This window comes from Salminus brasiliensis, chromosome 4 (assembly GCF_030463535.1).
Source record: "Salminus brasiliensis chromosome 4, fSalBra1.hap2, whole genome shotgun sequence".
Classification (NCBI taxonomy): Eukaryota; Metazoa; Chordata; class Actinopteri; order Characiformes; family Bryconidae; genus Salminus; species Salminus brasiliensis.
In genome coordinates, this window is record NC_132881.1 from 27,377,142 (window position 1) to 27,449,230 (window position 72,089).

Sequence of the window (72,089 nt, forward strand, 5' to 3'; positions counted from 1 at the left end):
GTACTTTTGTGGAGCATTAGAGCCTCTGAAATGATGATCATGATTCATCACTTGCAGGCAAGACATGTTCGGTATCTGACCTGTGCTTCACCAGCTTACAAAATGTGATTCTTGGCTAATGTTGCGAACAAACAACAAACACACACTGTCACAAATCTCTTCTCATCTTAATTGATATAATATATACATTTACCAAAAAACTATAATAATCTTTTTACAAAACAATAATTTAGTAAAACATTTAGCCTATTGGAAAATGGCTGGCCCACCATTCAGCTACATGGAGAAGTTTTTTGTTTTTTTTGTATTTATAAAGTAAGCCACACTGTGATTTAAACCACATTAGTTATTTGCACAAATGGAGATCTGGTAGTGTTGGTTTAGAGATGTTCTTATGCCTTATTACAAACTTCTATTACCAAAGAATAGCCCCACCAGTTTGTACAGACCTTCCTGTAGTTACAACATAATGTTACTTAATGTTACTTGTGTAATAAGTCTTTCTGCATTAAAGGGTTAACAGAGACAAGATTGGTGACAGCGTAAATCCAGTTTTTGTTGGCAACATTAGCCTGGCATTTCCAGTTGTGAACTAAAGATGCTCATGTGAGATACCAAACATGTCTTGGCTGATTGACAGCACTTGGGGTAAGTAATAAATCATGTCAATTTACATGTATCACCAAACTTTACTTCAATCAGTCTTCTGTGTCATAATTATAGTAGTTAATTTTGCAATCTGATTCATTCATTCTACATACAAATATCTTTGTACGTATGTCAAGCAGGTGTATAGGGTGGGAGGTCTCTCTGCGGGCAGGGTCTTAGGACTTCTGCCAGCTGGTACCTGCCTCACTGCATGTTCCATACTTCTCCCTTAAGCACTTTACAACTCTTACTCATTCCCTGTTTTTCTCTTTCTTTCTCTCTCTCTCCTCCTATCTTTATCTCTCTGAGCCACAATGTGTTTATCATTTTCCCCCAGTGCTCAGTGTACTCATTTACCCAGGATGTGTCTGGTACCTGGTTTGCTCTGTTTGTTATGCGTAATGAGACTAATGCACCTATGATTTAGGTATACAGAGTTAAGTACAGGCCCCAAACAGACCTTTCCCTGTGACACTTCTGACACTGTTTGACATGTGGTTATCTATACAGATGAAGGGATAGGTTTCATGATAAACAGTCAATTACAACAGATAACTACTGCTTTTAGCTATGTAAGGTAGCTTCTGTCCGTTTATATCAGCAATGATGGGAGTTTATTGACCTGATTAAGTCTTCGATGTGATTTAAACATCTGATAAGAATTGTGTCAATTAGATTCTTCCCTTTCGTAAACTATTGCTGTAAAAACAAATGAGTCAGTGGCAGCCTTTACCTTTTCTCTTCGACTTTATTGCTACATGGTGTTCAAGATCTCCTTTAAACACTAGAAGCCGACAGCTACAGTAGATTGTGTGTAATAGTTGTAGGTGGACACCCCCTCCTCGCTGATTTGAACATCTGGCCATGTCAGGTTCTGTGAGCCATGGAGAGGAGCTCATTAAGGGGCCCGAGGCTCTGCTGTCCAAGCCCCGCCACGGACCTACAGAGTTACTAATCCAGCCTGCTGCCAACCAGCGCCTCTCTCAGCCAGGTTCATCCTGGGGCCAAGGGCAGCCAGCATGGAGAGAGAGGCAGGGAGGGGGCCAGAGGCCACTACAGGCACCACTGCATTCGGTTTTCTCCAGTGGAAACGGTCAGCAGCTGTGTGCAACATGTGTGCATGTTCAAATCAATGTTTTCAATAATCTAAAAAAAATGGATTTGGTTTCAGGTTTGTGTATAAAAGGATTCTAATATGCAGGCCCCTGTCAATTCATAGGTTCAAATAATAGTAGAGATATATTATATCTAAAAATGACTGAGAAAACTGTATGAAAGTACATGCCTGGTGTCAAGTGAAGATCCAATCAGAAATGTCCAAAAGGCTGAATACTCATGTTCAAATGATTTTTTGTTGCTTTTCCAAAAAATAGATAATGTAGATAGTACATAATTGCTGTACATAATGTGTAGAAGCTACACATTACAGCAAAACTATAAATATGCCATTTTCTTGCAAATTTCTACTGGCTATTTATTTATTAACTTTTTTTTCAATAATGTCCAATGTTAATTGATAAATGGAATATTTAAAGGATATAAAAAAACTAATAACAATTCATGTCAGCTTTATAATATTTCTTGTAATGGCTCTTTTTTGTATCTAAAATGAAAAAAACATGAAAAAATATGCTCAGCATATTCATAGATTTTAATGACAGTGTGGGAGGTTCTGGAGGGTCGTCCTTGAAGTCCAGACACTCCACTGCGTTACCTTAAGGTCAGCTCTCAATGGGCTGCCCAGCATGTCTCGGTCAGCATGGCTCATGGGACACTGATTGGTTTGGACAGAGGAAAGCAGAAGAATCGGACATCTGGGGAGAGAAAGGCTTCCTCAGTGAGTGGGTGTGGTCTTCCCTCTTTCCCTCTGACCAGGCATGACCCAGCAGTTCAGTCTACAGTGGACAGTCCTGGCCTTCCACACACACTCAGTTCTGCACTCTTCACTATCAGGCTTGCATGATCAAACACCCTCTAACAGCCAACGGTTATGCACTATTAGTTACTGTGTCTGTAGCAGCTTTTAAAGGTTTAACAGCAGATTTCATGGCACAGTATGTATGGTTTAGGAGGTAGGTAGCAACTAGTGATATTAATGAACAAGTTGCATTTAGGTGTATTTATTACATAGTTTAATATGATTTGGTATATGGATTTGACACACTGTGAACCTCAAACACTATTGTCTTTTCACTAAAATCTGGCAATCCCCAAAACCCAGAAACTGTTATGCAACAGTCTTGACTAATTGTATTTACTTGCCCAAGATTTACAAACACCCAGCCCACTAGTGAAAGGCCTTACAGACCTTATTGAAACAATTGCTGCATCTGACACAAGCTGCACATCACCTCCAGACTTCACTACTAAAAGGCTGCTAGGTGACCCAGGCCTCATGATGCTGTCTTTTTCTGTGCCTGTGTCTACAGAAGGGGAGCTCAAATTGGGCAAGCGAGGAAGCTAAAACTGGGATAGGAAGTGGGAACTGTGCTTGGCTAAAAACTAACACTCGCCAAAGGCTTGTTTCCAGTATCCGCTCCCTCAAAAACTGGACTACCCCAATCTAGAGCTGGCCACAGCTCAGAAGGAGAAATCAAAAGCGTCATGCATGCAAGCTAAATCCAGGGAAGGTGCAGGTGCTGTGTGAGGCTGAAAGCTAACCCAAGTTGAGCCACTACAATGTCTTTATTAAGCTTACTACACACATCACCAAGAAAAACTGTTTTAAAAAGTAACAAAGTTATGCTATGCTTCTGTGATTTGTTGTGCTGTCACAACCCAGGTCAATATAAGCATATATGATTATTTTTTTCCTATGAGCCCTCCATAAAAGGAAAATAATTTTAATATAACAAAAAATAAGAAGATTTTTAATGGGAACCTAAGACTGTTTACACCTCATCACTTCAAGAGCCTTAAGTATCAGGATTATATCTGCATAAAACCAAGCAATGCAAGTGTAGACACACCACAGACACATTTGAACCAGATATTGGATTTGCAGTGAGCGAATTTGCAAATTTCATCCCATACAGCAATTGAATTTCAGTAAATGCATGAGGCTAAAATCTTATCAGGATACAATCCAGATACTAGCCTCATGGCCAGGTGTTAAACTGGGTTTAAAACCATCTGAGCATCTTTCAAAAGTCAATCAAAGTTACACAATTACTACCAATTCAGTAAAATAACTTCAAATACTCAATGAATGCACTATCCAGTACCTTTGAATAATTTGTGATTCAGTTCCTGCCACAATATTGGCTGTTGTGAGTTCAATACATGGGTCTGTGAAATTGCCACATTTGGGCCCTTTAAAAATGGCCTTAATGCTCTCTGCTCCAGAGGAGCCATAGCATACCTGTGGCATGTGGGGAGTACAGTCTTGTTTTAGTGTACAAGTGTATAAGTATAATGACATTAAAGGTACTTAAGGCCATCATCACCTCACAGAGAGATAATCAGGTTGCTCTCCACTTTACACTCTCTCTTCAATAGGCATACAAGTCAATCATGGGTAAAATGGAGAACACTGCAAAGAAATATTGTGTGTCAAGGGATTATTCACTTCAACTGTTCTTGTTGTCATGTCCATTAGAGTTTAAGAGGTTTGGAAATAAAGAGTCAGTTTCCCAGACAGGGATTAAGCCCAGTCCGGGTCTGCACTGCATTCTGAATGGAGATTCCCCATTGAAAAGAAAATAAAAGGACTAGTCTCCTGAAAATCCCACTCAAGACCGGATTTTGCTGGTAGCTGGTTTCTGATGCTAAAAGCTGGTCTTTCATGGTCAATGTGTTTGAAATGCAGGTCATCCAGACAAATACATACTCTATGCTGGTAAACCAGCTTGTTAAAATGGTTGACCAGTTTAGCTCTTGATCAGCATAGCCTATGTTTCCATTTGAGTTTGATGGTTAAGGAAATAAGGAGTCAGTTTCCCAGACAGGGATTAAGCCAGTATTGAAATACACAGCATTCTGTAGGGAGATTCTTCACTAAAAAGAAAAGAAAGCTGAGGACAAAAATCCAGCTCAGGACCAGCTTGTGCTAGTTTCAGGTGGTCTAAGCCGCTCTTTCATTTTCAAGGTGGTGGAAAAGCTGGTCATCCAGGCAAAAGCATACTTTATCCCGTTAAGCCAGTTGGTTAAGCTTAACTCCTCACCAGCATAGCCTATGTTTTAATTTGAGTTTGAGGGTTTAGCTGGTCTGTCAGCCTGACCAACTTGACGGAACTGGCTGTCAAGCTGCTCATACTATTTTACTACTTTAGTCAAGTCGGTGGGCCAGCATGGTAAGGCTGGTTATGCTTGTAGACCAGCGAAAACCATCAAACTACAATAAAAACATACCCTACATTGGTCAAAAACTAAGAATGCCAACTAGCTTAACCAACTTGAGCTTTTCAAACTGTCCTTGGGATAGAAGTTGGGACATTGCTACTCTACTCTTATTTCTAGCCATTTCTGAAACAGTTACAGTGGAGAAGTGAGGATGTAAGAGGGATCTCACAGTCGCAGTGTGCAAAATAATGGCTTTCGAGTGAGCCTAAGTGAGAGAGGGCGAGAGACATAGAGCGAGAGCGAGAGAGGGAGTGGGTGAAATGATGGATTGTTTACAGTTTACACAGGTCCGTGGTATTAATGCAGCGAGCTCTCAGCTTTGTGTTATGGGTAAACACTCACAGCCACTATGATAGCAGCGCACACACTCTGGGAGATGTTGACAGTTATTGTTTCAGCAGTAAGCCTCAATAGCGTGGGAGAAGCTCAAGCGAGCCCGTCCACAGCCAAACTAGCGCAGCCTGAGACTTACTGTTGGGGGGGGGGGGGGGGGGGGGGGGTTGAACAAATATCAGAACACAATGGCAGCATGGAGACAGAGAGAGAGAGAGAGAGAGAGAGAGAGAGAGAGAGAGAAAGAAAGAGAGAAATAAAGAGAGATGAATTACACTCTTATTCTCACTCTTAATGACTGAGTTGCCGCCTGAAGACCAGAAAATACAGAACTCCTAAATGTACTTCATCTATATATCCAGAGTTGTGATGGTTGTGTGTGTGTGTGTGTGTGAACGGAGTGGGGTAAGGGCAGGGGGAAGTAGGGCGGGGCTCAGGTGCACGGGCCGGTCACTGGCCTCGCTCCGTTAGTTTTGGGGAGTGTGAAGGGAGGGAGAAGGGTCAGGCCTCCTGCAGAGAGGAACTGCTAATCCAGACAGAAATTTGGAGCACATCCCAAACACACACACACACACACACACACACAGTCTCTTTCTCTCTCTCTGTGTCATTATCTCTCCCTCTCGCTCTCTCTGCCATTATATATGTATGCTGCTCCTCAAAACTTCAGGGACATGCTTATCTTTTTTATCTTCAATGTTTTAAAGACATGAGCGAATTGTCTTTGTTGGCTTGCTATTATGTTACTATTACTACATACATATTTATGACATATTTGTAAATATTTATGACTTTGGAAATAATTTCAAATTCCACACATTTTAACCCTGCCTCATCAGCACTCAAACCTTTCAGGTGTTTACACTTACACACATGTATAATTTAAAGTAAATTTTAGTATTCAGAAACCTACTGTTAATGCCACGAAAGACACTTTGATGAACATCAAGATTGCAAGCTATTCCCAAAGTGTTAGTATTTCACTGTGTCCATTTCCAGCATAGCAACTCACCTAGGGCCAGTTCTATCACGCCATGTATTCTCATACAAAAATCACAAAAAGGCTCACGAAACCTCAAGCAAATCAATGAGTTTATTCATATTACCATGCAAAATCTGAAGGTATGATATTCTGCCGTTTGCCCAATCAGATTCTAAATTGCATGTAGTTTTATTTTAGTTTAGATATTTTAGGTTTGTCCAAACAGATTGTAAATGGCATGTTGTTTTTCGTTTAGATGTTTTGTACATTTGTCTAATCAGATTTTAAACTGCATGGAATTGTATTTTAGTTTAGATTTTATTTTGAGCTTGTCCAATCAGATTCTAAATTGCATGTATTTTTTGGTTTAGATATTTTTAGTTTGAACAATCAGACATTAAACTGCATTTTTGTTTTGATGTTTCTTTAAAAAATATAATTATAAATAATCTAAAACATTACTAAAACAAATGATCTAAAACACTACCTGAACATACGTTCAGGTAGTGAAAATACATATATGTGCAGCAGGTTACATCATTGCTTTAGTGTGTAGTGTGTAGCATGTCCTGTGCAATGTGGGCTGTAGTTTTATTGGGCAATATAATAAAATGGGGCGTGAAAGAGATCATAATTAGGGTAGAAAAACAGGGTTCCTTGACTTACTTAAAATGATTCATTAGAGAAAAATGCATAATTAACCTGTCATCACTGTCACAGATTAAAGGCCTCCATAGCCCTAGATGAGACACCTCACTGTACATAAGTATAGGACTGTAGGCAGAGAGGAACGCGAGCTGGGCAGCTGCGTCACTCACTGCTGTGACGGATATGCCGAGAGGTCGAGCTACGGAAGCAGTAAATCATTCCACTCAGACCAAGTGTCAACAAACATAATCTTACCTCACCCAACACTTCCGCAAAACAGACTACAATTAATATATAAATAACTAACACACACACACACACACACAAACACACCATTCACAGCCAAGCAGTTTCTTTGAGACAATTATACTGAAATTAATTTCTTTTATATTTGTATATCATCTCTGTCATGCAACCACATAATTTGACCTAATTTGAACATGGTAGATGTTTTGACATTTTGAATACACAATTATTTTAAACTGTGTCAAAATTCTCGTGGCGAATGGACGCAAATGCAGTGATCCAAAATTACTTGAATCATTTTTTTGGCCATTTTGGGAAATGCTAGGTTTTTGAACGACACTGATGATATGTGCTGTAAATATAGTTACTGTTAGACATTTACACTCATCATAGACATGAACATCATGGATGAGCAGAATGAGTCTACAACACATCTTTAATAAAAATCTTTTCTGAGATCAGCAGAGGGTTACAATTCTATATACAAGGTCAGAAATATCATACATTCATGTATTATTAATTCAGTGGTACTGAAAGTGGCAAAAGATGCTAAAGCCTCTTAACTGTTAGTGATCATGAGCTGTTAGCTTTCCTGTGCCACATTAAAAGGGTTTGTTTGACAGCACTCATTGAATTGACCAGCAAACAGAAAAATTGGGAAAGATCAAGGAGCTCAGAGATGATTGTAGATCTTTAAAAGTCAGGAATGTCTCTTGGACCGATTTCTAAACAATTTCAGATTCTAAAATCATCAGGGGGTAACGTCTGTGGGTGAGTACAAGTTATTGGGAGGTGTAGCCTCTTTGCCATGGTCTGAAAGAAGACCCAAACTGTTACCCTCAGCTGAGAGGAAACTGGACATTGGACATATTTTATATATAGATGCACACTGAATATACCACGTCATTGATGTCACACAAAAATCAAAATCTCCAAAATTACAGAAGAAGGAAAAACCTTCTTAACTTTCAATGGATGTCAATGTAAAATGTTTTTTTTTTTTTTTGGAGCAAATCTATTAGTCTATTCTTAATAAAATGGTGGGCATTTGTTGGCTACTTACAAACCACTTGAAGGTATATGGAAAGTCATCTTTTAATTAAAATGTTTGTTTTAGGAATGATGAATACATCAGCTTCAATATTTATGTATTTTATATATTTATGTGTGTTAAAAGCAGAATAATGAAATTATAAAAAGAAAATTTATTAAAGTGTGTCCAGATAACTCAGCAAGGCCTTTAGGTACCACCAAAGAATGAGCTCACATGGCCTAAAACCTTTCTTCAGCCACTGAAGAATGGGACACATGACGCGCAGACATAGACGCATGCACACACAAGCACACACACACACAACTCAAGTCTGAGACTTCAAAGGCAGGTGGAGTGAAACCATGAAATTACAGGTAAGGTGTCAATTACCCTTTGAAACCCAGCACTGCTCAAATCCAGGCAAGACCCAGCCAGCCCTGGAATTAGAACAAATGAAAAAGAAAAAGAAGAGAAAGAAAGAAAGAATGACAGAACCAGAGGGGAGTGGTGGAGGAGTGGAGATTTAACAAGCCATGTTGACAATATAGCAGCCATATAAAAGGGCCTAATTTTGCCAGAAATTACACTTCTTTACACACACACAAACACACACACAATTTTTGCACATATTCACAAGTGCATTATATTACTCTGGGTACTTATTTATATTCATTAATAAATGATTATACCTGTTATTCCAAATGTCATTAACTTTGTACTTGTTTATTCACACATGTCACACAAGTCAGAATAATATTGACAGCACATATATTACCTTTATCACTGCACTGTTAGTAAAGGACATTATTACCACCATTAACCCTCATCACTATTCTTAGAATCACTACTGTGATTATGTTAGTTATATTATATTATGATTATATCAGCACACCTGAGCAGAAGAACATACCTATGTGGTGGTACGTTTATCAATAATTTATAAATAGTTCTGATCAGAGGAGGATGGGCCCCCTTGTGAGTCTTGGTTCCTCCCAAGGTTTCTTCATCCAGCTCTGAGGAAGTTTTCCCTTGCCACTGTCGCCTTTGGTTTTTTATCAAGGGGTTTTATATTTATGTTTTTCATTACTGATTCCTGTAAAGCTGCTTTGTTGGAAAAAGCACTATACAAATAAAAGAATGTGGGGACATTCCAGCTTTCCATTCTGTAATTTACTATTTTTAGCAATTATTAGCGTTACAATCATTAACGCTATGTAACAGAACTGGGTTGCACAGGTTTTTCACTAGTTTTAAAATACTATTTAACTTCCTCATATCGTTGATACAAATATACAAAAAGTCCCAGTCCTGTTTCCTCGCTCCAAAGACGTTTTGGAATTCTGTTCTGTAGAGTGCTAACTTTATGGATCAGTGGTATGTCTGGAGGAGAAGAATGAAGCATATGCAAAAAGACCACTCTGCCTACAGCGCCAATGTTCTGGGGCTGCTTTGCTTCCTCTAACACTGAGAACTTGCAGTTTATGGAGGGCAAGATGGCTTTAATCAAATATCATGGAATCATAAAACAAACCGGACAGGGATCCCAAGCATACGTCAAAGTCTAGCGTGGATTGGTTTCAAAAGAAGTCCTGGTCATCACAGTCGCCTGACTTGAACCTCATAGAAAATCCTTGGTGGGATTTAAAAAATGTGGCTGCAGCAGCAAAACCCAAGAATATTAGTAAACTGAATGCCATTGCCCAGAGAAATTCTCTATTAACTACTAAAGACACTGGTCATGAGGTTGCATAATTCCGAGACTGCATGAGTCATTTAGTGTTAATTTTGGGGAAAATCACTTTGTTTTGAGCTATTAAATGGCTCTTGTTTGACTAGTTTATGGCACACAGCTGAAAGTTTATGAGGTTTGCAAATAAAACCATTTATTTTGAGTGCAATATATATAACTGTTTATAAAACAGAAGGAATTAGGAAATGAGGAGAGGCTTTTTCACAGCACTTTATGTATGATATTTAATTATAACAGTGTTTCCTGAGAAAGCACTGTACGGGAGTTTATGTTGTTTGCTTCAGTTTCAGCTTGAACACACCTTTATTAAAGTATCTTCTGGTTTCATGCCATAAAATACAGAACTCATGTGACCCTGTCTGTGTGTCTGCTCTGGGCGTGTGTGTGTGCATGTGTGCTGGTGATGAGTAACATATTCCAACAGATTCCACAGATAGTCGGTCAAGTTAGATTAAAATCACGTCCCTACTAAAAGCTTACGATAATGTAGATGTGTGGCGGGGCAGAGATGACAGGAGTGTTTTATGCAAAGCAATAATAGCACCCTGTGTGTGTGTGTGCATGTGCTTGTGCATGTGTGTGTGTGTGTTTCAGTGTGTGGGTGGGTGGCATTCTTAACTTGCCTGTCAAATACCTGCCAAACCACTGTCAAGTTTTTTTACACTTCCTAATTAAAGCCATTACGCTGTGTAACTCTTCAGCATCATCACTCTATTAATCTATTCATTTAGCTTTTTGTCTGGTGTCTGTATTTTCCTCTGCCTTGATATCCCTCTGTTTCATCATTAAATGCATTAATATTCCGTAGCCTGTCATAAATTACTTATTTGATGATACTGCAAATGCAGTCTTTTTAAGTATTAACTCTGTGTTCACAGTTGTTGGAATTATGGTAAATACAAGCTCCTGACTTGGAAGTTGCACATAAACACTCCATCAAGTCCTAATTTCTAGTGGGAAATTCAAAGATAATTTTCATTCTTGAGTTTGTTACTAAGTTGAGGTGACCTTCAACCTTTTGACATGGCAGAGAAGAAGACTGGACAGTCCATAATTCATCATTTTTAACAGTGTAGCTGCAGTAAATCATTGTTTGTGCGCATAATTTCAATGTGTAACTTCCATGCATTTAATTTGCTATAGAACAATGCTATTCATCCTTCTATCCATTGCAAATTGACTACTCTGCTAGCATGGAGCTAGTTAATTAATAATAATAATTAATATTACATTAGCCACCATTATTCCTGTCACTCCAAACAAAGCACTTGAACGTGGTGTGCTCGTAATTAAGACTTCACACTTAGCACATGGATGCAGCATAACTACCCAGTAAATTGCAGATTTCAGTAAGAAACTACATAATTCAGTAACTATTATGAATGATTGATCAAGTAATATGAAAATAATACATAAGCCATCTGGTTATGTAAGTGATAAACTTAAGTCTACAGTGTCTATATTGCATGTTTTTTACATGATCATTTTTCAACCACTTTTAAACTTGCTGTTACTGTTATCATGCCTTCAAGACCAATGTATTTAAATAAGTTCTGACTGAAATGAGCTTCATTCAAAAACCTAAAATTTGTGACCTACTTGTGGCAATGTTACAAAAGAACCATTTATGGTTCCATTAAGCACCATAAATGTGCTTCTTGTGAAGTGTGAAGATGTGCAAATGTGAAGGTCCTTTAAATTGGTAAAGAGGTTTTACGTAGATCCAAGTCTGAGCCCCAGTTGAGCAAGCCAGAGAAAAAAACTTCCTCGGATCAGAAGGAAGAAACTTTGAGAAGAACCAAGTCTCACAACAGGAATCCATCCTCCTCTGGTTGACACCAGATAGCTTAACAAATATCAGCAAAAGCACAGAATGATTGAATATCTAATGAAAACACAATAATGACAAAAAATATAAAGAACGCTGTATGATTATGTTAGTAGTAATGGCTTTAGTAAGAGTCTATGGAGGGATCAGTCTTAATCAGGGGGCGAGTGGAGCATGCTGATGGGGTTTTGTGGCTCAGCTGGAGAGTGAATGGCACATGCAGATTTCCAGGGTAGTTCCAGGGTAGTGGAGCAGGAGGGCAGGTAGCAGGGACAACAACACATCAACACTAATGTTACATCAGCATCAGCCCAGACAGATAGTTGCCTCAGCTCAGTGCAGAACCTTTACATCTACTTCTTTAAACCTTCAAAAGGTTCTTCACTCACATGTCATTTGCAACAATGGTTCTTCTTCTTCATGTCAAACTTTATTTCAATAGTTTTTTTTAAGATGATATAAAGCATGCACTAAAACCAATGCGTGTAAGTTTATATGAGCATTTCAGAGATTCATTGATGTTGATAACGACAAAAGAAGGGCCATTTAGTCTGTCCTAGGGAAACTTACGAGACTGGGTGTGTGCGCGGCTTTAAAAAGAACCCTGAGCTCAAATCAAAGAAGCCGGAGAGTGGCTCAAACAAAACCAGCCTCCGCTGCTGACAGACATACACCTTAAAGTTAGGGCCCGCCACTTCCCAGCAGTCTGGAGGGTGTGTGTGTTTGTCTGTGTACAGAAGGGCAGGCCTTACAGCCACAATTCATTATTCTGAAATACAGGCATGCATTGAACACACCTCAGGAACACAACTTGGGGGGGGGGGGGAGTTTACTAAACGTTTGTACTTGTATATAAACACACTGAGGTGTTATTTACCTTCTATCTACACTCAGTGGTCATTTTATCCTGTATATCTACCACTGCACTCCTAACAATCACAATACTACAAAAGGTTCCTTGAGTGACACCTTAGAAGAACACATTTTGGTTCCATAAAGAACTATGTTTGAGAGTGTGAAGAACCTGTAAATTGGTAAAGACCCTTTCCATCAAGTGATGGATTATTTGACCATTAAAATGTTCACCACACTAACTTCACATCTTTATAATAAACATGGTGCTGTATGGAACCAAAGTGGTTCTTCTGTGGCATAGCTCAAAGAACCATTTGTAGCACCTGTATTTTTAAAAGTGTATAGATGCCCTTTGTATGTACAGAATTACCCCCATATCCACCACTGGAGAAGATCCACCACAGGACCACCACTGACCAGATATGACCTGGAGCATTCTCAGCACAGCATTGACACCAACAGGGCTTTTAAACACTGTGGAGTGTGTATCTTGCTGAATTCCTGAACATCTCACTATAAACTATAGACAATACACAAGAGCACAAGGCCTGAAGAGATCCGTTTGACTAGCTGGACTGAGTTTGGGTGAGCAGCCTCCAAAAGCCTGGATTGCACTGCTCAACGGGACGATAAATCATTCCTGTGTCTGGGGGGGAGGGGGGAGGAGAGGTGGATGTGCAGCTTCCTGTGGCTGCTGACAGGCTCAAACGAGGCCAGAGAAAAACAGGATCCTCAGGTGTGTGACTCACTCTAACACAACACACAGGCACACTGAGTGTTGTCAGAGGCTGATAAAATCTGACTGCTAAACATCTTCAACAGCTTCATCAGGGAACAACACGTTGTTATGAGCTCCGCAGAGGTGTACTACGCTGTTGCTTTGCAGCGGTTTCAGAATAATGATCTATTCTGCTAAAGATTCAGAGAAATATCAGGGAGATCTCCTTGTTTATCTTCGCATTATAAACAATTGTTTACTTCATCTCAGATAAAAATCTTACTTTTAAATCTGTGTTTGAATTCTGAACAGCTCAGCCAATTCATTTTTGAGGCAAGACACAATTTTTGAAACAGTAGATGACAATGAATCTTTTCCAGCTGATTACTGACATTTTCACAAACATTTCAATGTGTAAATGAGATGAGTTATGAGTTTGTAATGTGTATTTCACTGTGAAGACACTCCAGAAAAATGATTTTACGGAACAGAAAGTTTGAATCTTGTTTATTTTGGGTTATTATAAATGTGTTATTCCTGCAGGTGTGTTTGTTATGTGTGGTTAGGATAATAGAACAAAATTATTTACAATAGGAAGAAGAAAAACAGATATTTTTGTGTTATTTGTGCTAAACTGTCCATAACTGGCAGAGCTTGTGCTGAAGTTCTCAAGAGTGTGAGTGTTCTGTACTTCAATATACTTCAGTACAGGGTTAGGGGTGAATTTCACAGTCACAAATATTCTGGGACCTGAGAGTTTTGGTTGTGGCTGATTTTGAGAAAACTACTAAGCCTCAGAACTACATTACGCAATGAGAGCTGCTGTCCAATGAAAAACATGCATCTCCATTTTTGTTTATTTTTAATTTTTGAACCATGTAGCTGCTCTGTACACTGTGTGAATAATTCTGGATGAATAGACCAATAGAAACGCTCTAAATAAACTCTTATTTTACTTTGACTTCCATTCAAAGTTAAGATCAATTTGACCTTTTCCAGTCACCATTTTGGAGATACATGTTTTTCATTGGACAGTGATGATATGCACTATGCACTATTTCAAAATTTCAGTGCCTGATAACAAAAAATGCCATTAAGCGACAATATTGTAACCCTATTTAATGTAACTGTAGAGTTACCATAACGCCATAGTTCACTTACTATCTCATGCCTATCTCATGGCATAAATTCACTCAGTATCAAACAAACAGTACAGCGATGCAGGCCACAAAAGAGGGTCTTATTTCATTCACGTCCTATTTGTGGAAAGCTCACTCTAAAGAGTTAACAGAATAAGAAACAGCATCAGCGACATTATTTTATGGATTCCAAAATACAGATTGGCCTGCTGCTTTATTAAACAAAATAGAGATTTAGAGGAATGTCAGGTCTTACTCGGTTTTAACCACATGCTACATTATTGCTTACTCTAATTTAGCCTCTGTTTCATTACCCTTACTTAACCACAGTACTGTACACACATACAGTCTGCTTTGAGGGAATTTGTCAGAGTCTTTTGTGATGCTTCATCTAATCACTAAGTACAGTACAGCGTTTGGCTTCATAACCACTGTGGGATCTGCTGTTTATAAAGAGTGCATGAAGATGGTTTGTGGTCTCCCTCTAAAAACATCCTGATCTCTCCCTTCTCCATTCAGGAAGTTCTAATTGTGCTAATTGGTTTGTCTCGTTATGCGCACATGAACAACTGTAGCTTAACCACCAGGAGTTTAAGGCAGTGGGAAGCGGCGAGTGAACAGCTCAACCTCTACATCCCAAACTGTGGTTGACTGACTTTCAGCTCCTTCGATTGTCTGAAAAGGCATGAGGTTCGTGATGAATGCTCTGCAGATAATGATCAGACAATGTGCATATGCTCTAAGTCTGCTCACGCCTTTATCGTTAAGTAGATCTGCAAGGAAGATCTGCCACTTAGAAAGACAAACATCTCACGGCGAGGAACCTTCTATTAGCTAAGCCACAGAGAAAAACAGTCTGCAAGGCCGCACAAAGCCACCATTGTTCTTTGGCCCATACAGATTATATTAGGCGCTTTAATATTCCCATATATCTTTTAGCATGCTGGCTTATGAGAGGCATCTCAGGCTGCAGCCTCAGGGGAACAGGTGGAACAACCTGGAGCTCTCTCTCTCTACCTGCCCAAACATCCGCAATGAAGGATAGAGGGGGGAAAAAAAACATTTTAATTAGCTATTAATAGCTTCTCTTGTGAACCATGAATCATTTGCATATCATGGCAATGTGGAAGAAATAACAAAGTAATAAAGTTCCGTGCCACCCATGGGTGTTTCGCTCATGCACGCGATATGGCGTGTTTTTGGCACGGCTGGCAGTCTGTGTATTTCAACGCAAGAGGCTGCCGCTTCACTAATTACACAGCAGGTAAAGGCAGATGGATGCAGCCTTCTTTCTTGAAAGGTGACAGTTATTGACAATTGACTCGTCTAGCCATAATAATGCCTGAGGGGGAGGAACCAAAAGCTTCCAACCTAAACACTGGCAGAGTGAGGCTTCAAATGCGGCGGCTTTGGCCCTGACAACTGTAACTATGTTCAACAAATTAGTGAGAGAAAGCCCCAGTGTTTACAGGGCTGGATATAAAAGAGACTGCCTTTGCTGTGAGTGACAGTCTGAATCTGTGCTATTCCTCGTTTGTTTTTACTGCTGTGATTTAAAACTGGGGTGACAGAGTGACGGGTGCAGGGATTCCGGCCTGTCAGTCACAGGTTCTGAGGAAGAGGTCGCTTTCCTTTCCTAACGGTGTGTACGTGCACCTGAACTTCTACATTTCTGTTACTGTGAATAGCTAAGTGAGCAGAAGATGAATTGATGTTGAAAAGTAATTCAGTTACAGATGGAACTTTTCAACATTTTGAGCAAGATTGGCGTATTATTTTTGGTTTGTACAATTTTAGAGTGGATGCAAGAGCCATACGAATTTGGGGAAACCTAGGAGTGCCAAACTTTGAGCTTTTTTAGACAACATTCAACAAAGTTTCAGATCTTAGTCAGCTTCTTAGGAATGGCCAGGAAAGGAAAGACCAGGTTTAAAATGCAAGTTTCAAAGCTTTATTAATTCTAATCAAACCCTGTCCCAACAATCAGCAACCATGAGTTCTTCAAAGCAAAAACTGCAAGGCAACAAAAAGGCAACAAGAAGACTGCAAAGAATCAAGAAAACCTTCAGAAATAGCAGAAATAACTGCTCGTCAAATTGCTGGAAAGTCAGATCAAAATCAAAAGTGCTTAAAATGTACTAATCATAGATAGTATATAATAGTAAAAACTAATAGTAGAATGTACTAAATAGACTAACTAAGACTAGTCTGTTTAGCATAATTTCAATGTTATTTGGACCTGTCAAACATTGCCAAAGACAGAAACAATGTGCACAATTTTGGAATAAATTTGTTAAGATTTTCATTTAATAAATCAGTGCTCAAGTTGCTTGAATGGGTTTTTTAGGGCAACTGTTGCTATCTTGAAGAAGATTTACAGAACATTGGAGAAAATCCCATACAAACTAATACATTTTGCTTAGAGTCTAATGCAGTGTAGTGCTGCGTTTACAATGTTGAAATTACTTCTATAGGTTCTATAGTTTATGACTGTGGAGGAACCTCTTAAGGTACTTTGGGGAACCTTCAAGGAAAAAATACAGTAGTTTTCTTAAAGGTTCCTCAAAGGATCCTCCACAGTTTCAAATTGAAGAACCTCTAAAAGTTTCTTAAGGATCTTATACTTTTACAGTGTTCCAAACTGAACTCAACTGTATATGTAGCTGATCGAAACAAGGAATGCTGGAAACAACAGAGAGTTTGTAACTATTCTATCCCAAAGCCGATGCCTGGGGATAAAACAACTCTAATCCAGATTTTTTTTTCTCCTAGCATTAAAGAGAATAAGTTTTTATCTCACTCGTGTCAGGTGTCTGCAGGTATTCTCTATGCTGCGCTGAGTGACTGACAGTGTTGGGTGGGAATTGGCTGAGGTGCCACGGGGTTCCCCCAAGCCTAGTATTTATTCCCACAGCAATTACAACCACTCACTCACACACTCAGCAACCCTGCCATGAAAGGAGCAAAGTTTCCAGCTTCAAAGGCACACAGTCATATCCCAACAAGAAACACACTTCACAGGTATTCTGGTTCAGTGGCAGCACAACAAGAATATCTCATGTTCCGAAGACGTGACATCACACTTTCTTCAAATGTCCATTTCTTGCTGCAAGTTCTTCATGCCACAGATTCCAGATTTACACTTGTGCTGCGTGTACCGCTCTCTGCTCAGAAGGCAGACATCTATAAAACAGGGTTGTGTTCCAGCTCTTGAACTTCATGGATGTCTACCCCCCGAGGCTTATTTTTCTTTAGTATACACAGTAAAACAAGTGATTTGTCAGTTCAACCTAAAACAATGTTCATGTGGTAACAAGTAACTGCTTTTATTCAGCTCAAATGAAGACTTTGAATGACCTAGTTCAATTGCTTGTTATCAAATTAAGTTTTTTTTTTTTTTGTTACCATTTTACCAGTATACTGTAACACAAATGTAGACTAGACTGGACAAAGCAATGTTGCTTTTATAACAAAATATTTGTTACAAATGTTTCTTAAAGCAGTGCCATATAAAATATTATATATATATATATATATATATATATATATATATATATATATATATATATAGTTGTCACACAAGTTTAAAAAACATTTTTCAAAGATGAAAGAACCATCACAAAATGTAAAAGTTGATTTTGTCTTGTATTTTATGTAATTATATACCCAAACAGCTTAAATTTATTAAATTAAACAAGACTGCCTTTAAACTCATGTACCTATATGTCCAAATTTTGCCCTTCTAATGAATGCATTCGGCTACTCAAGTTGCACCTATTGCTTACACAGATCTGCAAATGCACACACACACACATTCACACACAACTTGTCTAGCCCATGTAAAGAAGTATTGCCAATACAGAAGGACTCTCTGTGCAGATAAATGAATAAATAAAATTTTGGTACAATGCCTAATGCCAGGCGTGGGTATAGAGCCCCCCAGCATTAAGCTGTAGAGCAGTAGAATTTTGATTTCTGGAACGGTGGAGCTCCATCCAGTACTTCTGGGATAAGTTGTGGAGTTGGGAATGAGGTGGTGGTCATCCAACATCCTGACCTCACTAACGCTCATCACCGAATACAATCAAAGCTCCACAATCTAGTAGAATGCTAGAAGAATCTACTCTGGACAGTAGAGACTGTGATTCCAGGAAAAGCACATTTTTTATATTCCCTTGATTTCGGAAAAACTGATGAATAAGCAGGCACCTTAATATCTTTTTCCATATACTGTAAATAAATGACTTCCATTTTAATTGGCTACCTTCTATTGTGGCTTATTCAATAATCTCAAACAATACTTATAACTCCACAGTGAATGGGCGGATGTATTTAAATGCCTTGCTGTTGGTATTCATGACATTACAAAACAATAAATTTGCAAATTGTTTTGGCAGCTCAGTTTCTATATATGGCCCGTATGGCCAGGGGGTTTATGGTGTGTTTTGAAACTTTAACAGTGTTTACACACTAAACATCAAACTCTCATTTCAGAAATGTGAGGATCATTTAGTTGTCCATGATATGGGCGATTTATGTTCTCCAAGGAATGGCATAATGTTCAGGAGTTAGTGATGGAAGGTGAATTTCTTACAGTTATTTGACTAAGGTAACAGGGATTATTGACGAGAGCTAAGAGAAGGGAAGGTGTGGGAAATTCGGAATCCCCCTGCGACCGTCCCAGGCCCACCACTGGAGCAGATTCCTTCTTCACAATACCACAGAGAGCACATGGATTACTGTCTCCTGGGAAAAAGGCATGGACGATAATAATAACGTAGGCAGCTTGCGCTGTAGCTACACTGGCTTTGTAAAGTTTGTGAAGTTATGTAGACGTAAGTAGTTCATGCACATACTTGATAACTATAGACATTGATCTCTGCAGAACTGCTGGGCCACGATTTTGTAAAGTGCACTTCTAAGCAGTGAGATGCTGACTAATATGGAGAAGATCTGTGTGAATGCCGCTCAAACCGTACAAATGTGAATCAGTGGAGGAAACACAGGAGATTATATGAGTTTAACAATAATCCCTTCCACTGGCAGTAGTCCAGCCCTGAACACGAGACACAACGGGGTGGGGGCAGGTGGGCACGACACCCACGGATAGAGGGGCGGGGGCTTTACACTTCAGACACAGACACACAGAGAAAAAAAAAACACAATATCTCTTTAGGCACAGAAACTCCCACTTCTGATAACTGTAGCCATGCCAGACCACACACAGACATGCACGCACCCATACACACATGTACTCACACACACACACATACACACACCTGTGTGTGGTCTCGAGGGTCTGACTCGCTTCAAGTCTAACCTATTATTGCCAAGAACATCCTTTTTTCCCATACTGCCGTGGGGCACAGGTGCAGACAGAGTTCCTCCCAGCCTCAGCATGGAAACCATAGCAACATACATTTCACCCATGATCGCCGAGATGAAGCTGACTGACATGCAAAAGGCCTGTCAGTTGCTAACACGCAGATCGTCACTGTGGGGACTAACGGTACCTAAATACTAAATTTCTTAATTTTATGGTACATTAAATAAATATTGGTCGTCAGGAAACTGCTCAAGTCACTACTGGAGCTCTCAAGTCCAAAATTATGCTCCACCAGGACCAGGGTGCAATACAGAGCCACATTAGACTATAAAGACAACATTAATGCAAACACTATAATAAAAATGAAACATATGAAAGACATCAGGCCCCGTAAACAGACAGGACAGGACAGTGCAGTGCAGTGCCGACACAGCCCTCGGTGCTAAATGTATGTGGTAAGGACAATGTGCAGAGATATATAACATACTACACATATAGGTATTCAAAGGAGGGTTAGGGTCCAAAACCCAGCCAACATGTTCATGGGATAGGTGGGTTCCAGGTGGGTAAGTGGTTTTGTACATACTTTGTTACTGGAACTCAGCTGCGTTTCCCAAATGGGCTTCATAGTTGTAGCCCACCTTAATGTTCCCATTGAGGCACCATGTGCAGTGTACAACCCAGATGGGGCCCATGTTTAACCCCTCCAGGTCCCATTACTGACCCTGGTGGGCATGCATATTTTGGGCCAACATGGAACCCAAGGACTAACTTTCTGGTTCCCAGTTGGGCTACCCATACAGGCCCCACGTGGTCATGTTAGCTGGGAATGCATTAAATGCCATTTTCATCATTTATATTGTCAGTAAAAAAAGGTGGCAGTAACACACACATACACACACACACACAAAACATTTCAGTGTTATATCATTAATTTACAATTTCTAACATAATTTTAAAAAAGAAAATCAATTTGATGCTTTTATTAAATTAAATGTATCAAAATGATTTCTTACATTTTATTAAAAAAAAAATATTCATACATTCATTGAAAGAGTACTGGTTCTCAATGGGTGAGATCCATGGGTGGGGTATTTTTGGTGTTCTTAAGTGCATGACCTCTCACAAATAGACAACTTTCATGGTTCTCTAAATCTTCTGTATTTTATTTGATGCCTGTAGGGGGCAGCGCTGAGATTAAGCATGTAATCTTGCTCATTATTCTGCCTGTCCACTCTTAAGAATGTCTTTTCCGAACTCACCTATATGGCCCATAATGTAAAACAGATTTGGCCTTTTTAGCCATGCATTCAGTGACCATGAACAAATTACACAAGACTTCTTAACTGCTCAGTGAGTTGAATCAGAGAAGGTAACACAAGCAAAATGCTAAACTCTGCAGTTTACCAGCAGTGCAGGACCAGACTTGAGAGTGTATCACTGGCAGAGCACAGATCACACATCTAGGTGGGTTGCCAGCATGAATGCTGATTTACTCCAGCTTCATTTGAGGACTACATGAGGGAGTAACTATGTGATAGGCAGTGAAGCACACCGACAGCTTTGTATGACACATAAAGCCCAGTTTAGTTCACCATGATCCACAATAATGATCCTTCAGTTTAAAAAAAAAAAGCTCAAGTAGAATCATTTCAGAGATTTAAGCCTGCTCTATGACACAAGGCATTTGCAGAGCTTTTTAGATTCTTTATAGCATTGTAGTGGTGGCATGTTTTTCAGGCTAGAAACGTTAAAAAATATATATAATATAAAATATATATATATGTATATATGTATATATATATATATATATATATATATATATATATAATTATAAAAATTATTATGAGCAGGATTGATTTTCGGCTACAATCCCATCTACAAAAAAAATATTTCCACTGTCCTTGTTACAGAATTTAAAAAAAATAATAACTATGCTATAGTGTGCTAGGCTATGCTGTGTGGTACATGTGAGCCTTGGCAGTGGCCTAAAACAGCCAATCAGAGCAGAGCTCATCATTCTCATTCTGAGGCAAAATAACAGGGTTGTAAATAGGCTTGTAAAACCACATCTGGCTATTTTCTGTTCAAAGCTAAACAAAGGTAAACAACCCTAAAATACTAAATAAACAACCTTTTACTAATGTAATACTGGCTCATAATCCAGTTATTAATTGAAAAACCTTTTTGATTTAGTAAGTACCCTGAAACTAATGTAACTAAAGTAAGTCATGTAGTGACTCTGAGCCTTTGTGGTTTAATGGGACTGCAACTCTGTTTTCCTGCTAAATCACCAGCAGTATGGGGTGCTGTTATCTAGGTCTAAGCATCAGATGTCAATCAGTAGACGTGGTGGAGGAGTAATCATGCCCTCCAGGCCTGAGGGCCAGGAAGGTTAACACATCCAATGCGAAGGATAAAGGTTAATTCAGTGGACAATAGCAGGCTGGTAACCCTAATCCCTGTGTATCTGTTAGAGGTGCTGATGTTGAGATGGGTGTTTGTTTGGAGTAAGTGCTTTGTGCCCTGTGGCAGAAACTTTGGATGCTTTCAGCTTCACTGCTTCCAAACGCCTCGGTGCGTGGCTGGAGAGGAGAGCGGAGCAGGAGTAACAATGCCATTCTCTCATCAGTCTGCCCACTAACGACACCCCCAAGCCTTGCAGAACTGCCCCGCGAGACTATCAATAGATCAGTAGCCCAACCCTCCTCCACCTCTCCACAGATCTGTGAATCTGAACTCATACACAGTAAAAACACAGTAAAAAAAAGGTTCCTCTAATCCCTAAAAATCTGTTGGATTATAAAGACTCACAGTGTGTAGTGGCAGATTAGTTGGGATGACAGACAGAGTTTGGTCATGACCTTAGGGTATGACCCATACATGACCCCCTTCTAAGGGTCACCAGAGGGGGTCTTTCAAACACACAGGGTTGAGGAACTAAAACATGCTGTTAGTCCATAATAGGCTAATTAGCCTTGTTAGCCGCTTGTGCTTTCCCCTATAGTAAAAAAAAAACTGTTAACTAGACTGGCAGCTTATCAGTAGTTTTCATTCATTCACTATTGATTGGTTTTTAAATGATAGCTGCTAAGCTAAAACAAATAAGTGGTGTAAATTGTGAGAGAGAGAGGGAGAGAGTAAATAAGTAACATGTTCAGTTATTTGTCTACATATATACTTTATAACATGTAGAAAACTATTTGTGTAGTAGTAGTAGAAGATATAAAATGAGTGCCGGTGGTAATAGTAGTAGTAGCAGTAGTAGTCATTTTAGTGGTGGTAGTAGGAGTAGTAGTGGTTGTCATAGTGGTAGTACAATAGCAGCAGTATAAGTAGTAGTCATTTAGCATAGCAGTTGTCACAGTGGAAGTAGCAGTAGTAGTCGTCGTAGTGGTGGTAGTAGTTGTAGAAAGACTAGTAGTGGTGTCTTAGTGGTAATAGTCACTGTAGTGGTAGTAGAAGTAATACTAGTTGTAGTAGCAGTGATGGTAATAGTAGGAGTAGTAGTGGTAGTAGTAGTCATAGTGATACTAGTAATAGTGGTAGAGGTGGTGATGGTAGTAGTAGTAGCAATAGGTCTAGTAGTAGCAGCAGCAATAGTAGTTGTAGAAGGCCTAGTAGTAGCAGCTATAGTAGTTGTTATAATGGTAGTGGTAGTAGTAGCAGCAATAGTAGTTGTCGTAGTAGGCCTATGTAGTAGTAGGGCTAGTAGTAGTAGTGGTCGACTACTTCCACCTCCACCACTAAGACTACTATTACTGCTACTAGTCTGGTTGTGGTAGCAGTATCAGTAGGATAATCACTGTTTTTTCTCTTATTATAGTTTCTATTAATTTATTCATTGCCTTCACTCTTCCAACATTACCCATGTGATTGCCCATATAACCCTTATGTAAAATACACATTCCCACTTAAACACATTCATGCACAAACTGTGTGTAGAAAGAGCAAAATGCTGCACTACCATAATTAATTGCCCTCACAAAGGCCACTCATCTGCTTCCTTAAAGCCATCATCACCTGATAAAGGAGTGGGATGTGTAGTGGTGGGTGGGACGTGTAGGGGTGGGATGTGTAGTGGTGGAAGGGAGGGGCGGTGCTGAGTGACAGCTCCACTAACACACCACACACTGGATCGACAAGAGGATGAATCTGCAGCTAGACACGAATAAAATATATTACATGAATTATTGCTACTTCATGTGCAAGTGATGTAAACTTTAAATCATCTGCATTAAACATTTCTCAATGTATTCTCAAAGGTTATTAACTGAAATGAATTTTATATTCTACAGTTTCAGCAAATTCATTAACAAACCATATTTATACTGTATAGATTGACATATTGGCACATTTTAGAGATTTAGAGTTACTGAACTGCAAGTCGTTGGATTTACTGTCCAAAGTCCAACAGCAGTGCGTGACAAATGCTAAAAGGAAGGTTTTAGAAGCATAGAGACAGAGAGGCTGGAGGTGCTGAGCAGGAACAAGAGAACATCTTCACCGTGTTGATGGAGCTAATGTTTCTTTCCGCCTCTTGGTTAGGAGATACTTCCTCCTGTCAATCAATCCCAAAGAATCCTGAGTGAGGCACAATGACCTCTGACCCCAGTTAGGGGCATCAGTTCCTCCCGACTTTCAGCTCTGCAGGAAAGGTTGTCTCACTTTTCTTACTGGAGAATTTATATCTTCTGATGAAGGTAAACAGAACCTGTTATTACTGTCTGTGAATATTAACTAGCATTGCAGTTAAGAACTGATGGCCCAACCTGTTTGGGAGGGGGTAAGCTGATGAGCATGGGGACACACACACACACATTTATTTCCAGGACCAAGGCACTCTGCTGCCTCCTTGTGTTGAAACGGTCAAACTGCTCAATGTCCACCACACTGCACCAAAAAGGATGCGAAAAAGGGGTCCTTTCATTTGTAATGACAATGGAACCTTTTGTGGCGCTACATAGAAACTTTTTTCAAAGTTTCATTTAGTACCATCTTAATACCATTTAGGCATCAAAAAGAACCTTAAAAAGTAACAGGTATTGCCGTGAATTGCTTGCTTACATAATGTCTACTTGTTCACCCATATAAAGGATGGTTCCCCTAAAGAGTTTCTTTAGCCAAGGCAATGGTTCTGTGTAGAAGAGAATCATTTGAATGTTTAAACGGCCCTTTCTCAGGTAAAATGATTGATTTCCATCATGGAACCACTCTTGTATATGGTTCTTTAAATAATCATTTAAAACAGAGAACCAAATAGGTTTATATATGGTACTGACTGAGGGTGTGTTGAGTTGTATTAATTTTTTTAAGGGCATACTACCTACAACTGGACTGCTTGATACATCATGTAGTAATTTGGGAGCAAAAACAGAAGCTCTTGAAGCACTCAGCTTCGAACCTCATGTTCTAGTCAACTGTTTACATACATCCTAAAATGTCCAACATGTTACATCAGGTTTAATTCAGACATGCAGTACACTCTTGATACAGGTACTTCAAATGATGCCATGGAAGAACCATTTTTGTGAAATTCAAGAACCTTTTAAAGGTAGAAATTTTAAATGATCATTTTTTTAATACTCATTACATTGTTTTACTTTTGAAGAAAAAAAATACGTTCATATCAGCCAGGGATGTATTTGGAGTGGATGATTAAGCATTTTATTTAAGATGTGGCCTGGACAGAGGTCATACTGGCTGTGCACACTTAAAAAATACCATTATCCACCCAGTTTTGCCTACATCATCTACAGCACTATTGAGAGTGATGAGATGAATTATGTTGGGTGCAATCGGAATAGAGCTAAAGTCTACAGGAAGGAAGATCTCCAGGAGCAGGATTAGTGGCTGCTTGATGTACAGACATGCTTAACTGACTAGCAATCTGATCACTTCCCTTAAAGTAATGGACTAACCCCAGAGATGAGACACTTCACTGCTGCTTAAATCCAAACTGATTTGGTGAATTCAAACGTAATGAAACTGCACTGATGTCATGATGGCTGGGACTACACAGCAAAATCGTCAGTGGTAATTTACCAGTGGAAAAGTGTGCGTGTGTGTGTGTCTCCATACTGGCCAGGGTTAAAATTACATTTACAACAGCATCACCTTTTCCCTCCTAATCTAAAGAGTATTACACTTACACTAAAAAAATGAACATAACTCCATGCTCCATTGATGAATTTACTCTAAACTGGTGTTGATAAAAAAATGAATACATTTCAACACTTTCAGGAATAAATAAAAAAATGAAAAGGACAAAAAAAACAAAAAAAAAAAAACACCAATTTTCAGAACCTTTATTTAAAACACCACAATCCTTTACATTGCCTGCTGTTTTGAACTCATTTATATTTTACTGCATTTTATATGCAGTAAAGTAGTAGAGCGTAAAATACATAAGTCCTGTAGTTCCTGAAATCAACTAGAAATCAGCCGTTTCCTCAATGCAGTAGACAATTATGTGGACAATAAAACATTATGCTGAATATTGGTTAGGAAAGCAGCACAATTTACACAATTATCTTCACATAATATGCACACTTATTTTTTTAAACCTCAGAGCAAAAGAAAATTACAATCTGATGTTTCTTAATTTTTCTATTTTTGAATACATCATTCAGCACTTCACTGTCCTCTAGATTACTGATCCAAACATTTAATAGGACCAAATTAAAACCTTCTGAAATACAGATTCTGCCACTAAAAAAGGCCGCTGACTGTTTCTTAAAACCATTTTTTATGTTTTTAAAGTTTTAAGGTTTTTGTTCTTGACCTCAGGCAACAGACATATTTGAGTGGGGCAATTCTACACATGCACACATCTCGGACAGTCAATCATTAGATTGTGTTTTTAAACCAGTTTGTGTTCACTTATGGACACGAAGACTGTTTAGATAGTCAGGAACTGTTTTAGTCCTTCTATCTGAGAGCAAGTGGTGTGAATGGTCCTGGGAGCGTTTGACTGTTTTCAGGCACATTTAGGACACTGGTGGTTTGCTGGAGAGTGGCTGCAACGTTTATCAATTATATAAAACCAGCAAGAATGAAAGCCTTTTACAAAACCAATGATACCATGTGATGCAGGATTATCACCAGAATAAAATCCTGAATGACAGTTCTTCAATGGTGCTGCAAAACCAGGCACCTCCTCCAGTCTCTAAAATTCCCAAATCAAAAAGCAGCTTTAAAGTTAGATCAAATTTCTGAGTGAAAAAATGATTAAACACTGAATATTCATTCATTAGCCTAGAATTGAGATTAGGTGGCAAATTTCTTAAAAATGAAATAAATGTAACCACGTTTGCATATCCCCTCCCTGCAGCCTCTAATGGATTCTGTTTTAGTCATCATAATCCAGCTGGAACTGAAGAGGACATTCTTGATGTTAAAATGAGCAGCAGTTTCTAGTGTATGATCAGTCACTGCAGTCAGTATAAAAGCCCTCTTCCTCTTATTTTTCCTTTCTGAAAACATTGGCACAGCTTCTTATTACCGAACTCTGACTTTAGAGTTCCTATAATCAGTACATATGCATATGGAACCTGGTGGTAGGAACCAGACGTTCTGTCTTTACCTACATCAGAACGTACGGCAAGTACACGCTCTATGGGTTCAACAACGTTGCAAAGTGTCCGTCTCTTAGTTTTTTAACTTTTCCTTTTTTAAGCTGCTCAGAAATCATCCAGTGACTGTTTAGGTAAATCACAGCAGCTTCTTCTGCCTGCTCATGGAAACTGTAATATAATTTCTACACTTGAAACAAATTTCAAAGTGTTTCAATGTAAAAGCATGGCTAAAAGCATCACTAGAAAATAAATGAGTTTAAGTTAATGAATGAAATGTCAAAAAGAAATGTTTCCAGTCCTTTTTTAAAACTCGTCTGTGAGGCCCTCAGATGGTCAGTGAGGGCATTCCATAAATGAGGATGGTGAGCTTCGTTCTGGGGGAAGGAGGTGATTTGAGTTTGTTGAGCGGAGGGATCGTGATTAAGATAGTGGGGTGACACTGGACCGTGAGAGGATTCATTACTCTGACCTACTGTGAACCACAACTACAACACTCCTATCCATCTCATCTACTCTAAACTGTCAACTGTAACTAGCTCCCATGTACTGTGCTGTCTGTATTTTAAACATGATAAACATGAGATATGTCATATCAATGAACAACAGAGCGTGTCCACACTGTACATAAATGTGAATAAATTCAATAGTCACGGTCTCACTTGATTATCTTAGATCTCTGGTTTCTCCTCACTCCACACTGCGGTCTGGATAAAGGATTCAAGTGTCTTAAACAGGGGGGGGGGGATGTAGGTCCAGGACAATGGAGCAGTTCTGGATGCTGCTGTTCTTTTCTCCAAAAACAAGTTTCCCAAGGAAGGTTACCAGGCTCATTCATACTGGAAAGAGAAAAAGAAAGACAGAATGGGGTTTAATTAGTGGAAAAGAAAGTAACTGTTGAGATGCACACTTGGGTTGTTTCAGTACTAGAATGATTTACCCTAATACAGAAGCCCTCATGCTGCTGGAGACCAACATTATATTTTGTGGAGAAAATACAACACTTCTCTAAATATTCTATATTTCCTGGACTGAACCGAATTAACACAGAACTGAAATAAATTTACTTTGCGCTCTAATACATTAGCGGTTCATTAATTAGAAAACCAATAAATTGATCTGATTATTGCAGAGATGGTGAAATGAGGTCTTCCTTATTAAATAAATTAGAGAGTAGGGCTTTGCAATCAGCAATTAACTTTGGTTTGAAAATAAAATTTAGTAAGAAATGTGTACAACAGGAAAAAGCAACAAAAAAAGTAAACTAAATGTCCTAAAACAAGTCTCTTTCCACTGATTTTGACCACACAGTCAAAGTTTCATACTCTACACACACCATCCTCATCCTAGGCACCATAATTCCATGAGTTGAAAAAAGCCAGGAAGATTGTGAAATACTATTTTAATACTTTATTTTCAGTTGATTCACAGCACACAGAACAAAATAAAATAATAAAGAACAAAAGAAAAAAGAAAAAACATTCCCATCACCAATGTGTAAGCTAGCACTCAGAAGTTCGGTTCGCGAATCGGTTCGCGAATCGGTTCGCGAATCGGTTCGCGAATCGGTTCACTTTGAGACAGGCCAACGAGTCAGATCTGGTCAGATTCTTAGCTGAACACTCGAATCCCTCTCTCGAATTAAACTCCCTTATATCTTCACACTGAACTCAAAGTAAGCAAAAACTCATGGATAGTTCATCACACTGAATTTACCAACACATCACATCATTAAAAATAACTGCACACATCAGACATAACAGGATGAGGCTTCTGTGTAAATTAAACTCACAATTTAGCAATCTAGTCATAAAATCACTAGCTACAAATCCACAATACCAGAGAAAAGACACAACGTTTTACAGCCTGTATTAACTACTTAAACACTGTTTGCTGTTCGCAAACAATCAAAGTTTCTTCCTCTGAAAAATACAGATTATTAGTTAGCTGGCTAGGTAGTTAGTTAGTTAGCTAATAGTCAGTGAGAAAAGCCGTCGGCTAGCTACGCCGGAGTCTGCAATGTTAGCGCTGGAGCTGAGCTTAAAACAGTTTTTAAAAACAGAGCTTTTAAAACCAATGTACATTAAAACACCTGTAGCTCAATATAACAGCATAATCCACTACAGAGAGAAGATTATCTGCCTCTTACCCTGCACTTACACGTCCCAACTGCTTTCAAACCCGAGAAGCAAACGGAGGCCCTGAACAAGGCTGGTTAAATTGAAAAGGAGGCCAATGGGCGTGGCGCTGTTCGTGTGGGCGTGGCGCTGTTCATGTGGGCGTGGCGCTGTTCGTGTGGGCATGGTGCTGTTCGTGTGGGCGTGGCGCTGTTCGTGTGGGCGTGGTGCTGTTTGTGTGGGCGTGGCGCTGTTTGTGTGGGCGTGGCGCTGTTTGTGTGTTCTAGGCAGACGTGTGTCAATCAAAGCTCACACCCTCTTTGACCAACGCTGAATCAGGACATCAACGACATCAAAGTTTTTATCTTTCTCTTTAAATAGAAATAAAACCTCAATAGTCATTCATAGTTTCACACTGACTGATATAAAGTGTCTGAAATGATCATTTAAAAGAAATAAACAACACTAAACGTTTGTCACGCGCTTCTCGCATGAAGCGAAATTCCACCTTAAATCAGCGCCGCAGTTACTTTCTGCATCCTGTAAGTTCTGCTCTATTTAAGGTGGAACAGAAACTCCAGTAAAAGCTGGAGAATGACTGCAGACTCGTTGGTGCTGCCGTGTTGTTGTTTTTACATCAGTCAGCAGGAAATGTATGCAGTAAGATCACTGGCTTTAATATGAGAGCGCAGAAACAGGGTTAAACCGAGCACACGAAGCACAACAGGAGCAAAACACCACACATCCAGCAGAGAAACGAGGACTGTGTCTTTGCAGTGCAGCACAGGAGGCAACTGCTCCCTTCACACTGCCTTTAGCTCGCATCTATACAGTCCTATGTAATCTACATTTCTGCTCCCTGTGAGTGAGATTAAATAAAAGCTTGGAAATTTGATTCAGTTGTCATTTTCTAATTATAGTTGGTGACATGCATCAATTACTAAATCTGTCATCTGACCAATGGTGCCAAATCATAGCTCACATTCTTAGAATCCCAACGTAAGAAATCTAAAGCCACATACATTGACCCCTCAGCACCCATAGCTAACAAAACTGATCTGCAATCTGTCATGCTAGTGTAAACCTGAAAGGATTGTCCTGCAAAATAGCACCATAACGACACAAAATACACTCTGTTCTATTTGTTTATTTAATTTGTAATTTATCCCAGACATAGTCAATCAGCCAGGACGTGTTTGGTGTCTGACATTTACCTCTGTAGTTGATTGGATGTTTTACATTTACATTTACATTTAAGACCTTTAGCAGACACTCTTATTCAGAGCGACTTACAAAAGTGCTTTGCTATCTACCCAAGAAAAACCTCAGCTAGTTTGAAAAGGCTAAAATTCAAAGATACCTCCAAGTTAAGACACTACTAAACCCAAGTCAATAGGGTGACCACTCTACTATTCGCCCAAGTATTCTCTGAAGAGATGGGTCTTCAGTCTGCGTTTAAAGACAGCATTTTAGACTGACACAAAAACTATATATAATTAAAAGAGATCAGCTACACTAGTCTTGTAGTTTTAGTGGGAAAAACACTTAACACATGTTTTGTCACATAACCTTGGTTTAGGAAAAGGGAACTGAACAATTCCTCTAAAGCCACAGTCAGGGGTTTAAAAGGCCAGTATTGTACCTCGCACACCTTTCTTTTTTTATACTGGGGGATAAAATAGATTATCACCATTTACAAACAGTGTGAATATAGGTAAAGCTGTCGTAATTCCATTAGCTCTCGTCTTTACCACCTTGTCTACAGGAAGGTGACATGCCCATACTCGCACCTTTCACCTATGACTTGGTTTAAGTCCTGTCTTAGGCCCAGCTGCAATGCTGAGAAACTATGGGGTGCAGTGTGTTCAGGTCAGGACTATTTGTGCTGGGAGAAGTAGTGTGTTCTGCTAACAGAGGCTGACACTAAGGCTGGCCCAGCAGGTGGGGACAAAAACAACTTCCAGCCCTGCCCTGCTTCCTTCAGATCTTTTTTAAAGCATGCATTCAGGTTATTCAAATGAAGTGTTGCAACCATGTAATGTACCCACTCCAAGTTTGAAGTTGCTTTCTTAAAGTTTTGTCCAGCCAGCAGCATTGCTGTCCATGCCCCATGCACCCATGATTTTGATGATTTTTTTTAGCTGTATAAAAATAAACTAAAGCATCAGTCACTGGACTGACAATGGAACGACACAAAGCTCTGCAACTTAGAAATGCTCCGGTGAAATTCTGAATTTCTACAACTAATAGTGAGATCTTCAGGCAGATTCGTCTCTAGAACCTTTTACTGTCTGTTACAACACAGTCACATCTCCTCCAGTGAGGTTGTTGTGAGATTGTTGAAGTGAAACATGGAAATCAAAGTTGTAAACATGCTAAAACTCATCCCCTAAATACTTGGTAATCTAGATAACGGACGGTTTCTACACAGCTGCTACAAGAACATGTTGACACTGGCCCAAAGAACTGTCTCTGTATGTGTGCGTGGTTTTTGTGTGTTATGTAAGTGATTGGTTTTCAACTTTGGCATTAAATAATAGGTGTCAAGAGTACTGAAAACATCTGGATGAGTAAACTGGAACAGATAGGGGTGATGGGGGTGTGGCAGGAGAAATCTGATCGAGGGTAAGCCTCTGCTCACCATCTTCTTGATGTGGGAGGAGAAAAGGATTGGTTTACAAGAAATTCAAATTTTCCAGTAAATGTAGACCTCTGCACCTACACACAGCCGCAGCCCCAGAACCCGCCTATATAAGGCGAAGGTCTTGGGTCTCCAAAGTAGGGAGGAAGCAGGTTAAGCTGTTCATCATGGATTATCTTTGGGTGATCTTTACCTCAGCTTTACTCTATGCATCACTACTACCTGGTGAGTACTACTTGGACATTACACATGAATACATGAATACATGTTTTCTTAAAATCTGGACATAGTGAGTTTAGAGTTTGGTTAATAACTTTTTTTTGAGATTACACAATTCTGTTAACAATCTGGGACGGCCAAGGTCAACATATTCCTCCTATAATATAGTATAGGCATGCAATACTGTTAAGAACGTATTAAATACTAAATTATGTCATGCTAGACATTCTGTAATAGAGGTCATAGGAACAGAGCTGGAACATGTACCTTGCAGAAAGCTAGTGTGAAGTGTGCATCACCGTTTACAAATGCTTTTATTGGATGCACCTTATGTGTTCTTTAATACTGTAATAACTGGAACTAGCAAATTGAAGACTTTCATTCTTCACTATATGTTCAAATGTTTGTGGATACCCATTTTAATGAATGCATTTACCTACGTTTGTTGCACCTATTGCTGACGAATGCAAATGTACACACACAGCTTGTCTGAGCAGAGGTACTGGCAATAGAATAGGACTCTCTGGAGCAGATACACATGAACTTCTTAGCACCATGCCCAATGCCAGGCTAAGGGCTTAAAGCTTCTCCCCAACTGCAGCACTGAGCTGTGGAGCAGTGGAACTATGTTCTCTGGAATGATGGAGCTCCGTCCAATATTTTGACAAAAAGGAGGGGGATGATTATCCAACATCCTGACCTAACTAAAGCTCTTGTCGTTGAATGCAGTCAAAATCTGGTAGAAGGCCTTCCCTGGACAGTAGACACAGTTGCTCCAATAATGGCAGAATAAACATTTTTAATACCCTTGATTTAAGAGGATACAACAATTAAGCAGGTGTCCCAATACGTTTGTCCATAGACGGCACCATATGTTCTGTATATTTTGTGTTTCTCTCTTTTGTTCAACATTTAAAATGACATGCTTCTTTGTTCCTCTGAGAAGGTGATTGCATCACAGGAGGCAAAGAGGCTCCAGCACACTCTCGCCCCTACATGGCCTCGCTGCAGCTGGAAGGCAAACACTACTGTGGTGGATTTCTGATCTCCAGCGAGTGGCTCATGAGTGCTGCGCACTGCTTCCAGGATGAGTAAGTTCAATAATGAAGAACTGGGACAAGCCTTAGAATTTCTATCTATTATCTTTGCTTTATGAAGCTGCTTTACCTGTTTTGGTTTCATATTGCACTCTTAATAGTGCAATGGTGGTTGGTGTGGCGCAACAGATAACACCACCACCTACCATTGCGTTACAACAACACCATGTGGGAGACCAGGGTTCGATTCCCGTTCTGGGTGACTATGCTGCGCTACACCAATAAGAGTCCCTGGGCAAGACTCTTAACACTACATTGGCCCACCTCTGTAATACGAGTACCCTTGTAAGTCGCTCTGGATAAGAGCGTCTGCTAAATGCCATAAATGTAAATGTAAATGTTAATAGGTTTTTCAAAAATGCATGGTAAAGCAGGTAAATTCAAAATGCATGCCATACGTTTAATATGCATCATTTCTTTGCTACTACAGCACAGGCTTTAAGGTGGTATTAGGTGCTCATTCCCTATCTGAAGCAGAGGACACCAAACAAACCTTTGACATTGCTGCCTACTATAAACACCCTGATTTCAACTCCAAGAACTATGACAATGACATTGTTTTGGTCAAGGTAAAGTATGCAAACTGTATAATTGAGGGGGAGGGCAACTCTAAAGCTATACATTGCACTGTATATTGAATGTCATGGTTGAATTATGTTGGCAGCTAAATCAGCCAGTCACAGAGACTGTTGCGGTAAAGCCAGTGAAGTTCCAGCAAGCAGGTGGGAATGACCCCGACACAAATGCTGATGTGGACACCGCTGGATGGGGCTCAAACAACAGGGGCCTCCGACCAGACAAACTGCAGGAGCTGACCGTTTCCATTTTGCCCAGATGGCGCTGTAACTCTTATGGCGTAGCCTTCACAAAAAACATGTTCTGTTCTTCCAAACCACGCATGGACACCTGTGATGTGGGTTTGACTTCCTAGTCTTAAATAGGAATTCCTCCAAAATTTAATATGTTTAGTTGTTTTCTTTACAACAACAATGCATACAAACGTTTTCTGTGAATAAAAACGACATTCAGTACTGTAGAGTAGTATGAGAATCAAAGACCAAATCCACTGCTACATATGCAGCACAGCCTAAAACAGCTACCAAAAAATGCTACCATTAATTACTCCTTACATGTTAGCTACTAATGGTGTAACAGAACACAAAACGCACAGATCAGATCCTTATTTGGATCAGCAAAAAAAAAAAAAAAAAAGAAGAAGACAAGAGTTTCTGTTTGCAAGCATTTTATGATTCTGCTTCATTTGTATTAGTGACTTTTATTTTGACAGTCATTTTTGTTTGTTTGTATTAGTGACTTTTATTTTGACACAGCCTGTTTGTGATTTAGTGGTTGGGTTGAGTGATTACCTCTCTCTTGCGCTGTTTTTTTAAAAATTTTATTTCGTTCCACGTTAAAGATAATAGTGGAGTCCATCATTCTGAGGTTGACCCACTTGAAGACTCCCACTCCTCCCACTAATATACCTCTGCTCTCCAATCACACACCAGAGTGATGCCATTGCAGATGTGTGGCTGTTCTCGGTGTGTTGCTTTCTGGCTCTTGTTCAATGCAGCTCTGCCAGACTGAGCAAATTATTACTGTAAAAAGTAACAGCTGCAGTAAAACTGTATCCCACACTGGTATGGTTAAATGCTGGCAATTAATCTGCAGTTCATGTGCAACCTGAGCCATGGGGGCAATCTGTGGCAGATAATTTGTGATCTGTTACACCACAACATTTTACTAAGCACCGTAACAGCAAAAACATTGCGTGAGAAACACTTTGACTATGCTAGGTGATGCATAAAGAGAATAATCTTGCTTTTGGTGGAATTCCTTTTTGACAATTGTGTTTACAGTGTTTAGCACTTGTATGCATACTATGTATATACTGTAATGGATACTGATTACTCTTTCTCTCTTCCCTCTACTATTCCTCTTTAACAGGGTGACTCTGGTGGCCCCCTGCTCTACAATGGCATTGTTGTGGGAATAACTTCAAATGGAGGAAAGAGTTGTGGTTCCACCAAGAAGCCTGGTCTCTACACTATAATTTCTCACTACAACACCTGGATCACCAGCACTATGACCCAGTAGCATGTCATAAAATTTTTGTTATGATTTGTTATCATTGTGTTACCTAAAACATTTGACATACTCTGCAGCGTAACTATATTGTAATCTCATATAAGCAGTAGCTTCTCTTCGTTTTTCTTCGTTTCTCGTACTATTGCACATTTTCTTCATTAACTGATGTTAACTGATGTAAGAGGATCTCATTGCTGATTTTTTTAGAAACATAATTGCATTATGCAATCATCCTTGGGTATTTCCTTTGTACTTGCTGTTATGCAATACTGTGCACGTCCATTCAAAATAAATGTTTATACATACAAACATTAGTGACGTCCTCTCAGTGCTACTTCTCTATCCAGGATATTCCACACTTGTGTTGCAACAGGTTATTATAAAATATGTCTGCTGAACCCTTAGGTAAAGGATTCTTAAATAGTTCTTTAGTGAAAAGACCCACTAGAACTGAAAAACCACTTCAATTCTTTAATGGTTTTTTGCTTGTGTACTTGGTTCTTCGTATAAAAGGAAAGTCTCTAGGAACAACATTTTCAGCTCTACATAGAACACTTTTTTGCTAGTGCGGACCACACCCTGAGATGGGAGGAGAGGGTGACTCCAATAAGACCAATAAGAATAATTTTGACTTGGAGTCTGCTTCGGTTTTCCTGTGGTCCACGTGTGAAACCGGACTGGTCTAGTGAGTGATGGAAGAAAGGGATGAAGGCGGGTGCAACGTTTTTCCAATGCAGCATTGAACTGAGAAGTGGGGGTATATAAGGGGCTTGAGGACCAGGAGGAGTTCAGGGTGTGGTCCTTCTCCCAAAAATTTGTTATGTCTTAATTCCATTTTGTGTAGTTGTGAAAATTATTAAACAAACCATTAGCTATGAATTATTAAAAGCTTCTGATCATAATTGTCAGATAGCTCAAATCAAGCAAGGATGCATAAAAAAAATTGCTGCATATTTTCTGCAATTTGGTTTGGTTACTTTATGTCAACCAGTTCTGAGCTGGCACTGGCTTTATAAAACTGGTTCTTAAATGAGTTCTAGATGAGTCAGTCACATTTTCATCCTCATCCCATGGCTTAGTGTATTCATGACAAATGGTCCCCAAGGCTACACCCCCCCGCCTCCCCCTCAACATCACCCCTCTGTCATGGGCTGCAAATGAGAGCCAGGTGCTTTAGGATATGAAATTACTGTTCTGTATAGGATTTTCTTTGCAACTGAGGAATGATCAATCTACAGATATTTAAGGTGAATGCATCAATATTTATAGGGTGGATGCTGTAAAGAGAGATTCAGGGAGGGCAACAGAATTTAGTGCAGACAATTATTAGCGTTATGATCAAATGTTCTTTTGATCATTTTTAATGACATTTTTAATAACTTTTTTAAATAACATTTTTATTATTGACAGGTCAATAGGGAGTGTAGCAGTTTTGCTTGTGGATGTTGGATGTGGAAGTTGTTTTTTAACACAGACCTTTCAGTTAAACAAACAAAAACAAAAAACAAACAAACAAGGCTGCTTTCTGAAGTACCACCCACACTGGTCAAATATTGGGAAAGTCAATCTGTAAGGTTGGCTGTGTCCATGTGCTTGGCAGTGATGTGAAGACAGATCAGCAAACAAATCTAGACGCCCTTATCTAGCCAGCTTCACATGTATGAAGTTCCTCTTCCATTTTGCACTTCTTAATTAATTTCATAAACAGCTTCATAACCAGTCCTCGCAGTCCATAAACCAGACAATGAAGCATCCTTAATGTCCTTAATATCTTAGTTAATCCTTAATATCTTAGGTAACAGAAATAAACATGTTCTTATCAAAGATAGATATAAGACATATAAGACATAACAGACTATGGAAACTCATGCCTACATTTTTATAAGGAGATCATAATCTTTAAGCCATCAGCAGCTGTGGAATGTGCAGACATCTGCACTGGGGAGAGGGGCTGGAGTTACTGCAGAAGTTATGTTTTTCAAAACCTGTACAAATTTCAGTGTGCAGTCTTTAACGTATTTTCCAAAACACCACAGTGCTTATCCACTGTCTTGCGTTAAAATCTGCAAGTAAAAAGTTGAACATCGCTCGCTTCTCCGGTTACAGCTGTAAAATAAGGCATTGTTGGAGGATTGCGTTAGCCACTGCCCGAAGGCATACGCCACTTTGGTGGCGGGGGCAATGGAGCAAAGACCCTCATAGAAGCTCGTTTTTGGCACTGATTACATTCGAATAGGAAATAATTTGTCTTACATACTAGCTAAATAACTCGGATATCATCATGTTTCTCCCAATATATACAGCTACATGTTTTGCAACAAAAAAAAAATGCCCGTGGCTCACTGCAGGAACCCCCTTTTTAAGAAATGGTACGGTCGGTTACTATGCTCTCTTGGCTGCGTTACTCTTCTCCAGCTGCGACTGTTGACTATGGGGATATGCTGGGCTGAGAAATAACGGCATATATTCTGTTCAAACCTCACTTTCTAATGCCAGTGTCGCCAATATGGCTGGTATAAATAGAACAAGCGGAGGGTCTTCTTTGGTCGGCTCGGCAGTCAGGTGAATACAGTATCCAGCCGTTTCGGTTGGCGGGGATTCCTTCTCACTCCAGCGACCTGTTTTGTTTCGAGTGAGATGACGGTTGTTGGGGTAGCGAGACTGTAACGCTAGCCGGGCTGTTAGCTAGCTAGCTAATGCTAGCTACCGTCAGCCATTGCCGTCAGTGCCTGGGCGGTTTATATGCCAAGCAGTCGGTTAGCCGGGCTATAACATATAGATACATAGAGACAAAATATGCAGAATAATTGTCAGGCTGCTTGTGAATGCACCCTGTATAGGTTTCTTTAACCTTTTAGCTAACAGTAAAGCTTAAATCTCGACTGGGCGTGTTTCGTCTTGTCGAGGGAGATGTTATTCTACAGTAACCATCACTGTGCTCATGGCCATTTTGTATTGCATGATTGAACTGTTGCTGGATGGGTGTCTAAATAATTAAGTCACTTAAATCACCAGGGCCTCGAGTTACTGGAGCAGAAGGCAGTAATATAACACATGAAATAGCTAGTAGAGCTAATGCAGCTAATAACGTTATTTGACTTGGTAAAATGGGCCGGGTTAGCCTCTGGATAGGCTGTTCAGATACAGGCCATATTAATACTGAGGAATATTTCTCTTACTGTCCAGGCTTTTGTTCTTAGAAAGGTGACTAGAGTGGGGAATGATTGCAAAACCTAATTCTTTTCAATATTAACTACAATTTTCCAAGTACATTGTTTCATGTGATATTCAGGGTTAATACCTATTGTTGTTATTATTATTATTATTATTATTATTATTATTGTGAGACCTTTCTAAGAACACCGGTACAAGCAAAGTTCAAGAAAGAGAACATTTTGGTTATGCATCCTGTATGGATTCAAGACTGTAAGTTCAAAGTAATCTAGAGCATCTGTCAAGTGACATGCCTTGCAGTTAACTGCCAGATCACAAAATAAATATAGCTAGTAATATTATATAATGTTCAATGTCTGTTAAATACATCACTAAAACGTTTGCCAAAACTGGAAAGCAGTATCAGGTTATGTCAGTATTGTAATATAGCGGCCAGTTAATCTCCAGCCCTATGTGGCGTAGCCCAATTCGTTTACACCTAATCCATTTAATCAATAATGAATACAGTAATGAAGATGGTAAGATGTATTAGGTTGGGGGAAAACTCTTAATGTCCAGTGTCTGGATGCATCAACAGATCATGGTCCTAAAGCAACAGTATGAATGTGTAACCAGAGCCTGAAATTGTGTAAAATTACAAGATTATATATATAAGTCTTGTAATATTACTCTACTGCACCAGTCCACGTGCTTCTTTCACGTTCAGTGCCAATTCTGTGTCTGTTAGCTCTTTTAGAAATGCATGTTCTTTAGCTGTGGCTCAACGGGTGAATTACACTTCCTGACTATAAGGGGAGTCCAGGAGCAAGAAATCTCAATTCTCACATAATACTGAGAAAAAGAAAAAAAAAAACTAACACAAATGATCACTTACAACGATTGCAGCCAGTCAACCAAGACATGTTCCTAATTTATTTGATTCAGAAATCTATCAAAAAGCTACATAAACAAGTAAAGACAGCGACTTAATAAAATAGTTGATCAGTGTAACCTGGAATAAAGGATACATTGTCATAATTCCTTTAATTGCTAAGTTGGACTAAGACCATTTTCAGAGAAGGCATTACACCCCTTACACCAACTAAAGTCTATGTTACTAAATAAATTAGCAAAAGATTCAGTATTATAGTCTACTTTTAAAGACAGGTCTCACTAACCGACATGGTGTACAGCAGTTATTAGCCAAACAATGAACTGGTGGGTACTATAACAAACATTTAGCTTGCATCAGGTTTTTGAAACAGTCTTGAGGTTATGCTTGTAAAGATAGGACCACCTTAACATATGACCTGGTTTAATCTATAGTGAGCAAATACACAAGGGTTCATATTGCATGCTACAACATCTGTTATTTCGGTTTTAAATTCGTTCACTTTTTCGCCAAAAAACATGATTTTTTCCAACTGATCAGTCTCTATGGTATATTGTCACATTGTTGGCTGTGCAGTATTAAGGAAAAGATGAAATATGCTATGCTTGCAGCTGCTCACGTCTGAGACAAGTCCAGGCTCTGCTGAAGGATGATGGCAACACGGCTCCAGATGGTATCCTCTGCTCGCTAGGTGAGTTCGACCTATTACTCCATGGTTATAAAACCTGTTGACTTTCAGTGATTTCAGCTATTAGCAAGTTTATAAAATGTCCAGTCCGTCTATATTTCAAATGCCCATATTTAAATGTTTTTAGAAGTGAATGCAAGCAATTCAGTTGTTCTAAATAACCTTAATCTTGGTTTGTTTATTGTTTACCTATGTTTATTACTGTGGGTTTTTTTTAGGCATTGACAGCCGATATAATGAGGGCTGCAGTGAGCTGGCCAGCTACCTCTTCTTCGGTTTGTATAAACACAACCAGGAGCAGATCCCTGAAGACTTCCCTGAAGAGATGCTGGATGGTAAACCCAACTCTTGAGCCACACTTTATTATTAACTTAACTCTAGGTTTGTAAACACTGGTGGCTTGTCTCTACTGAAATGTGAACATAATGGCTCCCAGTTCTGGTGTTTTTCCCCAAAGGCAGTTTCATTGTCTGCCATAGAACAAAAAAGAAAACAATTTTGAAGGCATGCCACTAAGGACTTTCCCACGATTTTGAGTTATATAATATCATATTCAGACTGCCAGGCTTATGCACTGGAAAATAAATGATAAGTAAGTAAAACAGATGCAAATTAAACACATTGTTCAGTTCATTGTAGAACTGACATTACTTGTATTCGTTTCTGTTTACAACCTCCCAACACTATATAGTGGAGTCGTGGACTGCATTTTCTGGTGTGACTCCAAATAGTGCCTTAGATATGGGTCAGGGTGGAATTTCAGACCTCCCAAAGGACAAAAAACATTGATTATCTTTATCTACAGTGGCTCCTGTCAAGGGTGGGGTATATTAGTCACCAAGTGAACAGTCTGTTCTTGAAGGTGATGTGTTAAAAGCAGGAAAAATAGGCAAGCATTAGAACCTGATCCACTTAGACAGGAGCCAAATTGTGGTGGCTAGACGACAGGAAGGTCAGAGCATCTCCAAAACATCAGACAGGTCTTGTGGAATGTTTCTTGTATGCAGTGGTTAGTACTACTCAATAATTGTATTAAAACTACAGCAAGAGACATGGGTGACCATATAAGATAATAGATTTGTCTTTGTACGTCATTTTAAGATGTTTATTTGTCAATATAATTAAAAAAGTCCTGGAATGTGTGCATGTTGTTTTTTTAAACATTGGATGTATAATTCTAACTGCGTCTGAGGTATCATTTATTTTTGCCAGTGACCCTGTAGAGGAAGTGATTTCTGATAGCTTCTGTGCTATAACTTTGTACCCTGCTATTATACTATGAACCCTGCTGTGCTTTTCCACAGACGTGATCATCCTGATAAAGGCAGAGAGTGTGCACCTGTACTGTAACCCAGTGAATTACAGCTACCTGCTGCCCTATGTTTCCCACTGGAGGAATCTCCGCCTGCACTGCATGACTGAGGCAGAGGTAATTTACAAGCAGGACTGAAAGTGTATCTGAAGTGTTCAATTTAATATATAGTGCACTATGTGGTCTCCAGCCCTCCTCCTGAAGACCTTTGAGACCTTCCTGCAGGTTTCAACTCCAGCCCAAATCAATCACACCCTATTAAGCCAATCAAGGACTTCTGAAGGCAGTAATTAGTTGGATAAGGTGGGGTGAGTAAGGGTTGTATCCAGCGTCTGCAGGAAGGAAGCTCTCCAGAAGCAGGGTTGAAGACCACTTGTAGTGCATGAAGTGAGCTCTTTAAAATTACCAAGATTATCTGCATCTAATATCTGCATCTATTACTAATACAATTTTGTCTGATTGTCATCAATTATGGATCTCAGATGCATGCACAATTCACCCACACTTCCAATCCCACCTTCTTAATTGAACCTTTTGCCAATTAGCTCTCGGAGAAGTCATTAACAGTTCACTTACTTTTTCTAGCCTGTACTGTGGATATTTTCTCAGTAAGCTTGCTGAAAGACTTGAACAGTAAATCTTTAGTCTAGTTTGTGTTTGTCCAAAATTGTGATTACATCCAGATCATATTTTATTAGCAATCAATGCAGAAATCTGGGTAATTTGAAAGTGTTCAGTTACTTTTTGTTTGCAAGGTCAACCACATTTATGCTAAGCACCTGAAGCTTGTTTATGCAAACGCACTTTGGTTGCTTAGTTACTGAGGCACCATGATAGCGGCTCTTTATACAGTGTTGATTCAGTGGAACGTTTTGAATATAGGGGAGAGTGATTATAAAAATGAGTGAGCAATTTCACACACAGCTTGAGGTACCTTTGAGTGTTTGCCACTTGTCCTATGCAGTGTATAAGTAGAATGTGCATATACATCTAATATTCAAGGCACGAGTTGAGATGAATGTTCTTACCATTCTTTCCCTCTTTCAGTATGAGGATGAGGAAGCAGCCGAAGAATATAAAATCTCCAGCTTTGTGTCCATGGTTGAGGACTGTACTTGTATTGGAATCCCCTACAGCTCTCATAGTAAGCCCAAACATTCATGCATGGAAATGAACTGATTATTTTTTTCCTGCTGTTGTTGATGTTGTTTTGAATATTGTTGTCTTTAGGCCATGTTCAAAAGTTTGATGTGTTCATGTTGGAGAAGTGGCCCATTATTCAAGCTTTTGCTCTGGAAGGAATCGGGGCTGGAGGGTTTTTCACCATGAAATATAAGGTATGGCATTACAGGGGACGTTTCTGGTATCTGTGCAGAAATCACACATCAGTGGTTACTGTTTTTTATACAGTCTAACGCATGATGTGTAATCATTTTAGCTGGTCGATGTGAGTGAGCAGCTCTGGCAGACTTATACAAGACTGGACCCAGTATCTTTTGACTGTCTGCTTAGTGAGGTAAACATCATTGCTTTATTATGCTAGGAATCTAAAAAATAACACACAAAGGGTTTCATATCAATGTGGTTCTCTTTTACAGGATTTGTTAACATTTGAGAGGCAGTGGAGCTGCTTGTTCTCCAGTATGGACATAGAGACTGCACTGTCCATGCTGGAGTTGTCTGAGGCTCAGACTGCTGAGGTACACATTTGCATTAATTGTTATACACACACTTACGGGCTATCTCTAAATTGAAGGTTATTGAAGGGTTATAGTGTTCTCACTTTTATTTCTTCTCTTTTCTTTTCATCTTCTTTTATGTAGCCATTCAGAACATATTACTCCCATGGTCTTATTTCCAGTAATATTACAGATAACAGGTAATAATAAACATTCTAGTTGGCCTAGACCTCATTTTCTCTGATCATTTTTTGTCAGTCTGTGTGAAGAATGTAGACTCATGAAATTGTATCTCTCTGTAGTAAAAGCCGACAGCCATTCGTGTTGTTTGGGAATCACTCCTCCAAAGAAGATCTGGACAACTACTGCTTTACCTTTCCCTCCGAGGGACACCAAGTCCGAAACACAGGACCTCATGGGGGCTCTGCTAAACACATGGTAAGAAGACACACATACACAAGAGCAACAGCACAATGCAAAAGCATTGACATAGTGACAAAATGAACAGTTTTCTTTTTTTACTATCTTTTTTCAGCTACTTCAATGTGTGGCTCCTAAGGGCCCACTGGCCTGTGCAAGAACCTATTTCTTTGGCAGCACGCATGTCCCCTACCTAGGTGAGTTTATGGAGTGAGCAGGTCAGTAAATCAGGAGTGGGGAACTGTTGGCCAGAGTTCAGTGCATTTTGCTGATTTCTCTGCTCTGACACACCAACCACACCAAAGCTCACAATTAATGGCTAAACTGAGACAGTTGTGTTTGATCAGAAAAATCATCCAGCTGTGCAGGACTTACGTTCTCCAACACTGGAGTTCCTCACCACTGCAGTAAAGCCTTCCAGCCTTATTATTTCAAGAGACATACAGTGCAAAGATGTAAACTGCATTTCCTTCTCTCTTTCAGCGCAAGATAACACCAGGCAGATGAAGACCGAGCTTCTGTAAGTGCAAAGGCAATGCAATGTAAATGTGTGTATTTTGGTATAAGTTTGATGTAATTGCAGCTAAAACGCTTTATGTGTGTGTATGTTGTTTTTTCTTCTTTGCAGGCTGCTTTCTCAGATCTACACAGCTGCAATTCAGGCTGTGCTGGCAGGAATAAAATGCTTCTCAATCAATTCCAGTGCTAGCAAGGTGCAGTTTTAATCTTGTGTGCACCACCTAAATTTGCTGAGTAGCAGGACAATGACTTAAACACATTTGTACATTTGAGCACATTTGGACTTTTGCTGCTGTCAGTTCAGTGATTTTTTTTTTTTCCAGTTCAGTGAATTTTTTTACTCAGAGTTTATGTATATGATGGTGTGTTTTTACACTATTTGATAAAAAAATTGCAATATATCACTTTGTTTACAGCATCACAATATACCATTGAGTTGTAACCCCTGTTTTAATACACTGTCTACTCTGTAGTAATCTATCAGTAAAGATCACCTGTGAACCAAAATCAGATATAAGATAGTTAAAGCTGTGTGTGTAAGTAATAACTGCAAAATACAGTCTTACATGATGTTGTTTATTTCTTAGGCAAAGGATGTTGCGGAGCAGACATTTCATCTGGCCTTGGACACATTTGGTTTGCTTCAGTACAGGAATGCCCTCAGGTCTTTCTCTTTCAGTCTCTCTCACTTATACATGCATTTTATTGCTTAAATGTCTATTTTTAGTTAGCAATTAGCAATTGATTAGTTGCCTGTGATAATTACTAATTTACACAGCTTGTATTAAGAAAACTGTGCTAAATCTTCATGCTTTATGCTGTAATCCAGGTCCAAAGCTGTGTTCAGCATCCAAGCTGTGAACAATGAGGGCAGGTGGGTTTTCACAGCACATGACTGTGGGCAGATGCCAGTATTTTTTTTTGTTCATGCCAGTATTTTATATTTGCCATGATTGATACAGAAACATTTATAAACTAGAGTAATTAGGACTGGATTTGTATTCTGCATAAGAAATTGTGTTATAGCACAGAGTTGCCTAATTGTGTTTTCTATACCAGAGTACAATTAATCTATATATTTATTTACATATTTGACTAATCTAAATATTTGCTCAATGCCAGTCATTATTTCAGCAAATATCTGCTGATACTGATATGATTCTGATATCATTGTGTATCCCTAATTATTTTTATGATTACTCTTTTTAAAAAGTCCTGTTTCCCCCTTCTTGTTCTAGAGTTATACCTCTCAGCGATGAGCACAGTCGCTTTTTGATCAAAACTGTAAGTGTATATAATTCTGTTCTAACTTTGTCTTTCAGTCTTTCTATAAATATGCTTATATTTGTTAACCATGCTACGTTTTAAAACTGTATCTGTGTTGCTAATGTGTATTAGCACTTTCCATTATCTTCCTTAGGCTTCCATGGTGGTTTATGATATTCCAGATCTCCAGTGGGGGGGAAGTAACCTTGGATCTGTAGTTTTCTCTGAGTCTTTCCTGGAGTCTAGCATCTACATTCAGGACAGGGGTGAGATTTTACCCTAATAATCACTTAATTACCAAAGCCTTTACACGTCTGCTGCATAGTTTCAGGGCAGTGCAATTTTGGCAGCAGTAATTTTTTTCAAATGCTATACACAGAAGAAGAAACACCTCAGTAGGTTCTCCTGGTATTGATACTAGCTGTTTGCTAACATCAGGACCTGGCAAGCTTACAGTCACTGTCACTGATTAAACTTTTTCTTTTTAGATGTAAGGCACCTCATGCAACTGAACTCAATCACTCACTCACATCATGCAGGGTGTTTGTCCACTAGGGAGCATTGTTAGTACTCAAATAGCTTTCGGTGCTTTACAGTGACACTGCATGTCCTTGTTTAGACAGACTGACTGTAGATCTGTAGATGTTTCTGGGACAGATATATGAATACTTTTGTACTGTTTTCTGGCACAGATATGACTGTATTGTCTTAAACCAAGCTGTTGTAATAGTATGAAAGTATCGTTTTGTTGCAGTAGGTTTTTATGTCCATCAGTCATGGCAGAGATATTCTATTATGCTTAAACTGATATCAATAAAACCTTATTCAACAAAATATGCCAAATGGCTACAATAAATTTTCACCTAAAGTTGTATTATTAAACTATGAAACAGAAAGAATCCTTCAATCCTTAGAGCCTTAAAACGGGCAGTAGTATTTGGCTGCTTAGTTATTAGCAAATCTAAATGCTGTTTGCAGTGTCATCTCAAACTTTAATTATTTTGAAATGTATCCAAAAAATCTATTTACTGTTAATTACCATATGCTTAAACAGTAAAAGCTTACACAGTAAAAAAATTCTGGGATAGTCATAAAAGAACGTTAGTGGGGGAAAAATGACTGCATAGCATATTGTCTTATATGTGTAATGTGTGTCTTGTTCTGCAGATGGAGCTCTTTCCACAGACAGCTGCTTCACTGTGCTTACATCTTCAGTCCCACGCCATATGTGCTGGCTGGTACGGTGTTTTCACTTTCTCTCTCACATATTGCTTGTTATATGGCCATTGACTGACAGACATTGCGGAGCAATGACTGGCATTTTCACACCACTAACTTAACACACATACTTAACACAGATACAATAATACAAACTATCTATATTGACCTTCTTACCCATATTGATTTTGAGGAGACATTAAAAACAAGCACAGAAACACAGGATAATGATTGAGTGTCAGTACATATGCAGAATGTACAAGCTGTTTACATAGAGCTAATGAGGCTATTACATAGGCTATAATGTGCATGTCTACACATCAGTGCAAGGCATTTAGGATGTGCACAGCACTCTAATAAAAATTGTAATTCAGATGTCTTGTGCGTAACATAATGGACTGATATCCTTGGTAATAGAGATACTGGCTTCTCATCTGACCTCTTCTCATTATTTCTAATAATAAAGTTATGGGAAATTATTAAGGACAAATCTGTTCCAGCTATACAATTAGCTGTGGGTATTGCCCTCTTTACCATATTTTCCTCCCCAATTTTAGATGGCCAATAATCCAACCTACTCGTTAGTACTCTCCCCCTATCACATGCAGTGCTCCTGACACTGGCAATGTAAGGACTAAAACATGCCTCCACCAACACATGCGCAATCAGCCACCACCTCTTTTTTCGAACCGCCGTCTATTGAAAGTCATTGGGAAACCAACACAGTCAGAGGAAAGTGCGGGGAACCCAGCTCTGGTCGGCGCTAGTCGGCATCACACTAGCCACATTTACATGCAACAGTTTAATCCGTTAATAATCCAGCTAATAGCGAAATCAGTATCCAATTACACCTGTATCCGATTACATTCCCTATCGGAAAGAGTAAGGACATACTTTGCGTGTGCAAGGCAAGAATAACTTGCATTATTACTGGAATAGGAGCTGTCATGGTACCTGTTTACTACATGCAATGCCGAATTTTCCATCTGCTTCAAGCAGCAAGGAGCTCGTGATAAAAGAGGACAGAGAATTCCTTGCATTTAGCCCATGTGTGTTATTTTCATATCTAATTTCTCTAATTTCTGGTACTTAAATGGATTATTAGCAAATGTAACAGTTAAACTAGGTGTGTTGTTTATATTTAAGTATGCACTACCCAACATTGAGGATTATTTGATTGACTGACTGTTTCTCCTCTTGTGGATGTAGGTGGATGAGTCTGATGTGAGATTGTCTGAGCAGGCTCTGCATCTGCTGAAGGTGAAATAAGCTGGGATAGTTATTTTAACACAAAGTTTGATTAATGGGTGCACTTTTTTCATCATCTGTTTTTCTCTGGCTTTTGTATCTCTCCCTTTTGTCTGTATATGTGTGAGAGAATAGGAAGAGAACGGCACATGTTTAGGCATTCCTCTAACGACAAAAGACCCAGCCCATGTGTTCTCCAGCAGTCTTCTTTCCACACCTGAGGAAGGTATTTATTACTGTGCTTCATGTGTTTGCAGGGAGGTTGTAGGTGGGTTCATATGTTTGTGTTTATTTTTGTGACTTTGTGTTCTAGGGAAGCTGGTGTTTTTCTCTGAGGGTTTACTGTTTGTCCATGCGCGTTACGGTACCATCACCCTCTCCAAGAACCACATCAGCACCATCAAAGTTTGTGATGGGGTCAGTGACATCTCTAACCTTACATACTACATATAACATATATAACCATATGTTATTGATAGCATATACAATTGATTTATGAAGAGTGATGTTACTCAACCTCCAGTCTTCTAAGGAGAACTACAGACACAAATACTGTCTGATAGAAAAAGTGCATGTTCCAACTGCAGTGTGAATGTCGATGTTTTGCAGGAATCTATCTCTGCTACAGCAGTGCTGTTCATAGAATATGAGAGCTCTCTGCTACCCCACCTCCCTTTTCCTCTGCATAGCGCTGATTGCTGCTTGGCTATCACTCTGACGCCCAGAACCAAGGGATATAAAAGCTTTTACTCACAGGTAAACACATAGACATGATCAGCCTGATTTTTGTGTTGTTTTATCTGCAGTGGCTTGGAATGAACCATTTAGTGCTTTTGTTTTTACAATAAAAAGTGCTTGTATCTCAGGTCCTGCAGATTTGGAATAAGCCTGATTCTGGGCTCTGGGTGCAGCATGTGGACCAAGACCAGCTGAGCCTGGACCAGAAAAACATGTGAGTCAGTCAGACCTACACATGCACCAGTATTAGCACAATGCTATAGCACTGCATTGTGTTCTTGTTTCATTGTTTGATCCTCAGCATTGACAGAGCTTGCTTGTGTGTGTGTGTGTGTGTGTGTGTGTATGTCTGTGCTTCTGCTGATCCCGGCAGGTACTCCAGATTACTAAAGCTTCATGAGCCACATGGTTCATCCCCAGCAACCCCCAGAGCAGCTCTGAGAACCGCTTATCCAGAGCTGCCGGAGTTGGACAGGTAGCACACGCTTACCCAGTGGCCAATTGCAGGGTACAGCGCTTCCATGTTGAGTCTCAGCAGTATTGATGGGGTGTGTGTGTGTGTGTGTGTTTTTTGCTCTCCAGATTCCTGAAGCATTTTACTGTCAGCAGCAGTGTTTGTGAGGAGTCTGTCTGCAGTGACCACCTAGCAGCTCTCTTCCCAAACGCCCACCCTAAACCAACTTCTTCTGAGTCAGAGAGAAAGGTCAGCCAGCTGAATAACATGCTCATATATGCATATGGCCTTGTAGGCATATAAAAGGTCATGTTAGCATTGTGTTTTTGATTAATGTTTGTATTTGTGTGTATGTGTAGGTTGTCGTTACCATCATTTCAGGCTTGGCAGGCAGTTTTAAAGAGAGTCTGTGTGATTTCCTGGTTGAGGTGAATCAGGATTGTGGCAGGTGAGTGCAAATGCTTATTAGCCATCATGCCAGCACATATAGCAAGTGAGGTGCTTTCATAGGAACTGATTTGAATATGTTGATTTATATGACAGATGGGAAGTTTACTACCCTAACCAGGATTCAAAAGATCTCTGTGTGCCACATCTCCAGCGGTTCCTGAGCAACCTTGTAACCAAACTGAGTGAGACACATTTCAGTACACCAAGAGTGCTACTACTTACACCTGGGTAAGATGTGTGAATGCACAGTTTATAATAAAGATTCATTTGTAGAGTGTTATATGGTGCTAATGTTTGTATATGGTATAGGTACACTGATGTGTTGGATGTTGTCCAAGCTATCGTATCTCACCCGGACCAGAAGGTTCAGAGCAGAGTGAGTGTGGGTGCTGTCACAGCCTGTGTCAATCCTCTAACTTCCTTTATGGAACACAGGTAAGGTCCTTTTCTCCTATAAGATAATGCATCATTAGTGCACCATCATGCTGTTACAGAAATGAATGCCTGAGTGTATTATGTACCCATGTTTCTTCCTAGGCTTTTTTTCCCCAAACTATTGGAACAGTGCAGTCATGGTAAGATGTTCACATTATACCTTTTGCATCTCTTCAGTTTTTCAACCTTGTGAATCTGGCAGTTGTTCTTTACATTGTTTCAAACGTCCATGATAAATGGACCAATAGAAATGCTTTAAGCTGACCTGGACTAAAATCTTTTTACATTGACTTCCATTGAAAGAATATGTTTGCTTGTCCTGTAAAGTTTTTGGAGAGGGTTTTGCATGGCTGTGACAATATGTACAGTTAGGTATGCAGCATTTGTGTTATATTATTTGTGTATGCACTACAGGAGCTGTCAATAATGTGGTATTCACTGGTCTAACCACGGAGCAAAACCACCCTCAACTGAAACACATGCAGCAGCTGATCCATTCAGCCAACCCCAATGCTGCGTTCATCCTAGCTGAGAGAGGAGCTGTGACCAGGTCAGCAAGTCCATTTGCACACAAATAACTCATATCCCCTCAAATGCACAATAATAACCTTTTTTTATGTCTGCTGTATACAGTTAGATATCAGCATAGAAGCAGCGGTATTTAAGATGTTATAGTGATTAATGCTTTGGTTTGTTGGTTTCTGATGTTTGTATTACAGAACAGAAGATATGCGTCTGATTCTGAGTGATAGCAGTTTCTCCCACCCTCAGATGATCAGAGCCCGATACCTGCTCTACCCTGGCTGGTGAGCCCTTAGTCCCCTTCTTTTTTTGTGAGATAGTTATGTATAGAGAGAGACTGTATGTGAATGCATGAATATGTGTGCCATAATAATGCTGTAATGCATGTCCTGATGTAGGTGGGAGGGCAGATTTGTGTCTGGTTGCGGATCTGTCTCCATGTCTCAACACTATTTGCAGTTCAGTCGTCCTCTAGAGAGAGCCCTATTCCTGCAACGCTGCAAAGGTGAGTGTGTGTGTATTTGTGAGAAATTCTTTCATCCAGGTTGGTAATAGAAAATGAAGATGGCGTAATCTGACTCGAAGGTGTTAGCAGCGTGCCACAGTACTGTGCGAACATGCTGCTCAGCGATCTGCTGAAGATACCAAGCAGAGTGATGAAAGCTGATCCTTCTATGCGGTGTAACTCTGGCTTCTCTGTCTCTCTATCTCTCTCTCTTTCCCTTTTTTCTTTTTTTTCCTCTCCCTTACTCCCCATTCCTTCATCCCCAGGACTAAAGTCGTCTCTCAGAGGTAGCCCCTACACAGGAAACATCTATCACATCAGTGGGAAAGTGCTGTTCTCTGGTAAAGTGCTACAGTTCCATCTTTCTTTACTCCCAAAATGTCATCTATGTGCTGTACCGCTTTACTTACTGTATAGAAAACTATTTGTACTGATGGGGTAATATAACTAAAATTAAATTTTAAGTTTGTACAAAACAAATGAAATGCCTGAGGTTTAAATAAGACAGGTGATGTGTCCCAATTGCATATTAATGGATAATGTTAAGTATGTAGTATGTAATAAGGATAAGTGTCCAGGTTGAGTATACTCAAATATCCATGATTCATACTCTGAATCGGATGGGATTCGAGTGTGGTTGTGATGGACACTATTATCCCACAATGCAATGCGAAATAGAAAGGCAGGAGCTACTCGCGTTTAGAAAATTAAGGGAAAAAGGCAGATAACAACTCTGAAAAACATGCAATGATGTATGGTTAGCAAATCTGTATCATTTACTGTTAGTAGAAAACATATATGTATGTTGATGTTTTGTGTGCCAACTTGCCAAACCTGCGCTAATATGATTTGAATATAGACTATACCATATAATATTAGTGTCTCGTACTCAACTGAAACGCAGCTAGGCTCCTCCAAAATCCTCTCTAATGATGTTCTAGTCATCTGTATCTGAGGTTCACCTAATAATAATTTTAGGCAGTTTAAGTAGAGATAAATGTGAGTGAGTAAATTGTTCTCACAGGAAAAATAGCATTTTTGTTATTTACATTTTTATACTTTATTTATTTAGTCATACTGCCTCTATCTCTCAGTATTGGTAAGAAGATCAAATGAAGATCATGAAGATCAAATGTCCATATGTTTAAAAATGTAAAAAAAGATGACTGTACACATGACTTTACAATTTTTCCTACTCTCGTACAGGCCACATTTTGTAATTATATTACATGAAACGGTGTACAACACATACCTAGCAATTGTGCATTAACATATGCAGGAGTGTGTTTTCTAATCAACAATATGTTTTGCATTCAGCTGCACTTCATACATTTCCTAACATGTATTACCCAACAGCAGGATGCCTCTTGCTGTTGCTTTGTCTGTTTTAAACCTCTGTGTGTGATAAATGAATGACTTGCCTTTGGGAAGTGGTAGGCAGGAGCCCTCTGGGCTACGTCTGAACGGTAGGACCTTCACCTCTAAAAGTCTCAGTGGTGTGGCCTGCTCCACTCATCTCAGTTCTCCTCTGTTTCCACTCATTTTTCTCAGTTGTTTTTTGGCAAGGTCTTTAAGCCTGTCCTTTATTTGTCCTTGTGACCTTCTGTGGCATAGGTGCATGGAGAGAGTGAGTAGAATGCAGAGGTTTGAACGGCTGTTTTGAGTGGTTTGGATGAATTAATTTAACATGAGTTGATTTTAATAGTTTGTTTCTGAGTTTGAGCACCATAGAAAGCACCCTGGACAGTGTAGTCCATTTGTTTGCACCTGACAGGAGCTCATAAAGTCTTAACACCATCTGGAATGCCCAGTTATAACCATAAATCATCTGTGTTTTAGTTTTTAAGCACTTATGATTTTTGGTCTCTCCTTTGATTTAGTGCAGTGTCTGTCAGACCCTTGTGGCGATTTAATTTGTATTACAGTGCATTATTTCAGTTGTTTTTATCCTGGTTTAAATTCCTGCTTGTGTGTAAAGTGCTGTTGGGAGTTGGTATTGTGGTGAGAGAAGTAGTGAGAGTGGGATGTGTGCTGTGCTGGACATAGCTGTGTAAAGCACGCCCCTGTTTTTAAGATTCTTGTAACCATGCCACCATGTCATATACAAACTTTGTATTTGTTTGTGATTATAACTAGTGTGTGTGTGTGTGTGTGTGTGTGTGTGTACATGTACATTCCTGTAAACAGACACTAACAGGTTGATGGAGGTGAGCTGTAACTCTGTCAGTGGGAGTGTGACTGTGGCCCTTGATCAGTGGTCCACCCATAGCCCTAATTCTGCACACACCTGCTACCTGCTAATCCATGGTGTGGGGCTCACCCAGGAAGGCCTGAAGGAGTGGCTCAGGCAGTGTTCAAGACAGGTATTTTTTATCTATACACATACACAGCTGAGCAGTGGCAGTTGTTTGTCATTTTGGATTATATTTTCAGATATAACTGATAGTGCTGATTGGGGCTGCAACACCTTCAGAAAGCTTCCCTCACCAACTATCGGCCACTTGGCTGGTGGTCAACTCAACTGAAGATTCTGCTAGCGGGTATTTCGGAAAGCAGAATGGTTCGGCATGGGACATATTATATTATTATTATTATTATTATTATTATATCAGACAAATCTGACCATTAAACATTCTTTTCGGATTTGGTTCCTGTGTCACGTTCCGTCTTATAAGAGTAGCTCCATTCACTACCTTTGCAAAGGTATAGCTTCAGAACGCAGCTATTAGTAAAAAATGTCACCAATGTTTTGTTTTTATTTTTTGTACCGTAACCACTAAACGGGAGAGAGAGAGAGAGAGAGAGAGAGAATTTATGTAGCTGGGGGAGAGAAGTTACGAAAAAAGGACAGTGACTCATCATTTTAAAAGAACAGGCACTCAAACATGGCTGTTTAGACAGGGTGAAAGGGATGCTCTTGGAGCTTCATCCTTGTGGTATTTTGTCACATTTCATTAACATCTCAGGGAACTGTGTTAACTTGTGAAAAAGGGATACAAAGCCCAAATGTGAGAACTGTTCAGTAGGAATGTCCCTTAGCTCTTCTCTTGTTGGATTGGCTCAAGATAAATGGCTAAAGTGAGGAAATCTGCTGTGTGAAATACCCTCCAGGAGGCAAGAGAGGAGAGTGAGCAGTGTGTGCCTCAGTGGTTCAATGTGTCAGGTACCGAGCATATGCTGTCATCTCTTGTCATGTTATAACGCATTGTATTGTGTTCTGTTTAATATTAATTATCTAAAATACTATGCTGCTTAAAATTTCAGCACCCTAACTCAAACATTAGATTTAAAAAAAGACAGTGACTAAGAAGTTAAATTATAATCAATTTTGTCACCACAGTTTGCCAGCAGGATTAAGTTGCCAGTCTTAATTGGTGATTTGACAGGTTGAAATATACAAAAGCATCTTAACTGCTCAGATTCAACCAAGGGCTTTAAAGCCCACTGAACAGTGTGCCACATTACAGCAGAGCCTGACAGGGGCATCACCAGGGAAGAAACCCACTGCCTGGAGATCACTTCAGGTAGTCATCAATTACAAATGATTTGCAGCCAAGCATTGAACATGACAGTTTGTTTCAAATGGATAATTAGTCAGGTTATTTCAGGCTCTTTGAAATGGAGGGATATGCATAAACAGAGCTGTGATTCCTTTATGCTTTGCTCAGTTCATTCTGGTATTTAATGCCATTGATTTTTTTCTTCTTTTGTGTGCTGGAAAATAGAGCCAAAACAACTATAACTGTCACTGCCAGATTACTCTGCTCTGTACATTCAAATACCCTTATCAGTAAGACACATTCCAATATCTGGATATGCCCATTCATACAACAGAAAGTCCCAAAGAAAGTCAAGAAGACCAGGAGGACTCTTACACCACAGGAGATCAGAAACATTCATGTGAGTAGCACAAAAACACACATACACACACACACAAAGAATATGTGTCAAATAACAATGATCAAATAACTCATAGACTTGTACTTTTATTACTTGTATTAGTATTGTTATTACTTTAACATGGAGGAAGTGCTGACTTGCAGTTTCAAAATAGGAGATATTAACTCAGATTGCATAACACAAACCATTTGACGAGGCAAAGGAAAAAGCAAAAACCCAGTGTGATCGGGGCTTATTACGTTTATGCCACTTTGGCGTTATTTATTTATTTACGTATTTACTCTTACTAATTAAATCTTAATATGTTAATTTAATTATATTTTAGTTAATCTTTTATTATCTTGATTGTTTAGTTTAAAGTTGATTCTTTTTATTTTCTCTTTTAATCCCAGTTTACTGTAAATGCTTAGATGCATTGAAAAGAGAATCACCCTCAATGTCTCTTATTTTTGTTTGTAGGTGAAGAGGCACCTGGAGCCGCTCCCCCCTGGTTACTTCTATAATGGCAATCAATTTGTCAGTTTCTTTGGAGAGAAACAGACTTTTCATCCTCGTATCCTTTACCTCAAGTATAGCTCATTGTCCTGTGTTCACATACACACTGTATTGTTGGATTTGAGAAGTGTGGCTGTGTTATTTCCTTACATGTGGATATTCAGTGATGGATCAGTTCATAGAGGAGTATCTCCAGGAGGCCAATAAAGAGATAGAGCGCTTCAACAGAGAGGTGGATCTGTATGCTTACACTGATCTCTTTGACTAGAACTTTTCCACCGTCCAGTTGTGTCGGGAAGGGGGTTGGGGGGCGGGGTGGTTCACTTCAAGACCATTACCAGCAGCCGTCCAGTCAATCAGATGTTCACTTTATTGTCCACATGATGTCAAAAGCTAGAATAAAAGCACTAAAGTAGGGAAGAAGGTTAGTTACTTTATCTTAAAATCAGGGAAAACCACAGCAGTCAAAACGATGAGAGATCTTCACTCAGCTTACCAGCACTCCAGGAAGGCCCTTAAGGTAATTTTAACCATGTTGATGTAGGTTTAGGTTCTCCCATGGTATCCCCTGTATACAGTGTTAATATACCACCACTAGAGAGATGACCGCAGTCACTGGTTCCACTCTACTTCCAGTATCCTGTGCCCAAATCATCAGAGCTTGGATCATATGTGGATGTTAATAGACTGTGTCAACAGGGCTGAACCTGCTTGAACAGGAGAAGGCTCTGATGTCCACAACCAGGGAGTGCAGATGGGGAGACAGATGTGATGCTCGATTAGTCTGTAGACTCCAGCTGTGGAGCCGAGGTGATCATCTCTCATCTACTGCGGCACTGACTCACGCTGCCGCGTCGAGTCACTCTGAAGTGGTCATTAAAGCAGGTGCTGTGACCACAAGCACAGAAGTCATTCCACTCATGGTGGGAAATGGGGAGGGATGGGGATGGTGGGCCGATGGTCGCAGAGTTAAAGAAATCTGGGTTTTCAGCCAGTGCCAGGTCAGGATGTAGACGGGTTAGAATGAGTCTGATGTTTTCCTGCCTTGTTATTGCTTAAGCTAAGTCCCTGTGGTTGTAGGGCTGACGTGTAACAATGGGATTGGATTGGCTTATCTTCTAACTTACATGAACTCTGCTTGAAAGTTGTCTTGTTAAAGCCTGTGTTACCTCAGGCTACGACTTGGGTTAGCTGAGGCTTTGATGGGCTGGGGAGGGTCATATAATAACCAGCTCTCGCTGAAGTGGGATTAATATGTGTTTATTAGAGCCTGTAGGAGTGGATCTAATCTGTGCCGTGCCGTTTTGCTGGCAGATTTAGCTCTTTTACCTGGGGTCTCGGTTGTCTATGCATGTTTACTCATAAATACAGACAGCAGGGGAGCAGCAGTGTCACTCTCTCACGTACACTCTCATATTTGACCTTGCGTCGTCTGTAAGACGAGTATTAGGAAGCTAAAAGTGTAACGCTTCTAAAGTGATTACGGCACTACTAAAGTGTTAGATATGAAAGGGGGGGGTGCACTTCCAAAGAATCTCAGACACTGCTGCTCTTCTCTGTGCTGCAAGTATTTAAAAAAGGAAGTATAGTAGTGGAATTCCGTACACGTGTGAGCACGATGTGTGGGCTAGCGTTTCTCTCACTAAGCCATATGCAGTATAGGAGTATGTCACAGTTGCCGTGGTCATTGATATGCTAGAGAGATGTGTTGCTGTCGCTGTCCACACTTGTCACTGTTGCTATGGAGATTCACAATATGGTAAACTTGCTGCCATCGCCATGGAGACTTGTGACTTTGTACCTTGTTAGCAAGCAAATGCAGCTTGCCCCAAGATAGCACAGCCCCTGTTAAGGACGGAGCGCTGTGAGGATGTGTGTCCACTCTGAACTACAAAAGCAAAGGCGAGCCAGCTCACACTCCGCTGACTGACAGAGCCCTTATGCTGTGCAGTTGCTCAGAGTGGAGTTACACAATCCCTACCGCACCTCAGTCACACATTATCAGAGCGGTGTTATTGTCAGAGCCAGGCTCAACCCAGCAAGCAGCTGTCCTTAAAGGGTGCAGGGCTATGTAACACTTATATAATCTGTAGTTGAAAGTAGCGGAACTTTTTTAGCACATACTATCTGCATGTGTTAAGATGTCTTACTAAAGGTCTATTTATAACACAAATGCCTTTCACCAAGCTGGTACTACAAAGAGAAAATTCCGTCTATTTTGCATATCCGAAGAGAATTGAATTACCTTGAGAAGGGGAAAATGTATTTTTATAAGGCTGTGAATTTAAAAAGCAAAAAAAAAAACTAAAACTGATTCAATTAGGGGCGAACGCTGCTCCTAGATGAAGAACTGAAATTGTGTATGAGGCTTCAGGGGAAGCTGCCACAGCAGTGCCTTGGCCAAGAGGAACGGGAGGCCGAGCGCCAGTGTTGGTGAAAGGATAAGCAGAGTCTTTGTTTTATATGTGAAGGGTCGGGGGTAGGGGGTGCTGGCTGGCAGGAGGGCACTGGAGGGCAGCAGAGCAAAACTCTAGACAAAGACAACCAAGTGTCAAAGCAAAGCTTAAGCTTGGAGTAAGTGGCCATGGTAGGCGCTTATTTATCAGGTAGATGGATGAATTCACATTTGGCCATGGGGCCCTTCTTGTTCTCCTTATTGTGAAGGAATGGACCTCAGTGAGGCCCTCCAGGCTGTCCCTGTTTCTGACTGCCGGATACCCCCTGGCCATCGTACCCGTGGAGCTGAGGTTAGAGGACTAAAACAGAGTTTGGTGTCTAAGAGAAAGAATTTGCCTTTTATATACGAGAAATGATCTTAGATTAGAGGTTTTCGTTGTTGTTTGACCTAAAATGGATATTTTAAAGTTGTTTATTTTCGCCTTTGACTTTGCTACAAGCTGAATATTGGCAGCAGAGTTTTCGAGGCCATTCCTTCTAAGCGAAGCACTTTTTTTTTTTGAGACTGCAATCAGAAATGGTTCCACTTTGGCCTCTAATGGAATGATAATAATATTTACAGCAATATCTTAAACTTGCTGTAGATATGGAAACCTTGTTCCCGACCAAAGCGTCTCGCTCCTGTCTGTTAACCGCCCCAAACAAGTCTGAAGTCTGTTGATTATTACTAAAGCCTGAAGGGCCTATCAGAGAGGGTGTTTTTGGGTAGATTTGGAGCTGCTTTTGACTAAAATGCTTACCGAATATTGATTTGCTCTTCTTAGGCAAATCGGGTTACAGAAGGTGCTGAAAGACGTCCCATTAGAACAGGAAAGGAGAAGCTAAAGGGCTAATGGATTTTAATTGCTGCTGAAAATATTTGGTAGGGAACAAGACTGGGGTAAAGAATTCCGAAGCTATAAATAAAAAATTGCCAACATGGTATTGTTTGCACAAAGCTGAACACACGCCCAAGCAGAGTGTGGGATATTACTAAAGCTTTTTGCTTCCAGAGAGGAATAATATGGTAGAATGAATTCCCTAAGCCTTTACCTCAGAATCAGAATTCCCAGTATTTGGGGTTCTGAGATTTTTTTATTGTTATTTTTTAAACTGAAAATGATTTCAGGACATCCTACTTGAAAAGTGCCAAAATGTTTGTTTGTTTTTCTTTCCTTACTTTTGAAGGGGTTCACTAAAGCGGATGGAAATTGGAGTAATTGAATATTTGCACAAAACTACTGTAACTCTTGTTTTCTCCTGTGACTGATGCTTTTTCTAATCTGTATGTTGTATTTATGAACAATGAATAATTCATTAAACTATTTATAAGCCAACTCAGCTGATGCAATTCTTAATTTTTGTTGACGGGAGATGAGGGTTCCCAACGTTCTTTGCAAAGTCTTGCCATTAGGAGTGCTCCTGTGAGTGCGCGGTGTTTGCTGGTGTGGGTGATGTTTGTGTTTATACACTCAGCAGTGGATTTGTCAGATGGTGATAACATCTTTGAAAATGCCAAACCCTGCATCAACACAAACCTCAAGAGCTTGCCATTACTGAGGCTATTTATTACACTATGTGTGTTACATGTGTGTGTGTCGGCTGTAATAGAGCTGTGTGTTTATCTGATATTCACTCAGCCCTGCTGTACACATCCCTTTCCTGGCTCGCACTCTTGGTCCCGATCCAAACACACACACACACACCATTTCTCGTTTTTATGTAAAGGCAATCAGATCTGACATCCCCTCGTGTACGTCCGTGTACACGTGCCAAACAATTCCCTAGACATTATTACACAGTATCAGCACCTCACACACCGATCCAAAACACTTCTCCACTTGCAGATACAACACCCTGCATTACTGTCACCTTATATCAGCAGCACTTCACCTCTCCCCAGAGGCAGCACCCAGCATACACACACATAGCAGGCCTCTGTTTCCTCCTCAGTGGGCAGGGATCTGTGGTCCAAGCTCATTTCGAGGCCCGATTTGTTTTGACTGCAGCATGTGAAAATACCCTGTTCTATGTGTCCCCGCTGGCTTTCTACAGTAGACCTCAGTGCCAGTCGGATACCAGGCCTCATTCCAGACTTGCATTTTTTATTCCAGATACATCCGCACGGAAAAGTCCGGACTGATCTTGTTAATGTTCTTGTGTTGCTTTTCTTTAAAAGTGTCATATTATGCATTTATGGACACATAGATATATGTGACTGTTTGGGAGGAAAAAATACCTAGAAGCAGATTTTCCTTTTATGGCGGGCTTGTGGAAAGGAAAATGATGAGCTCTACTTTTATTGGCTGAGTTGTGTCACTGTCCCGGCTCACAGTAGCTGTGTAGCCTAGCCTAACCTGCCACTGTAACAAGATATTAACTGTGACTGAAATGGATCCTTACTTCCTCATTAGTATGGCACTATTTAGGCTACTAAGTAGCCCCAAAATCACAAATGAATTCGGACACTTCCTCAATATGCATCAGTAAACAAACATGGGAGTGGCTGACCCGTGTTTAAAGCTCCACACCCATATGAACTGAATTCTGAATTAAAGTTAGTAGAGACATTGAGATCTTCATGGAATGCATTTTGGTCCACATTCAGCTGCCGTAGTGGGCTACGATGTTTATTAGGAATTAAGAGGGCTTTGTGGGACACTTTACGATGTCTGCAAAAGGGCCGGCATACTCCTTAGTGCCATAACATAAATACATAAATAGGGATCCATTTCAGTCTTGACTATAATAACCTTTCTTATTAGTCCTAGCAGGTATATGTGTCCAATGAACGTGGTGTGCAGTTAGCTAGCTAAAGAGATTGCAGCCAGGTAGCTGGGTTAACATTTAGTCTAACAGCGGCTCACTTTTCCTTTTCCCTGTGACGCTCATGTAGCAGGCGCCCATTATTTACAACTTTATTATTTAATATTTATAGCAATGACAGGATAGATTAATAAATGTTGCCTTTTAGGCTACCTTTAACACATTTTGAGTACCGGAATTTCACTGTAAGAGGGCCAGTTTGACATCATTGGGCTTAGGTCAAATGTGTATTGGAAATAGTGTGTTACTAAAAAATGAAACAACATGCTTATTTTAATTCAGTAATATGTCATGCAATTCCCATTTCCCCGCCTGTGATTTGTGTATTCCAGACTTTCCCCTGTAAAGTCCAAATCTTAAGGGCCAATTTGTCTGTGCATCTAAAAGCTCTGACAGCCGCAAAGTACATGTTCAACACAAAAGATAGATACAAATTTAAAATGTTCATGTTAGAGGTCACTGTATTTAAGAAGTGCTCTGTTGATAAGTGCTCTATCACTACTTCACAATACACGATCAGTGAGATACAAGAGAAAACACTTAGAAATATATATTCAGTGCTAAACAAGACAGTATGTTCAACACAAAAGCTTTCTTTGAGTGTTATTTTGTCCATTAAGCTCTCTATGCACTCTCTCTAGATGACTTAAACGCTCTCTCTTTGGCTGAATCCCAAAGGGCCCTTTGCTCCCTATGTAGTGCACTATGTTGTTAATGAAATACTAGATTCTACTCTGAAATGCACTACAAGTCTGTCTCCTTTATCAGGGCTCGCTCTCCGGATTGAGGACGTCGAAGGTCATGAGAACAGCCATGTCGCTGGACTCTGAGGTAGCAGTGGTCAGTTTGATTTGCCTGATGCTTCCTGTGTAGACCTCGCCCTCCCACACCCTGCTCTTATTCATCTTTAGCTCCACTCGCTCCTCTGCCAGCACACTTACTCGCCGCGCTGCTGGTACCCGCACTCGGAAACACGTCCAGCTCCTTGGGGCCAGCAGGCCGGACCGTGGCTCCAGCAGCACGCACCCTTTCCCCCACGCCGAATACACACACGGGAAGGGATCTCCACATCTTTCGCAGGTGCTCCGCAGAACGTAGTCACACAGTGGGGAGTATTCCTGCTGAGGTGGCACGCGTCCATACAAGCCCAGGCGATACACCCCAGCACTGGGTGCGGAAACGCTAATGGTCACCTTGCTGTCCGTGAACGTGAGCAGGACATACCGTGAGAGTGGGAAGAGGGCCTCTTTGAGGCCCTGCTTAGAAGTGGCTTGGTTCTTCTGACTCATGTCTGTGCTGAGGACTGCATGTATCTGCAGCTCCAGTGAGGTGCGATGAAGGGTGATATTGCAGCGCCCCTGAGGTGCGTTTACTAACGCCCCTGGGTGACTGAAGTGGGACAGTCCAGCTGCCTCTGTGCGCGTGCCCGGGCCACACCATGGGCCAAGGTCAGGGGGGTACAACTGATCAAGATTGGCTCCTTGACCCCTACAGTGCAGCAGGAAGTTTCCAGCATTTTGAAAGGACCCGCTTCCATCATTGTAATCCCGCACGAACACGGAGAGGCGGTAGAAGCCTTTGTAGGGGCACAGCACGTGGCACACAAGCCGTTCTGCTGCTATTTGCAATGCTAGACATCGCTTGGCCAAAGCAGGATCAAGCAAGTGGTGTGTGAGCTCACAAACCACCATCAGTGGTCGAGCGGTATGCAGAACTACTTCACACTCTCCTCCCTCACCCACTACCAGAGGCTCTTCATTTGGCAGGCTACAACCTTTCACCCCCAGCGCCCTTGCCCCAGCCATTAAACCCCAGCTCATGTAGGGGTTAGCAGGCAGTGGCTGACTCTGCCGGATGGCTGGACACTCCAGCTCCAGAGTGCAGACCCAGTGCAGTGCCCCAGAATCGCCCTCTGCCCGAGCAAACAGCTTCAGCTCGTAGTCTCCTGGGTCCGGGGGCAGCAGGCGCAGACTCATTCCTTGACGGGTCACTGACAGCAGGCCACAGGAGCTGTCAACCTCCCTCTGGCCTGGAACTCCTGTCTGGACGTCCCGCTGCCTCAGTTCGTAGGCAAAGGTCACCGGTCTGGATGAGGTCATGGACACAGTTGCTTCCCCCTCTTCTATGAAAAAACATTAAGATTAAGAAATGTTATGATACATTAACACGTGTCCCACCATCAGGTTGAGTGCCCAAACTTTTACCTGTGGAGTCGTTAAGGAAGTTGCTGATTTCACTTTTAACGTTGCCATTTCCATGTTTGTGTGTTTGTATCCGTCTGCTGCAGAGCTGTCTGCAGAGGGTATTCCCTTGCTCCAGTTCAGGAAATCTCAGTAACAATAACACACTGGCCCTCTTTCCCCCGAGACGCCCTAATCTTTTAAGCACACAATAACTTCATAAACAGTGAATAAGAATAAGTTATTTTGGGCCTCTCAGATGTGTTATTCTTGAGCCATGGAGCATGAGCTAAAGACAGGAGCCAAATATTACCTCACTCTATAGTCAATGTGTCTGTGTGCCTGGGACTGTGCATTTTTCATGAATCCATGCAACTGCAAGGATTTAGACTCGCTTTGTGGGTACACATAACATTTGTGTTAACCATTCTGTAGCTCAGGGGTGCCCAATCTTACCTACAAAGAGGCTGAGTGGTAGCAGGTTTTTGCTTGGTTAGAATTAAAACCTGCAGTCACACCATCTCTTTGTGAATATGACTGCACAAACCTGCTCTAGCCCATCATCAGCAGTCAGAAACTTTACGCAGTAAAGCAGGGGTGGCAAAGTAAGGGGTAGAATTTCGTATTTACCTGACAACGGCTCGACCTGGCTATTAGCCGATAAGTTAAATTAGGTGTGCTTGTGCAGAAATATTATCAAACTGAGCAGGAATCTGTTGCTCCAGGACTGGAATTCCCCACCCTTTTTTGTATAGTGGACTGCTAGCAGTAACACCACTGCAGCTGATAAATCCGTACCAATTGCATACCACCATGTTTAGTGTGTAGCTGCATTGCAAGTGTGTGTCACTGTGTTAAGAATGGTCCACCACCCAAATAATGCACATGACTTGCAGTCCTGTGGTCAGAACCTAACCAATGATGGGAATATATGGTATGGTATAGCTTAGCAGATAACACCACTGCCTGACTGGGGGTAGATTTTCTACCTGGCACATCACACTACACCAGTAAGAGTCTTAGGACAAGACCAGGCATGCACTGGAAGTTAGACATTTGAAGTTTTCCTAGCGGGACAGTTTTTCCCAATCCTGCAATAATATAACAGTGTCATGGCCAGGTGTGACCTGTTCCCTCATTATTACATGAAGAATTAAGGAGATAAAAAGGTCTGTTGATTCCACGTGTATAATTTGCTGGTGTGTTTACTGGTGGTGTGACTTCTGCTAGAACTGGTAGGATAAAGCTATACTTTCTGCTCAGATTCAGTCAAATGCTGCAAAACGGAGAGGATGGTGCTTCACAGTACAGATGGTTAATGATCCAAAACATACTGTGAAAGCAACCCAAGAGCTTCCTAATGCAAAGAAATGGAATGGTCTTTAATGGTCAGGTCAGTCAGCTGACCTCAGCCCAATTGAGTGGGGTTTTCACTTACTGACGACAAAACTGAAGGCCGAAAGACCCACAAACAAGCAGAAACTGAAAGCAGCTGCAGTAGCGGCCAGGCAAAGCAACTCAAGTTAGGAAACGCAGCATTTAGTGATGTCCATGGGTTCTAGACTTCAGGCAGTCTTTGTCTGCGAAGGATTTGTATCCAAGTATTAAAATACACCTAATATTTTTTTTAATGGGAGGGCAAACGTTTTGTGCCATCATAAAAAACAATTTCCATAAATGAACAGTATGGACAGGGGAACAAATAGCATCTTTTGAAAATAAAAACATTTCCATACACCATATAGGCAAAAGTATTAGGACACCTGCTCTTTAAACATTCTGAATGTTCTTCAGAGGCATCAGTTCATCCTGTTTTTGGCAGAGAGACTGTCTCTACTGTCCCAGGAAGGCTTTCTACCAGATTTTGGAGCATTCAGGGACAAGTGCATTAGTAAGGTCAGGATGTTGGGTGATCACCACCCCACCTCATCCCAAACTCATCCCAAAAGTGTGGGGTGGAGCACCATCATTCCAGGTGGCAATAGGTTTGTGTGTATCTGCTCAATTTGCAGTACTTCTCTACAGGAACTAGACAAGCTGTGTCAAGTAGTGTCATCAATGGGTGCAACTTAAAGTAGCTGAATGCATTCATTAGTAGGGATGTCCACAACATTCAGACATATAGTGTACTACATTAACTATGTATTTTTTTAAAAATTTTAAGTTTTTTCCATAATATTGCCTTAAGACATCTTTAGACAGCGTATCTACATATGAGCCCTGGACCTCGTAAAGTGTCTAGTAAGAATATTGAGTTCAAAGTAGGTGTCTCTAATATACAGTGTGGATGTGTTACCTGTGGTTATTTTGTATTGTGTTGGTTGCAGAAGGGTTAATCCCTGAGTGTAGAATGCTGAGGTCTTTAGGGGTCTTAGCTCAAACGTCTCCATTGAGATCGGAGTATCCAGCAGTTGCCAGTGCTGTTCATCGGGGAAGTGAGAGTTGATAAATTCATTCGGATCCGTCAGGAAGTAGAAATCATCAAACCTAAGACATAGATATGCCATGAAGTTATTTTCCAACACGTTACATCTGCATACCCCAAACAATACCTCAACATATGAAAAAATACAGGCAATTTTAAAGTGAAACTTCAGTGTGACTAACACTAATGCTGCCAGGATTCTAACCTCTTGACAAACGTTTTGGTTTCCATGTTGACTGTGCCAGCCCCCCAACAGGCATCCAGCAGCCCCCACTGCCCCTTCACCCACACCGCGTTCCAACTGTGGTCTGAGCGCCCTTGTGCCAACTTGCGTCCAGGCGAGTGTCCAATGCCCTTGCTATAGCCACTCACTTCCTCACACTGAACACCAACCTCCCTATAGAGCAGAGGGAGGAAACTCAGATCAGATCATCAGCCACAACTACAAAAAAGTAACATATACAGTGGCATGCAAAAGTTTATGCCCCCCTGGTCAAAAATTCGGTTTATGAGGATAGTAAAATAAATTATTATTTTCAACATTTGCAGTAAGATTTTTGTTTTGTACCATTTAGAATGAAAGAGCACCATGCAAACGTTTGGGCAGCCAAAAAGATTTGAGCAGTCAAATAACTTTTTCCAAGATCTCATTAGCCAAGCATCAAATCATAGCCATTAGCAGTCTAGGTCTCTGAAAATCAAAATAATTGGTGCCCACAAAGCAGGAGAAGGCTATAAGAAGATGGTGTTTTCAGGTAGCCGATATCAGTGTTATCAGACTGAGCAAACTCCAGATTGGTGGTGCACTGTTTTACTGTGCAGTGATGTCTGCACAAATATCACTTTAATGGAAAACATTTTTTTCAATCAAATTTCATCGACGGATCACCAAAACAAGCCGGATACATTTTGGAAACAAGTCATGTGGTCTGATGAAGTCAAAATACAAACATACTTTTGATTCAATGAGGTGCATAATTTTATTAAAAGAACACCTCTCCAACTGTTAAATATAGGAATAGATAGATGCCTCAAGCCTGTGTTGCAGCCAGTGGCAAAGGAAACATTTGACTGGTATTAAACATCACAACATCTGTAAAAAAATAAAAAATAAAAAGCGGAAGATAAAAAAAATGGTTTCAACAGCAGTAAAGATCCTAAACACACCTCAAAGTCCACAGTGGACAACTTTAAATGGCACAGGCTGAAGGTTTTGCCATGGCCCTCACAGTCCCCTGATCTAAACATATCATCAAAAATCTCAAAGAGCATTAAAACTTTATTAGAGCAGTGCATGCAAAATGGCCAGAGAAACTCAAAGAACTACAAGCCTTAATTAAAGATGAACTGAAAGCTGGCTACAAAAAGTGTCTAAAAACTAAGGGGGTAAAGGAGTACTAACCATGCAGGGTGCGCAAACTTTCATTTCTGGCTTTTTTTCCTTTTTCGTTATCTTGAAACTGTAAAATATGGAAATAAAAAGTAATCTTGCTTATAATTTTTTTCTTCTTATAATCTTATAATAATCTTTAATGTCATCTTTAACGCCGTGCCTATCATTTTCTTGCTTAGCTATTCACAGAAATGGAAAATTTTGACCAAGCGTGCTCACTCGCTTTTGCATGCCAATGTACATAAATGCAAGTTAGAAAACTAAAGCAAGTGATTTAATACTGGATGACAATGCCTACCATCCGCGGGGCACAAGTGGTCACTGAATGATTTACTGAGTATGAAACCTACTATAAACCATATTATATTACTCTCTCCGTGGAGCTGAAGCTGAAGCCCTGTGCCACAAAACACCAAATGAGTCCACAGAAGCAATTGTCTCTAGGACTTGTGTGTATTGCATGTTTGGTTGTTTGTTTTTGTTTAAATTTGTGTGGGATACCTGCACATCTCTAGGCAGATGCTGGAAAACCCACTGCATACTCCTCGTCCCTGCTTGATGACTTCTTCAGGGGTGCAGAGTTTTGGAGAAAGGCCCAAGTAACCATCCAAATCATACTCTGCAGATATAAACAAATGCATTAGTATTCTGTGTAGATTTGCTTGCTACAAACTTGTGGGCTTACTACACTGTATGTGTTAACAGAAAATGTAACAGCTTCAATAAACAAGTATTGCCATAATCTACAGTCATGTGAAAATGTTAGGATACCCCATGAAAACCTTTTTTAATATATTTAAACAAATGGACATTTGATCTTTACTATAATATAGGTGATTTAACTAAACACATAAACTTAAGAAATGTCTTTCAAAAATCTTTTGTAAAATGTAATTAATAACTAAAAAAATATGGCACGCCCACATTTATTACTACTTTAAATATTAGAATCAGGTGCAGCACGTCAGCTGCAGATGATTAGAACTTCATTAGAGGGGATTTTGAAGGAGCCTGTCTTATTAAACCCTCAGATATTTAGTTTGGTTCCTCTTGAATGGTAAAATGAGTGTCATTACCATGGTAAGATCCAAAGAGCTTTCTAAGGCCTTCAGAAAGAAGGTTGTAGATGCAGGTCTGGGAAGGGATTTAAAAATATCTCAGAACAGTTAGAAATCAGCTGTTTCACTGTCTGCTAAATATGTTAAGTGCAACAACTGTCAGGCCTTCCTACCAAGTTCAGTCCAAGAGCAGACCCCAAAATGCTTAAAGAAGTCTCCAGCAATCCCAAAATGTCACTATTAGGATCTACAGGTAGCTCTTGACATAACTGAGGTACAAAGTACAGCGTCTACTATTAGAAAGAGACAACACATACTGTAATGGGAGGTGCTGTCAAACAAAAATTAGAGCAAGTTTTTCAGAGAGCACCTAGACCAAGACCAGGACATCTGGAACAATGTCTAACTGAAGTTATTTCAGCCAGTGTTAATGGGGGGGGGGGGGGGGGGGGGGGGGTACCAGCCATTAGGGCATAGGGCGTCCTATTCATTTTACAAATGAGTTTGAGTTTTATGTGTTTATTTTACCTCCATCTTTCAATTTTGTTCAAATACATAAATATATATTTAAAAGGCTTTAATAAAGACTTTTAAAATATTATTTTTTTAAATAATTTTTCACATGACTACATGCCATAATATCACATATTTTTATTAGTGTATATGTTACCATATTGGATGGCATAGTAAACTGGCATTATGTACAAAACTATATGTACAAGTTGTAACATTTGTTTAGTTAGGCAGTCCTGTTGGTTCAAATTCACATATGTAATCGTGTGTGTATGCTCACCAATATTATGGCAGAGCCAGACCCATATGGCCCTGAGTTTCTCCAGCTCATTTCTGGCCCCCTGTGTGATTGCACGAGCAATGCTTTGAGCTGAGAACACTCCCTGTTCCTTCAGCTGAAACATACACATATGGTCCATAAACATTATATAATAATATATTTTTCTGTACAGAAAAAAAAAAAAAACTATTTATAGCTATCAAACCAGATCAATTTTGAATGATATGTGGAAATGTTTTGCTACCTCGTTTATATTAATTATATAGTGATGCCACAGAAGAACTGCATTTGGTTCCATAAAGCACTGTCTTTGTATAAAACAACCTTTACTTGAAGTGAAGTTCTTTACAGTCATACATCTCTTTTACAGACATGTTTCTTTATGGAAAAAGTGGTTCTGCTATGGCATCTCTCAAATAACCATTTGAAGCACCTTTTCTTAAAGAGTGTGTTATGTAAATTCCTAATGGCCTATGTTTATTATTCATTTTTTTAATCCTAATGCAAAAACTATTGTAAATTGTTTGGCACTTGTTTGGTTATGTATATCATGTGGAACCCCACAGGACTCGATTTTTAGGGCCCTGTGAAACTGATCTGATATGTTAAATATCACAACAAGGTAGCTTTAAGAGTGGAGAACCTAGGTGTGGGCTTATTTACAGAACCTAAAAATTGTTAAAAACCTGGATGAACTATGTTCGTTTTTTAATTCTAATGCAAAAAACTATTCTTTTATCGCTGATTGTTTTTTGCATATCTTGAGTCCCACAGGGCTTTTTAGGGCCCTAGAATATGTTGTACTGTAATGTTAACTAATGAGTTATATATATTATTTTCTGGATATTCCTTATTCTGAGTGTTTATATATATATATATATATATAATATATATATATATATATAATATATATATATATATATATAATATATAATATATATATATATACATGTGTGTGTGTGTGTGTGTGTGTGTGTGTGTTTCACCTCTCTCCCTGCACTAATTGCGAGTGTGTCCACTTTGTGGAAGACCCCAGTGCTGCTGAACAGCTGTCTTCTTGGCTTCCTCTGAGAGGAGGAGCTTATGAGGCAGACAGGCTTTCCTGGGCTGCCTGCCAGGATCAGTGGGTGAGAGAGGTTTCACCGGCTCTTCTCGGGCCGCTCGTCACACTGCTCCTCTTCCTCACACTCACACACTTTGCTGCACTCTCTGCAGACAGCTGCCGCTTCGTGCTTGGCCGTTGCTCTTCACACTGCAGGCTTTCCCATTTTTTCAAACACAGTCTTGTGTAGAAACACTGAATCAGCAGGGCGTGGCTTGGAAGGACCTCGCCCCAATAATGCTGTTGCTCCTCCCTCTTTCTCGGTTGTCATGTAGGCTTTAACTGTACTTTTGTCCTCTTGCGGTTGTCTGTCCTTGTGTGTAGGTTTTCTTATCCATCTCTGGGGTCTCCTTGTTTGGGCTGTCATTTGGGTCTTCAGGTCTCATTGTGAGACTTCCAGGCTCCTGTAGTTGGTTGCCAGGATGATGCTTCTCCTCTGTGATTGGCTGTCGATTGGGTTGGGTGTGGCACGATGAGCAGGTGAGGGGGAGGAGAACTTCTGAACCATGACGTCAGTCATCTTGCTGGTTCCATGTAGACAAATGCACAAACACAAAGCTTCTCAATGCAGGAACGCTAGAGGTAATTGCTCATCTTGGTAAAAACGTTCTTAGCATGCTCACTGATCCAGTGTTCTTCAGAAACATGCATATAAACACAATCACACAGATGATTAGGTTGAAGTAGTCTGAAAATCTTACCTTTGAAAAGACTCCTTGTCCCCAGGATAGTCTGCAGGTATGATAGCCTCAATTGGCCAAACATTACGGAAAGCTTTCTAGGACACATGAGACGAACAGAGCATTCGAAAGAGGATGTTTGTTCTCTGTTGTGGGGGTCTGTCTATATAACTATTCTCTGACTGGCCGTATCCGCCCTTCGGAGGGGGATAACAGCCTAAAAATATATTTGGAATCAACCAGACAACCAATCAGCTAAAGAGGGGGCTGGGGGCAGATGCTGGAATGGAGGGTGACAAAAGTGGTAGGAGGTTACAGATAAGAATGTAAAGAAAACCCGTATACAAACCCTATGAATGCAGCATGTATTGCACCCTAATGTATTGTATGATGAGTCTGATCAAAGTAAAGGAAAATGTATTGAGCTGAGACAGAAGCAGGCAAGTCCAATGCAAATAAACACACATTAACACATACACACACAAACACACACATTGCAGGCTATATTGTTTCTCTTGCTGGCTTCCCTTAAACATGTTGGATCCACTTTTCTAATTACTGTCCATCTGTAAATAAAATAACAAACACAGCCTTGACCTTGGTGGATACTGTCGCTATGTGCAGGAAAAACACAGCAGCTCGTACTTCCATACATAGAGCCCATGCTTCCAAAAAAACATCCTCATTGGCCCGGGCACTGTGTCAGATAGCCTGCCTGGGGTCCTCAAGGGTCTTCTCACATACTGCGCTCTAGAAGCCCAAATTACCACTGACCAATTACCCCGCCGGCTGCCTGCCAACATAAGGCCAGCCACAGTGAGGTATTTATTTATTTAGCTTTCCCCTCCCACTCTCGCCACAGCCTTCGCCCACCTCTGGCCTGCATTATACACACAAGCTGGGCTCTCCTGCTGGTTCATGTGAACCGCCTCGTGCACTTGTGTGCTTTGTGGTGCTCACTTTGGCAGCTGGACACAGGTTTGAAGCTCTCTGTGAGGATGTGCATATTTAATGAATGTTTTCTGATGAACATTCATAGATTCACTATGAATCTTTTCACATGAAAATGTATCAGATGAATCGATCGATTCTGGAAATATTGAACTCTAAGTCTGTCTATTAGAAAATATGGTCATTACAGGTGGTTAATGTAGTAATATAAGCAGCCTGTGGTATACTCCGAAATCTCTGATGACTCACTGTGCAACATACTGTTGTCTATAATAATTACTATCAGTTATCTCGAGGCCTAAATTTTGTCTGTATGTTTGTCCATCTTTGTAGATAACGGAAGGTCGTCCCTGTTGGAGATATGTAGCTTCATTTGAATGTAATATGAAAGGGGAATATATGCAAGTAAAAACTGACCGGCTCGTGATAATAATAATGAAGCAATAGTTTGGCGGAAAATGTAATGCACGTGTCCTGATCCAAAAAGGAACCAAATGACTATAGGATGCTACTTAAAAGAATGCTTTGGCAAAAAATCTAAAATAACATGGGTGCATTACCCAAGACAATCAGCCAAGACATGCTTGATGTCTAAAGTTAGTGCTTCTTGCCCCTAGTGGATAAAGGCAGATGCTAGGCTAACACTGGCAACAAATACTGGATTTTGACTGTCACCCCTTCTTCTCTAAATACATCTGCCATCCCGCTCAAAGCATGTCCAGATCCTTTTTGTTTGCGGCAGAAAATAGATGTGGTTTAGAGAAGAGT

The 72,089-nt window shown here is 40.1% G+C and overlaps 3 protein-coding genes across 5 annotated transcripts; 2 read left to right on the top strand and 1 right to left on the bottom strand.

Moving 5' to 3' along the window:
- The first annotated feature begins 32,247 nt into the window (after positions 1 to 32,247).
- Positions 32,248 to 35,892, top strand: cfd (complement factor D (adipsin)). 2 transcript variants are annotated; one of them, XM_072676873.1, is made up of 5 exons: positions 32,248 to 32,404; positions 33,342 to 33,489; positions 33,926 to 34,064; positions 34,160 to 34,408; positions 35,443 to 35,892. In XM_072676873.1, exons 1-5 carry the CDS (start codon positions 32,347 to 32,349, stop codon positions 35,590 to 35,592), a joined length of 744 nt encoding a protein of 247 aa, XP_072532974.1. In that variant the 5' UTR covers positions 32,248 to 32,346; the 3' UTR covers positions 35,593 to 35,892. The 2 variants fall into 2 exon arrangements, with proteins under 2 accessions (XP_072532974.1, XP_072532975.1); XM_072676874.1 differs by having other exon boundaries at positions 33,345 to 33,489.
- A 2,097-nt stretch (positions 35,893 to 37,989) lies between these two features.
- Positions 37,990 to 59,250, top strand: dnaaf9 (dynein axonemal assembly factor 9). 2 transcript variants are annotated; one of them, XM_072677818.1, is made up of 37 exons: positions 37,990 to 38,145; positions 40,240 to 40,319; positions 40,535 to 40,651; positions 41,621 to 41,745; positions 42,676 to 42,772; positions 42,859 to 42,965; positions 43,067 to 43,144; positions 43,227 to 43,328; positions 43,452 to 43,507; positions 43,610 to 43,745; positions 43,843 to 43,924; positions 44,211 to 44,247; positions 44,356 to 44,440; positions 44,834 to 44,910; positions 45,076 to 45,120; positions 45,485 to 45,530; positions 45,667 to 45,778; positions 46,680 to 46,750; positions 47,940 to 47,990; positions 48,114 to 48,204; positions 48,292 to 48,395; positions 48,588 to 48,734; positions 48,845 to 48,930; positions 49,090 to 49,191; positions 49,299 to 49,419; positions 49,530 to 49,618; positions 49,714 to 49,848; positions 49,930 to 50,055; positions 50,158 to 50,195; positions 50,470 to 50,605; positions 50,775 to 50,861; positions 50,976 to 51,082; positions 51,349 to 51,423; positions 53,270 to 53,445; positions 54,917 to 54,982; positions 55,442 to 55,535; positions 55,642 to 59,250. In XM_072677818.1, exons 1-37 carry the CDS (start codon positions 38,090 to 38,092, stop codon positions 55,743 to 55,745), a joined length of 3,444 nt encoding a protein of 1,147 aa, XP_072533919.1. In that variant the 5' UTR covers positions 37,990 to 38,089; the 3' UTR covers positions 55,746 to 59,250. The 2 variants fall into 2 exon arrangements, with proteins under 2 accessions (XP_072533919.1, XP_072533920.1); XM_072677819.1 differs by having other exon boundaries at positions 49,099 to 49,191.
- Positions 59,251 to 61,498: 2,248 nt separating this feature from the next.
- Positions 61,499 to 70,210, bottom strand: ky (kyphoscoliosis peptidase). Its single transcript, XM_072676875.1, is given in 11 exon segments — positions 61,499 to 62,861; positions 65,216 to 65,406; positions 65,550 to 65,741; positions 67,239 to 67,356; positions 68,589 to 68,703; positions 69,575 to 69,673; positions 69,675 to 69,746; positions 69,748 to 69,858; positions 69,860 to 70,018; positions 70,020 to 70,180; positions 70,183 to 70,210. Coding segments are annotated over 11 exon segments (2,604 nt in total). The 3' UTR covers positions 61,499 to 61,503.
- Positions 70,211 to 72,089: the final 1,879 nt, after the last annotated feature.

Excerpts from the sequence above, each read along its gene's own strand:
- dnaaf9 (XM_072677818.1), top strand. The coding sequence starts at position 38,090 with ATGGCTGGTATAAATAGAACAAGCGGAGGGTCTTCTTTGGTCGGCTCG. Across the intron at positions 45,121-45,484 it reads GCTGTGAACAATGAGGGCAG|AGTTATACCTCTCAGCGATG; the intron begins GTGGGTTTTCAC and ends TTCTTGTTCTAG. Across the intron at positions 53,446-54,916 it reads TCAGGCAGTGTTCAAGACAG|AAAGTCCCAAAGAAAGTCAA; the intron begins GTATTTTTTATC and ends TTCATACAACAG.
- cfd (XM_072676873.1), top strand. The coding sequence starts at position 32,347 with ATGGATTATCTTTGGGTGATCTTTACCTCAGCTTTACTCTATGCATCA. Across the intron at positions 34,065-34,159 it reads ATGACATTGTTTTGGTCAAG|CTAAATCAGCCAGTCACAGA; the intron begins GTAAAGTATGCA and ends TTATGTTGGCAG. Across the intron at positions 34,409-35,442 it reads CACGCATGGACACCTGTGAT|GGTGACTCTGGTGGCCCCCT; the intron begins GTGGGTTTGACT and ends CCTCTTTAACAG.